Raw genomic sequence first — 72,089 nt, 5'->3', positions numbered from 1 at the left:
AAGTAATAATATAAAACAAGTATTTAAAAACAGAAATTATAAAACTATAATTTTATATATAGTCATAGAAATTACAAAAAGAAAAAACATCAGGAAAACAATGGATTTAAATCTATTGAGATAATAGCAGAAATTAATGAATCAGGACCAAACATGACATAAATCTAAGATCTGGTTCTGTGAATAAATGAAATTTGATAAATTTAAATCTAGTTTTGACAAGGATCAAGAAAATTTATAAAACTGTCCACTGATTTAAAAACAAAACAGTTGGTGACAGAGTGACAGGTATAGTGTAATCTGTACAATATTATTTCTGTTCATTGATTACAATTCTTCCATCTCTGACATTGATTTACAACCTTGCTTATTACCTTCCTTCTGATCTTTCCCTCTCTAAAATATAATTTAATTCATTTTTCTTGCAAAAATATATTTTCTTCTACTTACTGCCATAAACGTCCAACAATAAGAATATTCTAAACTTGAAGGGAACATTAGTAATTCATGCCATCTTTGAAACACACACAAGACATTCTGTCTTGAGATCTCTCTTGGCTCCCTGAAAGAGTAATATTAGCACCTACAAATAAATAAGTAAAATCCAGAATACAGAAAGATAAGCAGAGGCAAGTTCACAGATTTTTAAATAATTCATGCTGAGAAAGATATGAAGTACAGATTACTGAAATAGGCATGGAGCTGATTGAAGAAATAGTCTGTTTCTTGAAGACAAAGTTAGCACCATTATTATCATTACCATAATCTAAAAGTACTTAAGCTCTCATAAATTCATTGCACTCTCCTGGGAAAAGACTGTTAAAGTTTACCCCTCTCCACTAAGAAATACAAAACTGAAAAGAAATACAAATCGTATATAAAGTAACATTTAACTAAAGAGACACGTAACTACCTAAGATTTACAGCACACATACACACCACACATACACACACACACACACACACACACACACACACAAACACTCCACATAATATCACTTAATTACATCAAAGTTATATATAAGAATTATTTTGCCTTCCTCTATAAATGCCCCCATATATTAGAGATTAAATGATAGAATCTCTTTATTTTAAGATTAGGACAGCAAGGAATAAAGATGGATACACACAGAGAAATTATCATACCATATTGGGTTAATAATGAAAAGTTTCCTGGAGGATGTGAAATGGGAAAGGCTTTTGAATGATAGTATGTAGGAAGATTGGAATAAGAGATATTTCTCTTTAAAAAATGCTTCCAAAATGAAGTATATGTACAACAATAAAGCATAGATTGTCCAAAAAGAGTGAGACAGCAGGATCAGAAGCAGTTTTTCAGAGAGTTATGTATTTCTTTTAATGTTCATTTACAATTTTATTACTATAATTTACATTGACTCATGGGAGATTAGTTATTTGTAATGTTTAGTCCATTTCCAGTTACAAGGTGTCACAGGAAATGAAATTGTCTTTTAGTAATAGTAGACAAATTAAGTATTATGGTGTTAGGGAAACTAGTTTTCAGATTTCACAAAACCCCAGGAAATTACTTTAACTTTCTTTTTCTGTTCTCATTGAAAAGAGTAGTCTATATTCAACACCTCAGTGGCTATCAACATTTTTGTCACTGAATACTGTAAAAAATATATTTTATACCACAACCCAAGTGCACCTATATACATATACACATAAATGTATCTTATATATGCACATAAATGTACATGATCTATTTTACATACACAGTATATTTTTATATATGGAAACAAAGTCTTTCTGAAATGGTCCATACCTTTTCAATTTGTAATGCACTATTTTTGTATTAATCTAGTCTAGTTTATGCTAGAAACTTCTTTTTAATCATGATTCCAATTAAATAAATGTGATGACACAGTAGATGGCCCCCATTCTTAATTTGAAAAATGTTGCACCTCTTAGTACAGCACTCATTGGTTTAGTCTACAGCATTTGCTGTTTTCCCCTGTGCCTCTTTCTTTCCACCCTCGGTGCATTACTCTGCAGTTTTCAAGCTCTTCTTCTATCCGTACATATCCACATTGCTTCTGTTTTAAGTATACAGGTTAATCAATATCAAATCGGTTTGTTGAACATTTGAGGTAATCATCAATTTTTCTTTTTTTGTATATAGTCTGACTACTCAACTACACTGTGACTTTCTAGAGAGTAATAGCAACTGTATTACAGCTTTCACTGCATTGTTCCCAGTTCTATTCATATTGAAAGTGTTAAAAATTTAAAGCACTCCATATATTTCCTTCTTTCAAGATTTAGACTTATTAGCCGGGTGTTGTGGCGGGCGCCTGTAGCGTGAACCCGGGAGGCAGAGCTTGCAGTGAGCCGAGATCGCGCCACTGCACTCCAGCCTGAGGGACAGAGCGAGACTGTGTCTCAAAAAAAAAAACAAAAAAAGAAAAAAGATTTAGACTTATATTGACATGGATATAGAACATATGCTTGAGTTTTTATAGGAATAAATACAATAAAGGTAGTATAATAGAAACATGGCAAAATCTAATTCCAGAAAATAGAAAGCAATGCCTAAAGTGACAAATACTTTACATGGCAAGAGTAGAATCCTATTTAAAAACTGGTAAAGTTTTTCTGTGTGTGTAACAAAAGCATAATCATGAAATCAAGCAGAGATAAATATTCTCACCAATAACAAAATGTCTAAAGTTAAAAAATAAAACCTAAATGGGAACACATTTATTGGTGTTTCCTATAATAGAAATGTAGTTTATTCTGGGATTTTGGATAATTCAGTATGTAATACTCAAAAAAAGAATGCTTACATTCCATGAAATTTAGTCAGCTAAGTCTATCACTGTCTCCTAATTAATCTTAAAACCATTCGAACTATTTCCTTTTGCACTTTTACTCCATGCCTAAATGCTTTATTTGCTAAAATAAAATTATTAATGCCTTTTAATAGTTCAATTACTGAAATGTCTAGTAATAGTAACCTTTTGTAGTGCAATTCTGTCCTCCCCAAAAATACCTTAATCAAGTTTTAAATATAATAGAGTTCAGGAACTTTTAGAAAGAAAAAGCACCTTCCAAAAAATCACAGCAGAGAGTAGGCAGATCACCTCATGTCAGGAGTTTGAGACCAGCCTGGCCAATATGGTGAAACTCCATCTCTGCTAAAAATACAAAAATTAACCGGGCGTGGTGGCATGTGCCTGTAGTCTCAGCTACTCGGGAGGCTGAGGCAGGAGAATCACTTGAACCCTGGAGATGGAGGTTGCAGTGAGCCAAGATCGCACCACTGCACTCTGGACTGGGCAACAGAGTGAGACTCTGTCTCAAAAAAAAAAAAAAGAAACCTCATCAGATAAGATGAGATTGTCTTCCTAAGAAAGAATTCTTCCCAATAGAAATTGAATCTATTTCTGAACCACGATCTATTCCTTCATTCCCTTTGCAGCATAGCAATATCAAGGCTTACTTAGACTTGATTCTCTTTTCCTTCAGCAGCCATTGCCAAAGACAAGAGAACCAAGCCTAAGCAAGCCCTGATATTGCTATGCTGCCTTGGGAAAGAGGGAAAAGATTGTGGTTCAGAAATAGATTCAACTTTTCTAAAATTGTCCCACAGAAAATAGTAAAATCACCTTGCATTGAACCTGATTAGAAACGTACTCATGAATATGGATAAATTAAATATCCTAATATTCTTTTTAGTAATGACTTGTATAAACACGTGCCAAGCAGATATACTTGTAACATTTAAATATGAAACTGAAAAATAGTATGTTGGATGATAAAATAGAACTCAATAAGTTATCTATAGATTGAAAGATTGAAAAAGAGATGTCCCAAACCAAAAGACAGTCTTTAACACATTAAAATTTAAAATCCTACATTTGAGTTTAAAGAATATTTGAATCCTATGGGATCTGGATAACTTTAGTGTTTTGGTTGATTACACGTACACAAGGTAAACGAAGGGTGGAGCCTATCTGCCAGGAAAATGCTAAGGTAAGCTCAGGCCGTGTTAGCAGTGTCCATACCTAAAAAAGGGATTATTCCTTGTTCAGGTTAAATAATATCTGGGTTACTCTGTTTACCTTAAGGTACAACTCTTAAGGGATGAAATCAAATGGATTATCCAAAAAAGCATAACCAGGATGGTGATGGGTTTTGAAATTATGAGGAACATGAGAAATAGCAGTAAAGGAAAATGGTAAAGTGAGGGCAGTGTGCTAATAATTAACATAAATCTTTCCCCAAATGAAAGTTTTGTCATGTGAAAGGAAGATTAGATTTATTCTCTATGACCCTGCAAAACAAAACTATGGTCAGTGTACAGAAAAATGGGATGCATACTTTGATTAAGTATAAAGAATAAAATTGTGATAATTAGAGCTGTCCAATAATGGAACACGTGCGTCATACGCTGATGTATTCATTCCATGTCCTGCAAAGTATTCAAACAGGTCCCATAATATTATCCAAAGGATCCATGAACCAAGAATTACATTATTTCCATGGCATTCTAGGATTCTAACTACATACAAGTGAGTGTAGCATAGTTCATCTAGACAGTAGAACTCTCTAGCTGAGACATAATATTCTTGAATTGCTTTGTCTAAAACAAAATAGTCTAAAACACATTTGAATATGACTGATGTTCATAAGCTAGATGCAAAATCATGTCTCATTAGTTCATTGTCTAACTTCATTTAAAACAGTGAGTTTTTAAAATGTGGGTCCAAACTTTCAAAAGATTTGGCTTTTGAAATCTAAACCCTCTCAAAAAAAATTTGTACTATCTATACCTTTTCAGATATTACAGATTTTTTTCTCAACACCTACCAATCTCAGACACATATAACTCCAAGTTTTAAAACAAAACAGAAAACATTAAAATAAAAAAAAAAAACAGAAAGAAGCAGATTTGCTGTTAGATAATAGGGAAAATTTGTCTTATCTAACAGATATAATATTGACTTTTCAAAGGAAAATATTCGTGGGCTTTAATCACAAAGAGAAGGAGACACGTAATATATAATGCAGGAAAAAGAAGTTTGTACAAAATTTTTACAGGGCACATTCTTTGTTCTTTGTCCATACTAGAAAAAATTAGTTGGCTATGAGTTGCAAAGAACATGCTGTTATAAAACGAAAAGTTGACATCTGGATCCAGCCCAAAGAATAAAAGCATCACCCTATAATATTTACTTAAGAATCACAGAAGTTCATTTTAAGGTTAAGAAACTTGCATAATAGAAAATTTTTATCAAAGTTTACTCAAGTTTGGCTACAGTGTATGTATATAAAATGCCTAAAATGGAGTACGTGATTGGGCAATGTAGTGCCTTTGAAGTTACATATTTAGTAATGCCTTAGCATCATTGCCTGTTTTAAATATAAAGAGCTTTCATATTAGTTCCTGTGACCTAATGAATTTCCTCAAGAGAACTTTATTAAATCGTATCTTCCTAATGCTAGGAATAATAGCTACAGGAATAAATTAAATTTAAAATGATTTATTTTTGCCCACGAAAGAGCATTTCCCAGTTACATTTAAATAATGTCTTTTTTCTTTAATGTTTCACTTTGAAAACAAAATAAAATAACATTTTACTTTTATGCTTTTATTTCATATCTAGTTTTTACTTTGAGACAATAGATGAAAGGATGTTTAAAGGAGACCAGTAAGTAGAGTTGCATAAAATAAAATGAGAATAAAATTTAGGAAATAAAATTCCATCTTCTAAGGGTGAAATAAGGGTATCTAATGAGTAAATTTAGGTAAAAAACCATTCTCATGATATTCACAGGAATGTATATTGTAAAGACTTTCCTGGAAGGCATTTTGGCAGGAAGGATAACTGCAGTTAGTTTTCATATACTTTAACCTGATTATTCTACCTCTAGGATGTATTCTAAATAAACAACTACATGTACCACAAGGCTGCTCATGCAACCTGAAAACAACCATATTTATAAATATATACATATAATTATATAACCATAAAATAATGCACAATTCGGTTTTTGATTAACATGGAAAGATTTTCAAATGGCAAGACCAGGTTATAGAATAATATATGTAATATGACCATTTTTGTGCATAGAGGATAAAAGTATGGAAAAGAACCCTAACTATGAACAATGATCCTGGTTGAGTTTGGGCGGGTAGGGAAAGGATTGGGAGGTGAGCAGCTTACATTAAGTCTTTTAAAAACATGGATTTAAACAATATTTTCTCGACACATTAAACTAGTTAATTTCTACTTTCTAATATAAAGAAAAAGCTAATCATTCAAAAAGCTTTATTAAATGATGTAAATAGCTTTGTTTCAATGTAACTTTTAATCACTGTAAGCAAAATGAAGTATCTCAAGAATATGAATGATTACATGCACGTTCCCTCCGGATAGTAAATCCTTTGCTGCCATCTTCTGGAACTTGATTATTAACGTATACTCTGGGCTTCCCAGAAGAGACAAAAGAATAATTACATCCTTACAAGAGCACAATGCTGACGCCAAATTAGCTGTATGCACGTGCTAAATAATTTCTTTTATTCTCATTAACCTACAGTTGGGCTCTGGACTTTCCTTGAGAATCCTGAATGGGATTATTTTTTTACAAAGAAATTCCCACTAAGTAATGCCTGGGCTTTCTTCAGTGCTGGATTTTAATTCCACAAAAACTCATAATCTTACAAATGCATATAATGATAACAGATAAAATAGAACAATTTGAATAAAGAGTAACGTGTAAATAAGTGATTAAAAAAACTTGAAACTATGTTTACCCTCCCCCCCCCCTTTTTTTCAAACATTAGTTTGGGGCCCTTTATTTAGGAAATCTTAATCAGAAATCCAACATACAAACAAAGAGAACTGGGCATCCACTTGCATCCTTCTTCCAAAAAGTGCCTAAAAGTATATTTGCATTCGTGTGTGAAACTAGATTTGTCTTAAAGGGATCGTGTACAAAGCAGGAAGGAGCCAAGCAATTCCAGAAAGGTGGATGAACAGAGGAGCTACACATGGGAGAAATGATGCAAAAAGACAATGTGTGCTAATCGATCAGGAAAGAAGGAAAGCACTGGGTTAATTTCTTACATAACAATAATGTCGTTTTATATATGTGAGATGCCATTAAAAGTAAAGATTTCTTAAAACTTCAGTGATACAATAGAGGCTATATAATCAATCTTGTCTGGGACATTTCCAGGAAAAAGCAATGTTCTTTCAAACCTATCTGGGTCTTAAGATGTGACTGTACTGTGCCCTTTCCCTTCACCACTCACGTCTGGAAAGATAATGAACTCCCTCAGCCCCATTTCCTTATCTCCCATTCACTTGCAGACTTAATCAGTCACGCTTCAGCTTTCTTCTCTCCCACTTGAAGCTGGTGAATGTTTAACTCTTGGGATGGGGAAGGTTGTGAGAAGGGAACACCCTGATTTGTAGCATTGTAGCATTTGCTGATTTCAAGTAATTCCACCATCATTGATTTAAAGCTGATGTCATTGAATGCAGAGCTGGGCTTGGATGTGCACAAGAGACTCTCCTGAGTAGGTATGAGCTCCTGTGCACAAGGGACTCTCTTGAGTAGGTATGAGCTCCAGTGCACAAGGGCCTCTGCTGAGTAGGTGTGAGCTCCAGCACACCTCTCTCTAATCCCTCTATTGAAACTGCTCTTACCTAGGCATGGTACAGATCCCAGTGACCTCCTAAGGAAAAATCTAGTTTGCTTCTCTACTTGACTAACAGGCAGCATGAGCCACTCCCTTATTGGTGAGCCATTCTCCTCTTTGGTTCTCTTCCTATTTCCCTGGCAATTTCTTGCCTTTCTGTGCTACGTACAACCTCTGCCCATAACTTGATAGATGCTTCCTAGGGTCCTATCCTCTGCTCCCTTCTGTATTCACTCCCCTTATAATCTCAGCCCCTCACCCACTCCCATATATCACAGGCACCTCCAACTCAGGGAGTCCCAGTCTGACATCATGCTGTCCCCTCTTCCTTTTTTTCCTGCACCCGGCACACACTTCAATCGTACTATTTACCATAGTTTAAAAATGTATCTATTCCTCTCTATATTCACTGCTATTGCCTAATTTCATCTGCATGTCATATCTCTCCTGAGCAAATGCCGCAGCTTTTTGGGTGATTTTTTTTGTCTACCCTCCTTTCAAATTCTTCTCCCCACAACCACCATTCATCTTCCAACTCAACTGTCAAAATTGCACTTCTTTGGCACAGTCTAATTACATTTCCTACTTTCTCCCATTTTTTCTCTAGGTTAAAATATTAATTGCACAGGCCATAATCAATCCTGCTTCCCTGCCATGTGTAGGAGGCACCAACAGAAATAGAACTTATTAACATAAAGTTGTATGTTTTTCCCATTCTGAGCACCAGAATCTTGACTGAAAAAGTCAGGTATATGAAAATATAGTGTAGGGGTTATATGAATATCTGATTGCTGCCATAGTCATTTACTGTCTTACAACACCATCTCCAGACAGTTCTAGAGACCACAAGTCTGAAATGCATGAGCAGGGATGCACTCCTTCTAGAGGCTTTAGGGGAGAATCTGTTCCCTGCTCCTTCCTAGCTTCTAAGGGCCATGACCCTGCATCACCCCAACTTCTGCTTCCATCGTGGTCACACCTCCTCTCTGATTCTTACCCTCTTGTACTCCAATTGTATGGACCCCTGTGACTACACTGGGCCCACTCTGATAATCCATAATCTCCCCATTTTGAGATCTTTAATTTAATCACATCTGCAAAGTCTCTTTTGATATGCAAGTTAACACATTCACAGGTTCTGGGAATTAGAACATGGACTTTTCTGAGAGTTAACTACAGGGGTTAGTTAAGAACGCTGGCTCTGGGTCCAATCCTGGTTCAATTAATTAAAAGCTACTTGCCTGGATTTGAGTGATCTGTCAGCCACAAGTTTACAGAACTGCCCCTTAGAGGTGGAGAAACTTTTTTTTTTGTTTTTAAGAGACAGAGTCTGGCTCTGTTGCCCAGGTTGCAGTGCAGGGGTGCAATCAAAGCTCACTGCAGCCTCAGACTCCTGGGCTCAAGCAATCCTCCTCCCTCAGCCTCCAAAGTAGCTAGAACTACAGATGCATGCCACCACATCTGACTAATTTGTAAATTTTTTGTAGCAACGGTGTCTTGCTATGTAGCTTAGACTGGTTTCAAACTCCTGGCCTTGGCCTCACCCTCCCAAAAGTGCCAGGATTACAGACACGAACCATGGCAACTGGCCAAAATAAGGATTCTTAAATAATCCCTTCATTCATCCTTTTAACACTCAGTAAGCATTCATTAAGTGCCGTTTACATGGCAGGCCCTATTCTAGGCTCTGGAAAAGAGTAGTGAACTAAATAAAGCTTCTTACCCTTAGAGAATTTATATTGTGGTGAGATAAAACAGACAAATAGATAAATAGAATGCACAGTGTATCAAGTGCTATCAAGTGGCATGTCATTGAAGAGAAGGGAGACAGGGAATATGGCCTTTACAACTTTGAATGGAGCTGTTTTAGAGAGTGGGGTTGTCAGCTCTGTCTCTGAATTGCTCTATGAACTTGGGCAAGTTTTATATGGCCTTGGGCAAATCTCCTAATCTGGTAGCACAGCTTCTTATGTGCAAGATGGTGATAATGTTTTATGAGGATGAACAGATTATATAATACAAAGTGATCATCATAAAATAAGCACTCAGCATATTTATTTATTTATTCATTCGATAAATACTTACTATGTATTTACTTACACTGTTCCAAATGCTTATTAACTCGTTGAACTATGTGTTACTTTGTTCTCCACCCTCCACCTAGAATGAATCTCTTCTAGTTAGATGAATTCATCTATTATGTGTTGATTCTTAGTTTCAACATCATCTCCAGGTTCTTGAGGCTGTTTCTGAGGCACTCCAGTAGAGAAAGTTTGCTTATTCCCTCCTTCCTCCCCTCTGCCTCAGGCACTTCCGTTAGTATTTCCAGCTTGTGTGCATCCAAACACCAACAGCAGTGGTGGGAGCATTTTCGTGCACAGGCCCGAGGAACATGAAAAGCTTACTCTGTGCCAGGCTCTGGGATAGGCTCAGAGTGAAGGAAACTGAGTCCTTATCCATGTGGAACATACGTGGTTGAGGAGGGAGGACGGGAAAGTAAAGTCGACCAATAGATTACCAAAATAAACTGAGAATGATAAGTGCTATGAAGAGGGGAAAAAAAACAAATAGCTGAGAGTCTCTGAGAGCTAAGGTACTTCACTAGGTGAAGTGGTCTGAGAATTATTATCTGACCATTGAACTAAGATGTAAATAAAGAAAAGCAAGCCATGTGGAATGTTCCAGGAAAGGAGCATTTGGAGCAGTGGGAACATCGTGTGCAAAGGCCCTGAGGCAGGAGCAGCTTGGCACACTCCAGAAACAGAATGAAGGCCAGGGGAGCCACAGCAAGATGATGGAGAGGAGCAAGGGCTGGAGATGATGTGGGAGAGCTGGGCAAAGGCCAGATAAAGTAGGACATGGGAAGGAAGTTTGCATTTTTTTCTAAGTCTTTGTTACTCCTAATGTGGTCCAAGAGCAGCAGCAACTGCATTGCCTGGGAGCTTGTTGGAAATGCAGTCTTGAGCCCAACCCCAGATCAACTGAATCACAAACTTCATCTAAGCAAAATTCCCACATGACTCTGAAAATATATTAAATTTTTGGAAGCATAGTACTCTTAAGTTCATGGAAAGAAAGCCACATTCTTTGCAGATGGGGAATTGCTTTTTTTGTTTTGTTTTGTTTTTTGTTTGTTTTGTTTTTTGAGATGGAGTATTGCTCTTGTCACCCAGGCTAGAGTGCAATAGTGCAATCTCAGCTCACTGCAACCTCCACCTCTTGGTTTCAAGTGATTCTCCTGCCTCAGCCACCCCAGTAGCTGGGATTACAGGCATGCACCACCATGCCTGGCTAATTTTGTATTTTTAGTAGAGACGGGGTTTCTCCATGTTAGTCAGGCTGGTCTCAAACTCAAGACCTCAGGTGATCTGCCCACCGTGGCCTCCCAAAGTGTTGGGACTGCAGGCATGAGCCACCACGCCCAGCCCAGGGAGAGTTTTAAAGATCCCTCAGGCTGCCACATGAAGAGCAGATGGTAGAGATACAAGGGCAGAGCCATCGCTCTGGTTTTGAGATGGCTGTGGTGGCCCAGGCCAGGTGGGGGAGGAGGAACCAGGTGGGAGTGGAGGAGATGGAGGAAATGGAGGGGACAGAGACACGTTTTGGAGACAGAGTCAACAGGACAAGCAATGGAAAAGGAAGAGTTCCAGCCATCCTGGCAGTGTAGCCTCCACTCCTCCAAAGACACTGCAGGGCACTGCGGGAAGAGCCCTACCCTGCAGCCAGGTGTGGCCACACCCTCAGGTACCAAATCCACTCTCCTTTACCCCTCCGTACACCTAGCATCATCTCAGGACTCAGTGGGTTTCTATTAGAGCCTGAAGCCGTGCAGGGGGAGCTTGGGATTCATGGATTTCACCTTCGATTAAATTGGTCAAGAAATGCACAAAGTTGCCCTGGAGAGATACACTCTTTTTATTGTTATTACATGCACCTGTGCTCATTCATTCATTTACTTCTTCATTCATTCAACAAACATCTACTGAACCTCCAATATGTCCTCAGCACGGTGCCCTACTGGGAATACGGCAGTAAATAGCACATCATGTTATAGTCTATAAAAGGACTTTCCATCTATTTCAGCTCACAGTAACCCTGTGTTGTCTTCCTAAGGCCCATTCCATGTTGCTCCCAGCTAGAAAACCCATGGGTTCCCTGTCAACCTCAGAGTGAAGTATGAATTCCTGAACCGGGGTACAAGGTCCTGCATTCCAGGGCCCTGATGATGTCTCCAAGCTTATCTGCTACTCAAGGCTGTTTTGAGTGAATATCCCAGTTTTAAGAATCTGATGAAAATAAAAAGCCTCTCTCCAGAAAAAAAAAATAGACATCCACAATTATGATAAAACGTCTGGAGGTTTGTGGGCCCCCCTTGAGGCTGTCCATGAACCCCAGGCTTATAGACAATCTTGTCTCTGCCTTTAACTCAACAATCTTGGTCACACCATGGAGTTTCACGTAGTGGTGTCTTTGCTCAGGCTATCACTTCTGCCTGCGGTCCTTCCTCTCCATCTCCCCATGTAAATTTCTACTCATCCTGGGGGCCTAACACACATGCACAACACCACCTCTCCCACAACAGGAGTAATCTTTCTAACTTCCATATTCCTATACAATTTTGTACACCAACTTACTTTTTATTCTTTCCCTAACTGATTCTTTCCCTAACTGGATAGTGAGTCTCCCTGGACTCAGATAGACCCTATATGACCTCGGCAAAGGTTTTCAGCTCTCTGAGCTTTTATTTCCTCATCTGTAAAAATGAGTGTAATAATCCGTCTCCACATTGCTTGAGCCCAGGAGTTCAAGACCAGCCTGGGCAACATAGTGAGACCCCATCCCTACAAAATAAAAAGTAAAAATAAATAAAAAATGATAATTCTTCTCCCTCAGGGTGGCTGAGAAATGTAAGGAAAAGAAAACAAATAGGCCTGGCACACAGCGGTGTTTCACACATGTTTGAATAAACAAATGATGGAATGCATTTTACAGGAGAAGAAACCAAGGCTTCTCTCTAGGGACAAGACTCCCGTGTGGCCCATAGGTGCTTGTTCCAGAAGACACATCACTACCACCTGTGCAGTGCAGTCAGAACCAGGCTGTGGACCAGGCTGTAAGGAGGAACAAAGTCAAAAAATGGTCTGATCAGCCTTAAAACTGAAGCCACCCAGGTTGTCATGGGCTTTTTCAGGCAACCTGGCCATAGATAGAACGGCTCTGAGAGATGTAGGGGAGAAACATCCTGGGAAGGCCAGGAGGGGATGTGGGTACCCTCTTTTCATTCAGCTACCTTCTGAGCCATTTGTCTTCCTCCACTTTCAAAACCCATGCCCATCTGTTGCCACCAGGGTACACCCTGTGCTCCCTCAGTTGCAGTTTCTTGCACTCATCTTCCAATCACCTCAACTTATTTATCATGGGCTCTAGCTTCCCCTCCACACCAGGCTTTATCAGAGCCTCCAATCCACTTTCAGTATCACCTTTTTCACTACCACACACTCATGTCCTCACTCCCCTCCTAACCTCGTGTTGTTAAGTCGAACCATGGCAAATCAGAACTGTCTGTATGTATAGATCTATAGATAGATAGAATACAATAAAATTGATAAATTAGACTTCTTCAAAATTCAGAACTTTTGCACTTCCAAAGACACCATGAGGAAGTCAAATTGTCCCTGTTTGCAGATGATGTGATTGTATATTTAGAAAACCCCATTGTCTCAGCCTAAAATCTCCTTAAGCTGATAAGCAACTTCAGCAAAGTCTCAGGATACAAAATCAATGTGCAAAAATCACAAGCATTCCTATACACCATTAACAGACAAACAGAGAGGCAAATCATGAGTGAACTCCCATTCACAATTGCTACAAAGAGAATAAAATACCTAGGAATGCAACTTACAAGGGATGTGAAGGACCTCTTCAAAGAGAAGTACAAACCACTGCTCAAGGAAATAAAAGAAGACACAAATGGAAGAATATTCCATGCTCATGGATAGGAAGACTCCATATCATGAAAATGGCCATACTGTCCAAAGTAATTAAAAGATTCAATGCCATCTCCATCAAGCTACCAATGACTTTCTTCACAGAATTGGAAAAAACTACTTTAAAGTTCATATGGAACCAGAAAAGAGCCTGCATTGCCAAGACAATCCTACACAAGAAGAATAAAGCTGGAGGCTTCATGCTACCTGACTTCAAACTATACTACAAGGCTACAGTAACCAAAACAGCATGGTACTGGTACCAAAACAGAGATTTAGACCAATGGAACAGAACAGAGGCCTCAGAAATAACAACACACATCTACAACCATCTGATATTTGACAAATCTGACAAAAACAAGAAATGGGAAAAGGATTCCCTATTTAATAAATGGTGCTGGAAAAACTGGCTAGCCATATGTAGAAAGCTGAAACTGGATCCCTTCCTCACACCTTATACAAAAGTTAATTCAAGATGGATTAAAGGGCCAGGTGTGGTGGCTCACACCTGTAATCCCAGCACTTTGGGAGGCCAAGGCGGGCAGATCACAAGGTCAGGAGATCGAGACCATCCTGGTTAACACGGTGAAACCCCGTCTCTACTGAAAATACAAAAAATTAGCCAGGCGTGGTGGCAGGTGCCTGTAGTCCCAGCTGCTCTGAAGGCTGAGGCAGGAGAATGGTGTGAATCTGGGAGGCGGAGCTTGCAGTGAGCTGAGATTGTGACACTGCACTCCAGCCTGGGTGACGGAGCAAGACTCCATCTCAAAAAAAAAAAAAAAAAAAGATGGATTAAAGACTTAAATGTTAGACCTAAAACCATAAAAACCCCCAGAAGAAAACCTAGGCAATAGCATTCAGGACATAGGCATGGGCAAAGACTTCAGGTCTAAGACACCAAAAGCAATGGCAACAAAAGCCAAAATAGACAAATGGGATCTTATTAAACTAAAGAGCTTCTGCACGGCAAAAGAAACTACCATCAAAGTGAACAGGCAACCTACAGAATGGGAGAAAATTTTTGCAATCTACCCATCTGTCAAAGGGCTAATATCCAGAATCTACAAAGAACTCAAATTTACAAGAAAAAAACAAACAACCCCATCAAAAAGTGGGCAAAGGATATGTACAGACACTTCCCAAAAGAAGACATCTATGTAGCCAACAGACACATGAAAAAATGTTCATCATCACTGGTCATCAGAGAAATGCAAATCAAAACCTCAATGAGATACCATCTCACACCAGTTAGAATGGCGATCATTAAAAAGTCAGGAAACAACAGATGCTGGAGAAGATGTGGAGAAATAGGAACACTTTTACACTGTTGGTGGGAGTGTAAATTAGTTCAACCATTGTGGAAGACAGTGTGGCAATTCCTCAAGGATCTAGAACTAGAATTACCATTTGACCTAGCAATCTCATTACTGGGTATATACCCAAAGGATTATAAATCATGCTACCATAAAGACACATGAACACGTATGTTTATTGTGGCACTATTCACAATAGCAAAGACTTGGAAACAACCCAAATGTCCATCAATGATAGACTGCATTAAGAAAATGTGGGCCAGGTGCGGTGGCTCACACCTGTAATCCCAGCACTTTGGGAGGCCAAGGTGGATGGATCACAAGGTCAGGAGATCGAGACCATCCTGGCTAACACAGTGAAACCCCGTCTCTACTAAAAATACAAAAAACTAGCTGGGCATGGTGGTGGGCGCCCGTAGTCCCAGCTACTCGGGAGGCTGAGGCAGGAGAATGGTGAGAACCCAGGAGGCGGAGCTTGCAGTGAGCCGAGATCGCGCCACTGCAGTCCAGCCTGGGCGACAGAGTGAGACTCCGTCTCAAAAAAAAAAAAAAAAGAAAGAAAGAAAATGTGGCACATATACACCATGAAATACAATGCAGCCATAACAAAGGGTGAGTTCATGTCCTTTGCAGGGACGTGGATGAAGCTGGAAACCATCATTCTCAGCAAACTATCACAAGGACAGAAAACCAAACACCGCATGTTCTCACTCATAGGTGGGAATTGAACAATGATATCACTTAGACACAGGGCAGGGAACATCACACACCACACTGGGGCCTGTCCGGGGCTTGGGGGCCGGGGGAGAGATAGCATTAGGAGAAATACCTAATGTAAATGATGAGTTGATGGGTGCAGCAAACCAACATGGCACATGTAAACCTATGTATCAAACCTGCACGTTGTGCACATGTACCCAGAACTTAAAGTATAATCATAATTAAAAAAAAAAAAAGAAAGTGAAAAGAGGCTGGGTGCAGTGGCTCATGCCTGTGAACTCAGTACTTTGGAAGGCTGAGGCAGGCAGATCACTTGAACCCAGGAGTTTGAGATCAGCCTGGGCAACACTGTGAAATCTCATCTCTATAAAATATAAACAAAATTAGCTGGGCATGGTGGTGCATGCCTGCAGTCTCAGCTACTCAAGAGGCTGAGGTGGGAGGATGGCTTGAGGCTGGGAAACAGGCAGAGGTTGCAGTGAGCAGTGTTTGCACCACTGCACTTCAGCCTGAGCAACAGAGCCAGACTTGGTCAAGAAAAAAAAAAAAAGAAAGAAAGAAAGAAAAAGAAAGGAAGAAAGCATTCCCAGCCCTTGCCCTACCTTTGAGGCTCTGCCGAATGCAGGTGATGGTGGCCACCTCCCTTTTATAGCAAACTGAATAACTGACTTTGTTTGTTCTCATTTGAGTGCTCTGTGTTTATTTCTGCACTTTGGACTAGGGGTGGCAAGAGTGATGGGGACAAGTGGACAAGTTGAGGTCTATTTTGGAGATAAAACAAGCCAACCTTGATAATGGATTAGAAGGCAGAGGGGGATGCAGGAAAGAAAAGAGAGGCATCAAGAAGACTCCTTAAGACCAGGTATGGTGGCTCACGCCTGTAATCCCAGCACTTTGGGAGGCTGAGTACTCTTGAGGCTGGAGGTTTGAGAACAGCCTGGCCAGTATGGTAAAACCTCGTCTCTACTAAATATAAAAATTAAGTGGGCGTGGTGGCACACTCCTGTAATTCCAGCTACAAGGGAGGCTGAGGCAGGAGACTTGCTTGAACCCAGGAGGTGGAGGTTGCCTTCCAGCCTGGGCAATAGAGCTAGGCTTTGTCACAGAAATGAAAGTAAAGATAAAGAAGACTCCATAGGTGTCTGTTCCTGGCAAATGGGTGGATGGTGGCATTGTTTACTGAGATGAAGGTCAGAAGAGGAGCAAGTTGGTGGGGTGGCTAAAAGCCAAAGTTAATTTTTTCATGTGAGATGACTATCAGATGAAGGTGCCAAGGAGAAAATTACATCCCTGAGTCTGTGCTCAGAGGGAAATCAAGCAGGAGAGAGTACATGGGAGTGGGCACACAAAGATGTTTTTTACAGCCAGGAATATGGATGATATCACAGAAGGAGACAGTGTAGACGAAGAAGAGATGAGGAAGTAGGACTGACTTTCAGCAGGATTGAATCTGTAGAAATCCAGTTTCTCTTTGTAAATATTTCTTTTCTTCTTCTTTTATTATTTTTATTATTATTATTATTATTTTTTTGAGATAGGGTCTCACTCTGTCACCCTGGCTGGGGTGTAGTGGTGTGATCAAGGCTCACTGCAGACTTGACCTCCTGGGCTCAAGCGATCTTCCCACCTCAGCCTCCTGAGTAGCTGGGACCACAGGTGTGTGCCACCACACCTGGCTAATTTTTTATTTTTTGTAGAGACACGTCTTGCTATGTTGCCCCAGCTGCTCTTCAACTCCTAGACTCAAGTGATCCTCCCATCTCAGCCTCCCAAAGTGCTAGGATTACAGGCATGAGCCACCGTGCAGAGCTTGTAAATATTTATTGAGTGAATAAGACATTCTTCAGCCCTGAGTAAAGTTGATGGCCTCCCGAGGGATTAGATTAGAAATTCCCACACTCTGATGTGGGCAGAAAACGAGGAGGCAGCCTCAGAAACTGAGAGGAGCTGCCAGTGAGGACAAAGAAAACCTGCTGCCCCGGGATGAACCCCACACTCCTCGGCACAGCGTGGGCTCACCTGGGCCACCTGCCTGCCGCCTTCCTCTTCAATATCATCTATTCCTGCCATCCTTTTTGGACCAATTTTAGCATTTCCCTAAATGTATCCTATTGCTTCAGACCTTCGTATGTGCTGTCCTTTCTCTAGGATTACAAAAGTCATGTGAACTCATTATTAGTAAATCAAACACAAGGAAGCACATGACAGAGGGTAGAAGCTGCCCATCACCCCCAGCTCTCCATTAGTAAGCATTTGTGCTATGTGTCTGCAGATGTGTTTTCTGTGCCTATTCTAATGCACTCTCTCTCACACACATTCACGCCATATTTTCCTCCGTGCATCCAAAATGGGAAATAACCTCATTTACCACATGCTTTTTCCTCTTAATACATGACGGACTCTTTTCATGTACATAGAGAGTACACACTTCCTTATATTTCAGTACAAATGTACATACAGTACATTTCAGTACGCAGAGAGGTGCCTCATTAAGACAGATGTTTATTAGAGTTTGATTGTATGAATTAATCACAATGTACTTAAGCAATCTGCATTAATGAAGCATTCCTCTCTTTTTCTTTCTTTCCTCTTTCTTCTCTCCTTTCTTCCTTCCCTCCTTCCTCTTTCTCTCTCTGTCTCTCCCTCTGTCTCTCTGTCTCTCTCTCTCTCTCTCTGTCTCTCTGTCTCTCTCTCTCTCTTTCTCTCTCCCCCTCTCCCTCTCTCTCTGCCTCTCCCTCTCCCTCTGTCTCCCAGGCTGTGGTGCAGTGGTGTGATCACAGTTCATTACAACTTCAACCTCCCTGGCCCAAGTGATCCTTCCTCCTATCACCCAGGCTGTAGTGCAGTGGTGTGATCACAGATCATTGCAGCTTCAACCTCCCTGGTCCAAGTGATCCTCTCTCTTCAACCTCCTGAGTAGCAGAGATCACAGGTGAGCACCACCATGCTAAAGTTTTTGTAAAGACAAGATCTCACTATGTTGTCTAGGCTTTTTTCTTTGTAATTATAAATGTGGCAATGCTCTACTTTGTACAATCTGTACAAACGCATGCTCTTAGACAAATAAATTCTTAGAAGTAGAGTTGTGAGGTAAAAAAATGGTGAATGCTTTTAATTTAATAGATATTGCCAAACTGCACTCCAAAGAGTTCAGGACAATTTTTCCAACAAGTGTGAATTAAATTCCTAGTTTATCTATGCTCTTGTCAAGACTGGATATTGTCAATCATTCAACTCAGTCAATTTTATAGAAAAAAAGATATTGTATTATTGTTTTAATTTGAATTTCCTAGAATATAAATAAGGTTTCTAATAGTTTTTCACATTCTTTGCCCATTTTTATGTAGGCTTTTTAACCTTTTGATTTGTAAGGGTTCTTGGTATATTAGCTGTCTTATGTAAGTATTGCAAATACTGTTTTTTATTTAAATTTTTTTTTTACTTTCTTTCTCTTTCTTTTTTTTTTTTTTTAGAAACTGGGTCTTGATCTGTCACCTAGGCTGGAGTGTAGTGGTGTCATCACAGCTCATTGTATCCCAGACCTCCAGGCTCAAGCAATTCTCTCTCCTCATCCTCCTGAGTATACCTGGTACTACAAGCACACATCACTACACCCAGCTAATTTTTGCATTTTTTGTAGATACGGGGTCTCACTATGTTGCTAGGCTGTTCTCAAACTTCTAGGTTCAAGCGATCCTCCCACCTCAGCCTCCTAAAATACTGAGATTACAAACAGAAGCCACCGCACTCAGCCGCAAATACTTTTTGTTTGTCTTAATTATTTTTTCAAATATAAATATAGATGGGCTCTATGCTGCCCAGGCTGAAATGCAGTGACTATTTACAGGTGTAATCAATCATGGTTCATTGCAGCCTTGACCTCCTGGCCTCAAGCTGTCCTCCTGCCTCAGCTTCCTGAGTAGCTAGGACTACAGGTATGCACCACCATGCCCAGCTGATTTTTGTTTGTTTGTTTGTTTGTTTGTTTGTTTTGTAGAGACAGAGTCTCACTATGTTGCCCAGGCTAGTCCCTGGCCTCAAGCAATCCTCCTACCTTAGTCTCCCAAAGTTCTAGTTTTACAGGCATGAGCCACCATGCCCGGCCAGCTTATTAATTTTTATTTTTGCTTTATAAAGGCTTAGAATTTTATATGGTCATGCTTATGAAGACCCTTAATATTCCATTTTTTTTTCTAAAATCTACTCATCTTTATTCTAGAAAGTTATTGATTTCATTCTCTTATATATAAGCATCTTTAAACCATCTGGAGTTATTTTGGTGTTGAAAGGGGAGGAATACAGCTTCTCTTTGTAAATATTTATTGAATGAATGAATGAGACATTCTGCAGCCCTAAGTAAAGTTGATGGCCTCCTAAGGGATTAGATTAAATGGTTAATAATGTTGTTTGTTCACTCGACAAATATTTCTAAACCAAATGCCTGCATGGAAGAATGCAATGGTGAATAAAATCAGATATAGATCCCACCCTGTGGCTATCACATTTGATGGGACAGGCAGACATTGGCCAGATAACAGAAATAGATGTAAAACCTACAAAGGAGATACGTGCTCTGAAAGAGCATATAATAAAGGAAACTACCCTAGCCTGGGAGGTCAAGGTGTTACTGGCTAAGGAAGTTTCTTGGGAAGTGCCCTTAGGACCAGCACCTGTGAGAGGGTGAAGCTAGCAGGCCTCGGCAGGCAGAGAAAACCGCACTGGAGTTGCAACAAAGGTCTTAGCCAATCCCACAGGGAGTTTTAGACGGTAGATGACCCTTCAAAGTTGCACTGAATTGAGGCGAGGGGTCTGAGCTTTTATTGCCTACCCCATCTCCCTCCTCCAGTGGACCAGGTAATGGATGCAGGCTGTCCCCAGGCAGCTTCTTTCAGCCACGGCATTTCCAGAGTGAGACTCATCTGCCAGCATCAGCCTCCAAGTCTCCCAGCAGCTGGGGAATGAGGGCCTGGTCCTGAAGTGACATCTGGGTGGCAGGTCACAGCATCCACTACAGAACTTCCATAAAGAAGTTGGGGAGACCTTGAGTAGAGTACTGATGGGTAAGTGGAGATTAACTAGGCACAGAGAACGAAGACTTTTACTAGGAGCAGCATAATTTCTCCAGCACAATGCCATGGGAAGCCTTTGTACATCACAGGCAGGAAGGGAAGCCAGGAGACTATTTAGGAGGCTACTAAAGGAATAGGTTCATATAATACATTAAAATCTGGATATGAACATATAAAAAACTAGAAAGACAGAAAAGGTAAGTCTCCTGATAACCGCAGTCCTCAGAGACAGCAACTATTAAAGGTTTTTGTGTGTTTTTTTGTTTGTTTGTTTCTGTTTTTTTGTGTGGATGGAGTCTCACTCTGTCGCCCAGGCTGGAGTGCAGTGGTGAGATCTCGGCTCACCACAACCTCCGCTTCCTGGGTTCAAGCAATTCTGGATCAGCCTCCCGAGTAGCTGAGATTATAGGTGCACACCACCATGCCTGGAATTTTTTTTTTTTTTTTTTTTTTTTTTTTTTTTAGTAGAGATGGGGTTTTACCAGGCTGGTCTCAAACTCCTGACCTCAAGTGACCCACCTGCCTCAGCCTCCCAAAGTGCTGAGATTACAGGTGTGAGCCACCACACCCAGCCAACTATTAACGTTTTCGTGCATTTCTAATATTTTTTATTTTATATTAAAAAAAACAGACGAGGTCTAATTATGATACTCAGGCTGGTCTCAAACTTCTGGCTTCAAGTGATCCTCCCACCTTGGCCTTTCAAAGTGCTGGGATTACAGGCATGAGCCACCATGCCTGGCCTACTGCATTCCTTTTCCATCTTTCTCCTCTGCACATTTTACTTAAAAGCTAGGATTTTATTGTAGATGTGATTTGGTTTTCTGCTCTTTTCTACACATTTTCTCTATACCTTTTCTGTTTCTAATTACAAAAGCAGTACACGCCAATTACATAAACTCAGAAAGTACAAATTTTAAAAAAGAAATAAAGAATACTTCTGACCAGGCGTGGTGGTTCACACCTGTAATCCGGTACCGCACAGTTTCCAGAGCTCCTATGTCCATGGTCCGGCTCAGCACTTGTCATGCTGACAATACTTGGGAAATGCCAGCTAAGGACTGTCACCTCAGGAGGGTCTCTTCTCATCTCCAAAGCTGTCTTCTGCTTAGTGAGATGCACACAGACACTGGGCAAGTGTGCATTGAGCTTCTAATCTCTCCCACGCACTGGAGACACATCCCTAGACTGACAGAGTCCCTTCCCTTGTGCTGCTCTCCCCTTGATGAGACAGACGATGGAGACAGGTAAAAAGCTAAGACAACCTGAGCTGTGAAGGAGGCAAGCAGGGGCTGAGGGATGGAGGCAGCAGGGTAGGAACAGGTAGTGGTGGCCCGGATGTCTAGAGCCCATGGCCGGGGCAGGACCCTGCACTGCTCTGCTTGGGGAACTAGCTGGGCTTGAGTCATGAGGACAGACAGTGGGCAGGGTGAGGCTGGCACAATGCAGTCCCTTCCCGCCTGCTGAACACGTCACCTTCATGGGGTGGGAGCACAGATTTGGGGAAGTTGAGAGCCATCCTGATCCTACAGGTGGTTGTTTTTGAATGCAAAAATCCAAGGCTTATGCTCCTGGGACAGGGGAACTCTGGGGCTTCGAGTCCTCCCCATGGCCTTCACGTTGGGCAGTGAAGACATCATCATATTGAATCTGAGGGAGGGAGAAGTGTTGTCACTTGGGGTGTCAGCTTTCATCTCACTTAGTCCTTAAAGTGGCCCTGCGAGGTAAGGACCACCATCAGCCCAATTTACAGATGAGGACACTGAGCACTGAGGCTCAGAGAAGTTACATGGCTTGCCCAAAGTGACACAGCTACTACGTGATTGAATGGGATTGAACTCAGGTCCTTCTTAGACAGCTCAAACTGTTGATGGAACACTCTGGCTCACAGATAAGCAGGTAAAGTGGAACAAACACTCTAGAATGATTTGGCAATATTCACCAAAGCTAAACATTTGCCTGCCACAAACTAGCAATTTCAACCCTGCACATGTACGTTACACAGATGTGTCTATATCTTCACTAAAATACAAGTGATATGGTTTGGCTCTGTGTCCCCACCCAAATCTCAATCTCATCTTGTAGCTCCCATAATTCTCACGTGTGGTGGGAGGAGCTGGGTGGGAGATGATTGAATCATGTGAGCGAGACTTTCCTGTGCTGTCCTCGTGGTAGTGAATGGGTCGCATGAGATGTGATGGTTTTAAAAACAGGAGTTTCTGTGCACAAGCTCTCTCTTTGCCTGCTGCCATCCACATAAGATGTGACTTGCTCCTTCTTGCTTTCTGCCATGTTAGTGAGGCCTCCCCAGCCATGTGGAACTGTAAGTCCAGTAAACCTCTTTCTTCTGTAAATTGCCTGGTCTCGGGTATATCTTTATCAGCAGCGTGAAACAGACTAATACAACAAGTAAAACAACGTTCATAGCAGCACTATTTGTAATAACCTCAAACTAGAAACTTCCCAAATATCTCACAGAAGAATGGATAAAAAAAAAAAAAAAAAAACTCATGGTACATTCAAGACTAGAATACTATACATCAAAGAAAATGAATAAATTATGGCTACAACATGAATGAATCTCACAAACCTCATATTGAGTTAGACCTATAAGAATAGACAATATGTGATTCCATTTATGTAAAGTTATGGTCAGGCAAACTAATCTCCAGTGATAGAGTTTACCTGGGGGTAGGGATGCAGGGAATTGAGCCTTCTGTGTGGCCTGAAATGTTTACAGTTGTCCCTCGACGTTTGTGGGGAATCAGTTTCACTACCTTCCATGGATACCAAAATCCACAGATGCTCAAGTCCTGATATAAAATGGTGCAGTATTTGCATATAACCTAAGTATATCTTCCAGTATATTTTAAATCATCTCTAGACTACTTATGCAATCATGTGTCAGATAATACATTTCAGTCCATGCCAGAATGTATATAGGATGGTGCTTATAATCCCATAAGATTATAATGGAGCTGCCCTATACAGGTGTACCATTGCCAAAAATTGATATTTAAAAAGAGATGGAGTCTCTTTATGTTGTCCAGGCTAGTCTAGAAATCCTGGGCTCAAGTGATCCTCCTAACTTGGCCTCCCAAAGTACCGGGATTATAGGCATGAACCACCACAACTGGCCAGGTGTACCACTTTTTAGTGTTTATACTGTATTTTTATGTGCCTTTTGTGTTTAGATACAAAAATAGCTACTATTGTGTTACAATTTTCTACAGTTCTCAGTATGGTAACATGCTGCAGAGGTTTGGAGCCCAGGAGCAATCAGCTCTACCATTCAGCCCAGGTGTGTGTCTGGCTGTACTCTGGAGGAAGCTAAGGAGAAATGACCTAAAGGCAGAGGGTGAGTCTGAGGTGGGATCCCGGAACAGGTATGGGAAGTTGGGCAAAAACGGATGAAATCTGAAAAAATTTCACCATATTAACATAATTACTGCATTAATAACCTTAGATAATAGTTCACACTATCATGTAGTCAATAGGATTGCACCCATGTTAAGTTTCTTAATTTTTTAAAAGAGACAAAGTCTCACTCTGTCACCCAGGCTGGAGTGCAGTGGTGTGATCATAGCTCACTGCTTCCTGGAACTCTTGGGATCAAGCAATGCTCCCACTCAGCCTCCTGACTAGATGGGACTATAGGCACATGCCACCATGCCTAGCTAATTTCTTTTACTTTTCTCTAGAGACAGGGTCTATCCATATTGCCAAGGCGAGTCTCAAACTCCTGGGTTTAAGCAAACCTGAACTTCCCGCCTCTACCTCTCAAATTGCTGAGATTACAAGTGCAAGCCACCACACCCAGCCTAAATTTTTTAGTTTTGACAAATGTGCCATGGTAATGCAAAATGTCATTATTAGGGGCAGCTGGATGGAAGGTGTATTTCTAAAATCATTTCAAAAGTAAACATTTATTTTAAAACAGGAAGGTGGTTATACTTCCATGAGTGTAAAGTACAAAAGGCAGGCTCACAATGCTGTCAGAATTCAGAACACTGGTTGCAGGACTAGGGGCACTGGGAGGGGCTGGGCATGGTTGGCTTTGTGATCTGGGGGCTGGTGTGTTCTATCTTTGAATGACTTTTGAGCTGAACACGTACATGCAGGGATGTAAGTCATATCTTATCTTAATAAATTTTCATAAGTTTAACAAAAAATAAAACGAGGATCGGAAGCTTGTTGGGGTTGTGGGGCCTCGGGTGCTTATCCAACCATAAGCCCTGGCCCAGATGGTTCTAGAAGCCTGGAAGGAACTGAGAACATTCCAAGTAGAGGTGGCAGAGCCAAGGCTTCAAGGTGGGAGCACACTGCTGCATGTCCCTAGCTGTGAACGGGGTGCCCTGGTTGGAAGCAGTGCTGTGTGCACTGTAGGGCGAGCCAGTCCATGTCCACATTGTGGCTCAGTGCAGTGAAAGCCAATCTCAGCCCCTGCTGTGGCTATAGCAGCGGCTGCAAGGCTTCGGGATCTCACCCAGCTTCTGCGAGTTGAACTGTGACAATGACAGAGCTCCACAGTGCCAGGGTCCCCTGCATGGTCATGCTGACTGCAGCTGGGAGCCCACCACACCCCTAGTGCCCCTCTCTTCCCAGGGCTGGGGTCTAGGCCCTGGGAAGAGAGGGGCACAGTTTGGGACAGAGGCCCCAGGGCATGCTGCTGGCTGGCCGGGGCTGCAGGGATACCATGCTCACCTTTCTCTCTCATGGCCTTAATGAAACCAGCTTCCCCATTGAACAGGATTTTCCAAGGTGTCTGGGGCTGCGGGGCAGCTGGTGGGGTGCTACCCTGGCTCCTTCCAGGCATGCCAGTCACTGGCCACCAATGGGGCCAGATGCAGGTGCCCATGTTGCAGCGGGGGTATCTCCCGACCTCCCTCTTAGTCCCGATGGGTCTGGGCAGGGCCTGGTGTCGCGGTCCACATGGGCTTCCTGGGCAAGGCCTGTCCCAGTGACAGCCCTAGCAAGCAAAGACAACAAAAAAGACTAGCTCATATGGTCCAGCTTTGAGGTCTTGGAAGAAGTTGCTACCAGTATGAGGGTGGGAGGTCAGTTTCCTCCAAGATCCAAAGAGCATGTCAGCCATCCTTGGGGTCAGGAAAGGAGCCCAGCCTCTCCACTAGCCAGACAGGCCTGCAGTAGGATGGGGCTGGGGCTGGCCATGTGGATCACTTGGGCCGAATGAGGGGAAAAGGAAGACCATGGGGCAGAGGAAGAGCATGGGGGCGGCTGATGGCCCAAGGAGAAGACACTTCAGAGAAGGGGTCTGTATTAGTTTGTTTTCACACTGCTATAAAGAAATGCCTGAGACTGGGTAATTTATAAAGGAAAGAGGTTTAATTGACTCACAAGTCAGGAAATTTACATTCATGGCAGAAGGTGAAGAAGAAGCACCTTCTTCACAAGGCGGCAGGAGGGAGTGAGTGGAAAATGAGAAAGTGCCACATTTTAAAACCATCAGCTCTCCTGAGAACTCACTCACTATCAGGGGGACAGCATGGGGGAAACTGCCTCCAAATCCAATCACCTCCCACTAGGTTCCTCCCTTGACACAGGAGGATTACAATTCAAGATGGGATTTGGGTCGGGACACAGAGCCAAACCTATCGGGGTCTCAGTCTGTCTTGCAGCTCCCCTGAGGCTGGGCTGAGTGCAGATCTGCTGGCCCTGCTCTACAGCACGTGGGGGCTCTACCTGTACGCTACCATCTGTTGCTTCCTGGTGGTGGTGGCCTGCTTCCTCAAGAGGAGGGCAGATCTGCTCCTGCCAGCCCCCCACAGGACCCTGTGGAGCCCTGGCCATCCTTCCAGGATGAGGACATGAAACTGGCTCCTTGTCCTTCTGGCTGCTTGAGTGGCAAACCTCGGTCATCCCTAGGTCTTGTCACTGCCCCTGCTTCTAAATGGAGAGTGTTTTGCCAAACCTTCCTGGGAGAGGCCCTTTATTTGTTCTATGCTGATAAAGCCAGATTAAGACATCTTGGCAAGCAGACAAGAGTGGCACCCAGGAAGGGTGAGGGTAGGGTGCTGGCTTTCGGGCTTGCCTGGAGCTGGGGATTACCAGAAAGCAGGGATGTCAGGGCTAAAGTCAGGAGAAGGTGGTTACGCTGGGGGTGTGTGGCTGGCTTGGGTCGGGGCATAAGTGAGAGCCAAGGTTTTTCAGCATGCAGCAGGGGCAGCTGACACCTGGCCTAGGGGCTGCAGAGCCCATGGGTTGCTCTTAGTTCCTGGATCCAGGGGGAATTCTGGAGCCGGGGTCTGGGGCTGCCTAGGGGTGGAGGTGGTGGGAGGCGGGGGGAGGGGCGGGAGAGGGGGCCTTGCATGGAAGGTGAAGGACAGGAAGCCGGCCAGGGAACAGTTTGCAGTGGTTGCTGCCATCCCCACCTCTACCCCTGAACCCACCCCTACCCCCACCCTGGTGCAGGGTCCGGCCTGAGCATGTGTCCTCTGCTTTGACCTCAGCAGATCACAAGATGGAAGTCACAATTACAAGTGGAAGCACCCTGTGGGTGTGCCACTCGAGTCAGCAGTGACCTGCAGCTTCTGCTTCCTGGAGTGTAGGGTGCCCACCCAGGAGAGCATGGAAAGGCCCATACCCCTGACCTTGAGGGTGCTGGGAGATGGGGGCCAAGATCCTGCTGCCCTGCAGGTACCCTGAAAGGTGGCCTAGGAGTCCTGCCTGAACAGCTGCAGAGAGGGAGAGGAGGAGCGAGACAGAAGTGGAGAAGAAGGAGACAGAAAGAGATGGGGAGAAGGGAGTGAGATAGAGAGAGAGGAAGAGAGATGGGGAGAGAGACAGAGGAGCCTGAGAGGAAGAGGAGGGAGAGAAATAGGAAGAGAGACTAAAAGGCAGAGAGAGACAGGGAGAGAGGTGCATGAGTAGGAGGTCGGGTCACTCGATCCCAGTTCCCAGTGAAAACTGTAGGTCACCATCGCCTAACCACACATGCAAGGAAGTCTTCTGCCTGCTGCTTGCAGTTCTCGAGAGTTCCTTCTGGAGAATAAAACCTTTGACTGCTGCCCTTCCTCAATAGATTTTGATTGTGTTTTCTGGTGAACGGTGATGTCTCGCCTATTGCCTTCCTGGGCTCAAGGATCCACGAAAAGCTGACACCTCTTTTGGGGGGGCTCTGCAGTGCCTTCATGTCACTAGGTTCCCCAGGAAGCTTGTGAACTTACATTATTATGTAAACTGAAATTATTCACCCTGCACCACCCAAAATTATCTTTCATACCTACATCCACCAAAGGGTCCCATAGCACACTTTGGGAACTGCAGACAGTAAGCCTGGAGCTCCATTGCGCACTCCATCTTTTCACCATCCGTGGGCTAACAGGCTGTGTTAGTTTGCTAGGGCTGTCTTACAGACTGGCCACAGACTAGGCACCTTCAACAACTGAATCTTACTGTCTCACATTACTGGAGGCCATGAGTCTAAGATCAAGTTGTCAGCAAGCGGGTCCCTTCTGAGGGCGGTGCAGGAAGGCTTTTTTCCAGGTCTGTCTCCTGAGGTGTGGGTGGCTGTCTTCTCCCTGCGACTCTTCATTAAGGGTGATTCTGGTGAGAGCTCAGATGAGGAGAGCTGGATAGAATGTTTGTAGAATATGGAGGGGGCTGGGTGTGGTGGCTCATGCCTGGAATCTTAGCACTTTGGGAGGCTGAGGCAGGAGGATTGCTTGAGGCCAAGAGTTCAAGACCAACCTGGCCAACATAGGGGAGACCCAGTCTCTTAAGAAAAAAAAAGAATATGGAAAAGAAAGGTCATTCTGATAAGTCTCAGATGGAAATGAAGAACATGTTATTGGAAACTGGAGGAAAGGCGACATTTGTCACAAAGTGACAAAGAACTTGACTGCATTGTGTTCATGCCCAAGTGTTTTCTGGAAGGCAGAACTTATGAATAATGAGACTGAAATTTGCTAGAAGAAATATCTAAGCAAAGTATTGAAGGAGCAGCTTGATTCTCTTGAATGTGTATGGGAAAATGAAAGAAAAGAGGAATGATTTAGAGACAGAAGTTATCAAAAGGGAAGCAGAACTTAAAGATTTGGGAAATTTTTAGGCTTCTCAGCCTGTCCATATTTTAACAAATAAAGTGTGGGAGAGAACACAAAGGTTGTGAATCAGGAGACATGGATCAGGACTGTACTCTTCACCAGGACAATGAAAGAGCAACCCAGAAGGTGTTTTGTAAATTGCTTGGGCTGCACTCTCATCACAGGACCATGTTGCCAGAGCATTGAGGGCAGTACAGTTTCCAAGGAAGGCCCTAGGGTACTCTGGGGACCTTGGGGCTTGCTTCCCATCAATCCCTGAAGTCACTGGTCCCCACATTCTGGTGTGGCACCCCTTGGTTGCTCCAAGTGTTGCTCAATGGGCCCTGGTGCAGTGGGGGATGTGATGTCACCCCTCCAGAGGGCACAGGCAGAAAACCCTTTGGCAGCATCTATGTGGCACTAATTCTGCAGGTATGAAGATTTTGCCTTTTCCTTATAGAAACTGTGGAGGCAATGAAGAAAGTAGCAGGGGTGGATGTGTAGCCGGCAGTTGAAGAACCTCCTATCTGTTGATATAAGAATGTGATTGGAGCTAGAAGAGCCTCTTAGAGAATAATCAGCAGCATTGAACCAAAAGAAACAAACAAGGGAGGAGGAGAAAAGCTAAAACCGGTTCGGGAATATCGGCAAATGGTGAGATTGTTGTACAGTAGTCCCCCTTTATCCACAGTGTGAGTTACCTATGGTACGGTACAATAAGATATTTTGAGAGAAAAAGAGCTATATTCATATAACTTTTATTACAGTATAATTATTCTGTTGTTTATCTTTTACTGAGCCTAGTTTATAAATTCAACTTTACCATAGGTATATATGCATAGGACAAAACATAGTATATATGGGATTTGGTATTATCCATGGTTTCAGCACATGCACTGGGGGGGGTCTCCAAATGGATCCCTCTTGGATAAGGAGGAACTATTGTACTTTCAGGAAAAATGATGAGTGTTTTTTAAAAAAATATGTTGAGTTTATTTGTCCCATTCCTCTTTTTATTGAAAGACTCAGCTTTTCTATCCAATGTTGTAGTTTTTAATCTTTGGGTTTTATACAACAGAAGTTATTTTAGGGAGGGGGTAGTTGTTACCTGAATATGTACTAATTTCTGCCTTTTATTTTTATAGTTTTAGAAAATGTCTCCAAGGAAAGGGAGGCTTATTTCTTCTGAGTGGCTGGCTTAAGTCACAGGCTTGTATCTGTCAGTAATTTGGCCATAGTCATTGGCATTTTAGGTCACTACCTAGTGCACACATGATTATATATGTAGTATATAATCATAAAATGATTATATGTTGTGTATATATATGTATATAATCATTTTATGATTATATACACATATATAATCATATATACGTATATATGTATACATATATACTACATTATATATGTCGTATATATATAATCAGTATACATGTATGCTACGTATACTGTATATATATACTATGTATACTGTATACATATATACTATGTATACATTATATATGTATAATCTGTATACATATATACTATGTATACATTATATATGTATAATCAGTATACATATATACTATGTACATACGTGCAGTATACATATATACTATGTACATACGTGCAGTATACATATATACTATGTACATACGTGCAGTATACATATATACTATGTACATACGTACAGTATACATATATACTATGTATACATCATATATGTATAATCAGTATACATATATACTACATTATATATGTAGTATATAAAAACATTTTATACCTTAGTAGATTTTTGCCTTTTGCTCACATGGATTAGGCTACAGAATATTTTAGAGCAGAGGCGAAGAACTTTTTCTCCTGGAAGCTGCCAAGGGTGGTGTTCAGTTTTGAACACGGCACAACCAGAAGACAAATTGAATTTTTGTTTTTCTTCTGTTAACTAAAACTCTTTATTGACTACCAGAAATGATTATTCATTGCAATTTAACAAGTATTTGTGTTCCTCTTGTGTGCCACAGAATTTGCCTAGGTACTGTGAGTGCAAAGATGAAACAGATAAGATTACTATTCTTGTGGAGGCTCAGTCTAGTCATTGTTTTTTAAACAGAATAGAACATATCAGAGTGGGACACCGTAAGGGAAAGAATGATTTGATGAAGTTATTTCACATACTGTGTGTGTATATACATATACAAAATGTTTCTTATTGTAGGTCTTGTTCAAAAAAGTTTGATAGCCATTACTCTAGTGCGGTGGTTTTCAATTGAGGTGATTTTGTCCTTCAGAGGATATTTGACAATGTCTAGAGATATTTTTGATTGTCACAGCTTGGAGGGTGCTACTGGCATCTAGTGGGGTGGAGAGTGGGATGCTGCTGACCATTCTACTATGCACAGGACAGCCCCCACAGCAAAGAATGATTCTGCTCAAACTGTCAATTTTGAGAAACTGCTGCTGTTAAGAAACTGATTCTAGTGGAAGAGACAGGCACGTCAACACATGAAAGAGAATAGGGACGGGAATTAGAGGGAAGGTGGAAGGTGAGCTTGGTAAGGAGAAGGAAAGTGGGGGAACCACAGTTACTGACTCACCAGCTCTACTGGGCACTGTCCTGAGTGGGGAAATAATTTTATCATATGTATTTGTGCAAAGTATTATATGAAATCTTTAAAATGGCACTGGAAGGGGTTGGTATTATCCCAACCTATGAATGCACAAACTGGGGTTAGGAGTGTCTAAGTAACATACCTGAGGTCACACAGAAAGTTGCGAGCTGGGGCCGGGCATGGTGGCTCATGGCTGTAATCCCAGCACTTGGGGAGATGGAGGCAGGAGGATCGCTTGAGCCCAGTAGTGGGCAAAAAAAGTGAGATCCTGGATCTAAAAATAAAATAAAATTGTAAGCTGGGATTGATGCACTATTACTCTGAAATACGTTGGGTCAAAGAATTTGGATGATCAATGGACAAGTTTTGTGTCCCAGAGGAATGATGAAGTGAGAAAGTTGAAAGTGCTGAAGAAAGAACTCCATAAGCTACATTGTGGGACTTGGGCTAGCTAGGAAAGGGAAGCAGGAAGCAAAGAGAGCAACTGATAAATTGGGGGAAGATGTGAAAAGCTCAAAAGTCTGGACATCTTAGATGAGATACATGCATTAAAAAAAAAGAAAGAAAGAAAAAGTAAAAAAAAAAAAAAGAGTCTAGATGTCTTGATGAGTTCCTAAATAGAAATAACAAGAGAAGAATAACTAAAAAAGGAAGCCATGGGCCTTTTGGAGTGGAGTATTACAGTTTAAGACTTCCAGTACGGAGCCCCACAATTAGGGGTATGGACAAGTGAAAGTCTTGGAGTATAGAGCAAAGAATTCTGTTGAATGGAACATGGCCACACCATACCTTGGTGTGATCTCAGGTATTGGATAGGTTGGCTGTAGATATTCAGTGAATGTGGGAGAAGGGCCTAGATATCTATTGATGACAGAAACTGAGAAATAGAACATAGAATATTGGCTTGTGAGGAGGAAGGGTTTGGAGTAATAGGAGAGCAGTCACTGAGTATGTGAGGACCTAGGAGAACTTAGAAATCTTCCTTCTACAGCAGTCCCTATTTGAAAAGCCCTCAGGGAGATAGTTTATTCAGAAAATAGTTTTGCTTAGCTAAGATAAGGATGTGATTATAGAGGAAAAAGTGAGAGAATGTTTTACAGTGGAAAGGAGGTTCCAGGAGCATGAGGTGAACCTGGAAGGGTTCAACAGTAGTGCCATGAGTTAATAGAAAATAGGGAGCATTTTCTATTCTGGGTATGTGTGTGTAGAGGTGGTGTACATTTTCAGCTTCATAAATGGATACAGATGAGTGGACATATATATATATTATATATATACTATTAGTTCTGTCCGTCTAGAGAACCCTGATTAATACAGCATTGTATTTTACTAAATTTCTTATTTCTTGTTATGCACATTTAGTTTTTCAATACATTGATTTATTAAATTTCTATCTCAATGTGATTTGTTTATACAAAATTGAATTAGTGAAATATTAACATATTTTAGAGATGTGGAAAAAATACCAGGTATGAGTTTAATTACTAGTCAATGAATTCATTCAGATAATTCAACTAGGATTAAGCTTTTTAAAAATTAAAAATAGTAAAAATTCATATTATTTTAAAGACTTTCAATAAACGTTTTTGGTTTTTATTTGCTTTAAGAATTTCCTATGCTAATTAAATGATGTTGATTTTGTTTAGTAGCACATGCTCTTTTAGCCTAGTGGATCATTTTGTTTGGTTTGATTCGAATAAGATTACTCACTAAGTATACAAAGAGGGGGAGTTTTACATTCAAGTAAGATGTCCAATGGGCTTTCAGCTGTGTCCACAAGAGCTGAGTTCTCTCCAGGCCCTTTGCGGCTTAGTTGCATGAGGAGCACATCTAATATCGAATACAATTCCAGGCACTCTTCCAAGTGTTCCACTTGTATTATTTCATTCAATTTTACAGCAACTTTTCAGGTGTCTATTATTAGTACACTTTTGTTTTCCCCCAGAAGAAGAAACTGAGTCACAAAGACCTTAACTTGGGACAATCACGTGTGTAGGAAAGGGGCAGCAGGATTCAAACGTGCAGTCGGAAACAGGGTTCTGCAAACGTCACTACCGTACTATTCTGTCCCATCCACTGACACCGTACTTCGATTCAGAGAACTTCACGTCCTAACTGTGGCAAAACGACGAATGTGCTTTATTTGCAACACGTGCAGATAAGGACCCTTACTCTATTGGCAAGAGTAAGGCTATCTGGGTGGGAGTTGGGCGGGTCCTGTCTCCTAGGCAACAGCACATGCACACAAGCGACCAATAATGAGCCCCTCTCCAAAGACCCAGGAAAGTGATGTCACTTCCTTCGTCTGGGTGGTTGCCCTAGCGACACGTTGGGCCGAAGAGCGGTGTTGGGTACCCGAGAGACCCGGCGGTGGGGAAGTCACTTCCTCCCGAAGACGCTGTTTCCTAGCAACCGCCCTCCGCCTCTGTTATTAGCCCCTCCTCCTCGCTCGGTCCAGGACTGGCTCTGCGGGCGCCGCCAGGCCCAGACCAAGGTGAGCAGCTCCTACCCGACGCTTGGCTCTTGATTCTCAGGGTCGCGGAGAACTGGCCGCGGGCGTCCGGGGCTGGGAACAGAAAGCGGGACCTGGGGGCCATGGGGGATCCGGACAGAGACCGCGCTTGGGCGTGCACGGGCCTGGCGTTCGCTGGTGCTCAGCATACGGCGCGGTGAGGAGCGGCGAGCACCCGGACGTCACCTGGCCTGGTAGGGAACGGAACCCGGGGCGCACAACGCTATGGGCGGCCCTGCCAGGCCTCTGCTACGAGCACGGGAAACCGCGATTTTAATGCGGCTCATCGCGAAAGCTTCGTCGTTTTGTCTGGCTCTCTTTAACACTTTTGTGAGAGGAAAAATTGGCTTGCAATACATATCGCTGGCTGTTTGCGGGTTAGCATTACGATCTTTTTCTTTGAATAGCGCTATATGCAAATATATAGATACATTTTTTTTTGGTGGTGGTGCTCATAATTTTTACGCCGACGATCCTTTTGATGGCCTTTTAAATAAGACATGACTTATTTTGAAGGCAATGTTATACTTTAGAAGAGAGGTGAAAAATAAGGTGTTCTATTTTAATTGGCAGCATTTTGTCGTATTAACTGGTAATCATTTATTTGCAGACTTTTTAAGTAGTTGCAAAACTATTTTAGGATAACTTCCATTTGAATTTTTTAAAACAAGCTTGTTGTGAGAATTTGCTATTTCTTTACAAGAACCTTTTTAAGTGAAGATGTAGCCCAATGTTCATATCAGATGCTTTTCTTTGACCTTTGTGGGGACAGTAGAATCAAATGTAATAAATTCTGAAGGATGCAAAGTCTGATTTTTTTGTATATTTCAGCTACCATCAGAAGTTGAATTCTAATAATTAGCTATTTTATAAAGGTAACGAGAAAAAATACACCATGTCTGATGAAGTTTTTAGCACCACTTTGGCATATACAAAGAGTCCAAAAGTTACCAAAAGAACTACTTTCCAGGTAAAGTATTTTTATTTGGAATCATTTCACAGTGTAAACACTGTATTAGATGGGTTGAAATTGGTGATTCTAGGAACAGTCCTATATAAAGCTGGGGTAAATCTTATATTTCTTTTGAGGTTTTGCACATGATCATGTTTGGGCTCATCCAGTATTACAAACTCCCCTATATGGTTTTAAGACTACCAAAGTAGCCTCAATACTAGTTTCCTACTAAGTTAAAAGTTGAATCGCAACCTTAAATTGCCATTTTTATATAAAAACTTTTTTTTCTGTTGTAACATAATGTTTACGTTTTTTTTTCTGTTGAGTCACTGCAATTTTGAACTCAGCCTCTAAGTTTGCAATATTGATTGCATCCATTTCTGAAATATGCCGAGACAAAAGCTCTTAAAAATACCAATTTCTTTCAAAATACCAGTTTTTAATAAATTATAATCTAAATTGAGCCCCTTCTTATTTGTTACTCTCCAGCTCTAATTATAACCTGCAATTAATTTATTCCATAATGTGTGTCTCCTCTAGTTTAACTGCAAGCTCCATGAGGAAGGGCTCTTGTCTGTGATGCTCTGCATTGAGTATGAGGCGTAAAGTGGGTACATGGCATAAAGTGAGCTTGCAGGAAATATTTGTTAGATGAATGAAACCGAAGTTGGAAAGCAGTCGTTAATCAAGCATTGTTTGTTTAAAGAATTACTTGTAAATATGATACCTCCATGTTTGGATGGAAATTGATTTCAGTATCTCATTTCAGGATGAGCTAATAAGAGCAATTACAGCTCGCTCAGCCAGACAAAGGAGTTCTGAATACTCAGATGACTTTGACAGTGATGAGATTGGTATGTGACAGTATGGAAAAGTGAACCACTTTTCTTCTTTTTGCTTCCTTAGTTTTGTATTTAGCCAGCCCCCCAACCACCCATCCCCTCAATCACGTGTGTTAAAATAATACCTAAGCATTCACTAATTTTAGATTTTCAACTTTTTAATTAGTAGAAAGCCACTCTTAATTTTCAGGAAGTTGTATGATTTTCGTTTTTTGTTGTTGTTTTCTGAATGTGTATACGAAAATATAAATTAATTGATGGCAGGTTTGCAGTAAAAGGATGGCTGCCAGTGGTAAACCACATTGGCGAAGACAGGTTCATCTTTAAGATCAACCCTAGGAGGTGCTACAGCTAGTTAGTAACTAGTCCCACAGAACTAAACTTCAGTGCACATTAGAAGTGCTTTTATAAAGCTTGCTATAAATCAGATTTTTTTTTTGGCTGTGATAAGGGGTAAATTTAAAAACCACAGACTCTTCGTGTTTCATATATCAGTACTATTATAATTTGGTTTCTCTTAGCTATGTAAACATATTAACATTTTAATTTCAGGTATAAGCATACAGAATTCTAAACTTGGTGTTTTTGTTTGTTTGTTTGTTTTTGTTTTTGAGATGGAGTCTCGCTCAGTTGCTCAAGCTGGAGTGCAGTGGTGCAATCTCGGCTCACTGCAACCTCCGCCTCCCAGGTTCAAGTGATTCTCCTCCCTCAGCCTCCTGAGTAGCTGGGACTACAGGTGCCCGCCACCATGCCCGGCTAATTTTTGTATTTTTAGTAGAGATGGGGTTTCACCACATCGGCCAGGCTGGTCTCAAACTCCTGACATTGTGATCCGCCCGCCTCGGCCTCCCAAAGTGCTGGGATTACAGGTGTGAGCCACCGCACCTGGCCTGGTGTTTTATTCTTTAAAATTTGGTGAATAATTGTAATTGATTTCTGTAAAACCAGTAATAACCACAGTTAAATCACTGCTGTATAGTTAACTTAGCATTTCTTATGATTCTTAGTAAATCTAATATTCTGGTGTGGATGGAATTGTAGTTCCAAAATTTTTATGGAAAAAAATATAATTAGTAATTACTAATTAAATTCTTCCATTTACAAATGTTCTTGATTTTACATGAAGAAGTAATTTGCAAATAAAAGTTTTACAGTCCATAATCTAATTTAAATGCTACATGGCTGATTGTTAGGGCCCTTTGGATGGCTTTTTCCAGAGCAAACAGTGTTTGGTTGTTTGGTACCCTACAGACAACACAATAAATACATTTTGAATAAATTAATGAAATTGGAATTTTTATTTCATAAATGTTAATGAAACATGCCTGAGTTAGCTGTGTTTTTAGAGCTGCAAGTCTATTTATAAAATACATTTGTGCCTATTCATTGTTAGAATTTTGTTTGTAGCTTTTAAGGTAAACTTTGATTAAGTTAACGTAACCTTGACAATTTTTAAAAATACTGTTGAAAACATTTTTTCTTTTCCATTTTTCAGTTTCCTTAGGTGATTTTTCTGACACTTCAGCAGATGAAAATTCAGTTAATAAAAAAATGAATGACTTTCATATATCAGATGATGAAGAAAAGAATCCTTCAAAACTATCGTTTTTGAAAACCAAGAAATCAAACGGTAACATAACCAAAGATGAGCCAGTGTGTGCCATCAAAAATGAAGAGGAAATGGCACCTGATGGGTGTGAAGACATTGTTGTAAAATCTTTCTCTGAATCTCAAAATAAGGATGAGGAATTTGAAAAAGACAAAATAAAAATGAAACCTAAACCCAGAATTCTTTCAATTAAAAGCACATCTTCAGGTAATTTGTTAGGATTACTGTAATTGCATTTCCTGGAGGTTTATTTTAAGATAATCAGTCCCAAAATTTTTATATGGTAGCTAGTATATATTTAAGAAAAAAAGACAGACTTCCATTTTACAGACCTGTTGTATTTTGTCTAACTTCCATTTTACAGACCTGTTGTATTTTGTCTTGCATCTAGGCTGTTGCCTGATAGAAAGCCAAAGCACAAAGCCAAAGCACCTTTAGTCATCCATAGCCTCCATAGCTGTGGATCTCCAGACACCTAGACCTGTGAGCTTCAGTTTTGTTTGTAGGTGTGGAACTGGAATGGAATGCTGTCTAATCCCTCTCACACTCCAAAGATTAGAGTTACAGCAATATTGAGACTAATCCTTATAATAGTCTTTGCCATACCAACATTGTGCCAGAAAATTTTCTTGACATTTGTATATTTGAAGGATGAGTTATGTTATTGCTGCTGTTGTTTGTTGAAGCGTCCAGGCACTCCTTAAGAGAATCTCCATTTGATCTCTGTATTGCCTATGAAAATCTACTAAGATTCAGTTTTCCAAAGGAAAGTTCCTGGTGTGATCTGGGATTACAGTTAGTTCTCCCCACAATTTTACTGAACTTTAAGCATAAAGGAACAAAGATAGAATGAAACGGAGACCAAGTCCTGTCACATACCCTGGGCCACCATTCATGAACTTGTATATGCAAGGTTAAGGATTTTTTGTTTTTCATTCTTTGTATTTTATAAAGGAATTATTAGTTGATGTTAACCTTCATAAAAATCTCCTTCCATATCATCAGTAAATACAGTGCTGGTAAATATTTCATACTTTGCATATTAGATACCAGTGGTAACGTCAGACAAAACTTTATTTCAGGCATGTATTGGGGAACTGCTCCTTTCTTCCTGACCCCACAATCTCATTAACTTTGAAATGAGCAAAGGATGTAAGCAGAGCAAAGAACACTAGAATAATGTCCAGGACACTGGGGGAAAAGCCTCTGTGTATTATATATGACTTCAGCAAATAAGTTAAGCTTCAGTATCCTCATCATGAGGAAGCTAAAAATAACCCTCTTTCTATTCCTGCAAAATTGTGAGAGTTTATTGAAGTGCATCTCATAAACTATAAAAAACTACAAAAATGCAAACAGGATGCATAATGAAACAATTAACTTGTTAAAATGTACCTTCCAAGTATAGTGAGTGAAATCAATGCTGGAGAGAAGAGGAACATAATTGAACTTTGTTATTAAGAAAATGCGAGCATATATAGCAACTAAAAATTTGTCTGAGACAGGTGGATGTATATAATCAGAAGTTTATGGTAGATAATCAGGAAAGCAATAATCCACCTATTTCATACCTTAAAAAAAAAAAAAAACCTGTGGTGGGTTACAATGAATAAGGGAATACTGTATTTTAACCACAAGGTGGCATCAGGATCCTAAATGCTCTACTTATATATGCAATGTTATATTCAGTACGTGTAATATAAAAATAATTACCTAAATAGGTAATTGTATACATTGATTACCAAAAAAAGCACTTTTCTTAAAGTATAGGCATTTTTTTTTCTTTTTGGGAACTTGACAGTACTGGAAGTGGAATTTTTGTAGAAAATATATTAAAGTTGTCATTCTCAGGTTCTTCAGGTTGAAAAGTAAAAATTGAGGCTAGTGTTCCTAAGATAATATCTGCAATATAGAATATATTAAGTATTTAAATGAATAAATTAATATATGAATGATTTATCTTTGAAAGAGGGAATATGGTTCATGAGTTTATCCTCTAAATTCTTTGACTTTTTTTTTTCTGTACAGGTTTGGAACTCAATATTTTTAATGTGGTGAGATATTGCTGAGTAGCAAGTAATGCTTTATGAAACTATTAGAGCTTGAAGGTTTTCTCTGTCCTTGCTTGTCTTTTGTAAAAAGTATAATAACCAGACTTTATAGTCACTACTGAAGTGACAGTTGCTCTATAAAGTGAAAGTATTTTTCACAGGATATGTTTTTATTTTAATACTAACATGACTGAAATCATGAACTTTGGAGTCAGGATGCTTCTCCTTTAATCTGAGATCTGCAGCCTGCTAGAGTTTGTGACTTTGGGCATGAGACCTCTTTGTTCTCATTTTATTCATCTTTAAAAATGGGATAATAGTTGCCTATCTCTAGGAGTTTAAAAATGGGATAATAGTTGCCTATCTCTAGGAGTTTGAGGCAATTAAATGAGTTCACATATTTGAAGTGCTTAGAACAGTATTGGCATAAATTTAGCACTCTATAAATGTTCTGATTATTCATTTTATTATTTAGCGTTTGTTTATAAACATGCTCAGCAGGTATAAAGTATCAGTCATGCGGGATGCGTAAGTTCTAGAGATCTGCTGTACATTGTGCCTATAGTTAACAGTACTGTCTTTTGCACTGAATGTATTAAGAAGGTAGATCTCATGTTTGTTCTTACCACAATAATAAAAAAAATTGACTCAACACCTTCTTTCAGGCATTATATAATATTCTGCTTAAACTGAGGCTCAAAAGACATGCAAGCATTTGTCAGGAGGAGAAGCAGGAAGTGGATATTCTAGGCAGGGGTATCAGCTTAGGTAAAGGTATGGTAGCAGGAGGGATTGGAGGGATTGTGGTATGTGTGCATGACAACTGTTAGCCCAGCATTTCAGAAACACAGATGACAAAATGGCTGTAGATAAGGCAGTGAAGGACAAAACCATAAAATCCCTTTTATGTTGTTTAAAGGCAGTTAAGCTTTTATTCTGTAGGATTGGATCATGGGGAGCCATTGAATAATTTTGTAGAAAGGAGTGATGTGATCTGATTTGGATTTTGTAAATATCATGGAAGCAGTGATCTAGGAAAGAGTGGATAAGGACCCGACAGCAGGGATGTAGAAAGTGGAATAAATGAGATATTTGGCAATTAGAATTGATAGGGTATATTGATACTCTGGATTTAGGGGATAATAGAGGGAGGAATCTAGAGCCCTTGGATTTGGGGTTGAACATTTGGCTGGAGTTTAGGATGTAGCTAAAATTGTCAGCTACTTATAATAATACCAATTTGGTATGGTTGTGGAATCTTCTGGCAGAATCCATAAGCCCATTTTTAGGTAAATGGGAGGAAGATGTTAATTAGACCAATTTTGAAGTTGAGAAAAATGCATTTGTAGAACAATAGAAACATAAATATGTATAGCAGGTAAAATGCAGGCAAAAAATATATACATGGAAAGTCTTCCCATTGTTTCGAATACTGGATGCAAATCAGCATTAGATTCTTGATTTAAACTTAGAAGTAATGGAAAGAGTGAAATTTTAATAAATGCTAAAGAAGTTTTATGGACTCAGAACAATTAACTCATAAAAGATTCCTTCCTCTAATGAGAGTTAGCACTCCTATCCCTTGAGTGCCAACATCGTCATCTTTGTCCTTATAATAGCACTTATAATCTTAGTAATCTAGTCTTGTAATTTTGTTTAGAAAAATCAACCTGTAAAGTCCCTGGACAGGTCCATTGCCGCTTTGTTGATTATGAGGTTTAGTAACGTGTACAGGGCTTGGTACTCAAAGGCTTGATGGATGAGCCTCCTCATTTTATAGTGGTAGAAACTGGGGCAAGATTTTGTTTTGTTTTTTTATTTTTAACTTTTTTTTTAATATTATAAGAGTTCACAATGTTGAAGAGTTAACTTCTTGTGACTGGTTACTTTCAGGATGACAACTGTTTCTTTACTTTGTTTTTTGTTGTTGTTGTTTTTTGTTTTTTTTTTTTTTTTTTTTTAGATGGAGTTTTGCTCTTGTTACCCAGGCTGGAGTGCAGTGGTGTGATCTTGATCTCGGCTCACTGCAACCTCAGACTCCTGGGTTCAAGCAATCCTCCTGCCTCAGTCTCCTGAGTAGCTGGGATAACAGGCACGCGCTACTAAGCCCGGCTAATTTTTTTGTATTTTTAGTAGAGACAGGGTTTCACCGTGTTAGCCAGGCTGGTCTCGAACTCTTGACCTTATGATCTGCCCACCTCGGCCTCCCAACGTGCTGGGATTACAGGCGTGAGTCACCGCTCCCAACGTGTTGGGATTACAGGCGTGAGCCACCGCGTCCGGCCTGATTATTAACCATCATTTATTTGTGCCTTACTAGAGCTCTGTATAGAGAAGAGTTGTGGGCTTCATCTGGACTCTTCAGGACAGAGAACAAAGGGGCATAGGCACAGGAGGGAAGTATGGTAGCACCCAGAGAGATAGATAAAGCTATGGTCATTTTTTTATACACACACTTTAAGCATTTTATTTTTCAGCAGAAAACAACAGCCTTGACACAGATGATCACTTTAAACCATCACCTCGGCCAAGGAGTATGTTGAAAAAGAAAAATCACATGGAGGAGAAGGATGGACTAGAAGATAAAGAAACTGCCCTCAGTGAAGAATTGGAGTTACATTCTGCACCTTTTTCCCTTCCAACGCCGAATGGCATACAATTAGAAGCTGAGAAAAAAGCATTCTCTGAAAACCTTGATCCTGAGGTTAGCACTACCACTAAACTGTTGAATTGTGTTCTTGAATTTATGCTTTTTTATCTGATTATGAAAAAGAGAAGGAGAGAATGAATTTGTGTGCATGTGTGTGTGTTTTACATACTTTCTTCTGCAACTGATAGGGAAATAATTTTTAAAAATACACTGTATTCCACCGAGTCTAAAACTGCATCAATTGTAAGACGTAGCATTATTTTACGTACCACTAAGGAAGAAGGAAGTGCATCCAATTAAACTATAACACACCAGTGATTTTAGAGTTTATCCAGTTTTAGAGAAAGTAAAATGTCAAAAAGTGTTGCTTTTCTGAATCTATACAATAGTGTTTATCTTTAATAATTTTTTAAATTTATGTATCTTTGAATTATGTAATTTATGGCTAATAACAATATAGTCAGTGTCATTTTATTTATTTGATTTTATTCACTCAACAAATGTGTGTTGAATGTTCATGGCACTCTTCTGTGTTCTTTGGGTTATGTTCCAATAGCATTAAATGTGGCCTTTCAGGTTTCCATCGGGGAGTTTACTATGCATTGTTATTAAGGGAGAAAACTTCGTTTTTCTCTTTGTATTTCACTATGAGAAGCAAACTGTCCCTTCTGAACATTTCAGAAGGGAAAAGTACAGGAAGAACATTTCTTCCCCATAATCTGCTTGGGCAGATTAGGGAACTGCATGCCACCTGGCCAAGCTTCTTTCTTTTTCTCATCGCTTGTCTGCAGTGTTGGTGCTTAAGGATCGGCTCTCTGGGAGGTGAGGCAGAAGGTGCTGAGAGGAGCTCTTTTGTGCTATGACTAAATGGGGGAATCCCCCTAATTCAGACTGGAAGTATTAGGAAGCACAATAGGCTACCAATTCAAATCTTGTTCTGCAGTTGAGCTTTACCAGTAAAGCTGACAATTTGATATACGCCTAACTGACACCACCATGCTGTTTCTTAATTTGTTCTGAAAACCAGAAGAAGAAACCCAAGTAATTACTTTATATTTAAGAAAATTATCTGATCCATTGAATACTGTGCTAGTTTCTTGTAGCTGCTGTAACAAATTGCCACAAACTGGTTAACTTAAAACAACAGAAATGTATTCTCTTAGTTCTGGAGGTCAGAAGTCCGAGATCAGGTGTTTGCAGGGCCATTTTCCTCTGAAGGCATCACGGAAGAATCCTTCCTTGCCTCTTCCAGCTTCTTTCTAGTGGTTGCCGGCAGTCCATGGCATTCCTTGGCTTGTAGCTGGCTTGTAGCTGCATCATTCCCATCTCTGCCTTCATCCCATGTGGCCTTCTTCCCTGTGTTTTCTCTGCATGTCTGTGTCTCTTCTTTCTCTTAAAAAAAGACACCAGGCATTGGATTTAGGGCCCACCCTAATTGAGTGTGTCCTCATCTTAACTATTTAAAGCTGTAAACACCTTATTTCCTAAGAAAGTCGTATTTTGAGGTTCTGGATGAACATGAATTTTGGGGCATTAATGTTCGTATGTTAAACCTAGCATTCCCGGGATAAACTCTGGTTAGTCATGGTGTGATATTTTATTGTGGGATGTGATTTGTTAAAATTGTGTTAAGGTTTGCATCTATATTTATGAAGTTTATTGGTCTGTAATTTTTTTCTTATAATGTTACCATCAGGCTTGGGTATCAAATGAGTTGGGGAGTGTCTTTTCTTCATTTTATAAAAGTTTGGTATCATTATTTTCTTAAATGAGAGGATTCACCAGTACAATTATCTGGGCCTGGAATTTTCTGTGTGGAGACATCTTTGGCATTACATTTGATTTTTTAAATAGGTATTTCAGTACTCACATTTTCTGTTTTGCCAGTTTGGTAATTGTGTCTATCAAGAAGTTTGTCCATTTCATCTGATATGTTGAGTTTATAAACAGAGTTGTTCACGATAGTCCCTCATTCTTTTGATGACTAGGATTATCATGACATTTCATTTTTATTTCTAACATATATAATTTGTGTTTTGTGTCTTTCGTGCTAAATCTTGATAGGCATTGCTTAGTTTTATTAAACGTTTTTAAGAACCACTTCGGCTTTGTCATATGTTGGTGCAAAAGTAATTGCAGTTTTGGCCATTACTTTCAATGACAAAAACCGCAATCATTTTGCACCAACCTAATAATTTTCTCTATTGTTTGTTTAATTGATTTTCAGTATTATTTCAGTATTATTTCTTTTACTTTCTTTTTTTTTTTTTTTTGAGACACAGTCTCGCTCTATCGCCCAGGCTGGAGTGCAGTGGTGCAATCCCAGCTCACTGCAAGCTCTGCCTCCCAGGTTCACTCCATTCTCCTGCTTCAGCCTCCCGAGTAGCTGGGACTACAGGCGCCCACCACCATGCCTGGCTAATTTTTGTATTTTTAGTAGAGACGGGGTTTCACCGCGTTAGCCAGGATGGTCTCGATCTCCTGACATCGTGATCCACCCACCTCGGCCTCCCAAGGTGTTGGGATTACAGGCGTGAGCCACGGCGCCTGGCCTCTTTTACTTTCTTTTGGTTTAATTTGCTTATCTTTAGATTTGAAAATTTTCTCATTCATTTTTAAGATTTTCATGTTTTCTGCTAAACCTGTTGAAAGGTGTAAACTTTCTTCTTTGCACTGCTTTAGTGGCCCCGATTTTTTGATGCCTTTTATTTTTATTATCATTTCTTTAAATATATATTTTAACTTCCCTTGTGATCTCCTGTTTTAAAAATTTATTTTTTTAGTTGAAAAATAATAATTGTACATGGGGTACGTAGTGATTTTTCGATACATATAATATATAGTGATCATTGTGATCTCTTTTTTGACCAGTTGGTTATTTTATGGTGATTTATTTTATTTTCAAATACTTGTTTTTTCTCTAGATATACTTTTGATGTTAATTATAAGTTAATTTTGTTGTAGTCTAGAGAATGTATCTTACATGATTTCAAATTTTTAAAAATTATTATTATTATTTCTAAATGGCCCAGCTTTAGTGTATCTTGTGAAAGTCTCATTTGCATCTGCAAAGTAGATGTGTTCTCCAGGTGTTGAATATAATGTTGTATAATTAAAGTTTGGTCAACATGGTTGGTAATATCATTCAGATCTTCTTTATCCTTACTGATTTTTCATCCAATTTGTTTACCCGTTACCAACTTAGGGGTATTAAAATATCCAGTTATGTTTGTGGGTTTGTTTATACTTCTCTTTAGTTCTGTCAGTATTTTATAACTTTGTTATCAGGCACATACACATTTATTATTATTATGTTTTGAGCATTATGAAACGTCTCTACCTCTGGTAATATTCCTTTCCTTATCTTATAGATTGTTTTGTGTAATACTTCAGCTTTCTTATGACAAGTGTTTCCATGGTATATGCTTTCTATCTTTTTTCTTTCAAACTAATTCTGTCTTTTCATGTAAGTGAATCTCTTACAATAAGAGTTTGGTGTCACTTTTTTATTAAGTCTGACAATCTATGCCTTTTAATGTAGTGTTTAGTCCATTTTTGAATGTTTTGTCCATTTAATGTAAATACTGATATGATTGGATTTAGGAGCAATTTGTTGCTCTTTATTTTCTATTTATCTGCTTTTTAAAATTATTGTTTTTATTGTTGTTTCTCTGTTACTCCTTTCTTGCCTTTTTTTGAGGAGATAATCATGAATCTTTTAGTTTTTTATTTTTAGTATTATTGACATTTTATCTATATTTGTTTGCATTGTAAATTCTCAGAGTTGATCAGTGGATTACAGAATATATCTGAAAATTATCACAATCTATTTAGAATTGATATTGTATTGTTTCACATTTGATCTAGAAACCTTGGAATAGTATAGTTCCATATACTCCCTCATCCATTGTGCTATTGTCATATATATTATATCTGCGTATCCTATAATCCCCACAATAAGGTTATAACTTTTTCTTAAAGAGCCCTTTCAGTTTTTTGTATTAGACTTTTAAAAAATTAAAGAAGGCTAGAATAAATATATATTATATATCTACTGTATTATATATTGTATATATTATAGATAACATTCTATTGCTAAATATATTATAGATAATATATATTTGTAGATAATATCTCTATATAGGTAATATATATTCTATTCTTATATATTATATAGATATATAACATCTATATAATCTATAGATATATAACATCTATATAATCTATTTATAGATATTACATATCTATAAATACACATACAATTTCTAGGGATCTTCATTTCTCCCTGTAGATTCAGATTACCATTTTGTGTCCTGTCAGTCTTACAAACTTATTTTACATTTCTTGTAATACAGGTTTACTAGTGATGGATTTTTCTCAGTCTTTGCTTTTCTGAAAGTATTTGTCTCATCTTTGTTTTCAAATGGTGGTTGATGTGATTGTATTCTTCTTGTCTAACAGTTGCCTTCTTCTACCTCCAGCTCTTTATAGGTTTCCATTTTTATTGGCCTCTCTTGTAATCATTCATTTCATTGTCCTCTCTATATAATGTGTTGATTTTGTCTGAATGCTGTCAGGAATTTTACTCAAGATTGTGGTTTTTATCTTTTGATTACAGCAATTTGACTACATGGTGCCTGGGTCTAGCTTTCTTTATGTTTATTCTGCTTGACGTTTGTTGAGCTTTCCAAACCTATAAGCTGATACTGTCTGTGAAATGGGAAGATTATTATTTCCCACCCTATTTTTCTTCCTCTCCTTTTGGTACTGTAGTTACACATGCATTGAAATTTGTGCTATATCTCACTGATCTCTGAGATCCTGCTTATATTTCTTAAATCTTTTTTCCTCTTTGTTTTTAAGATTGAATAACTTGTATTACTTAGTCTTCACGTTTACAGATTGTGGTCCGGAGAATGTATCTTTTATGATTTCAAATTGTATTAAATTATTTTGTTTTGTTTTAATGGCCCAGCAAAAGGGTATGTCATGAGAGTTCCATTTGCAGTTGCAAAGTATGTGTGTTTTCCAGGTGAATTTTTTATTTCACTTATTGTGGTGTTCAACTTCAGATTTTCTATTGGTATTTTTTCTGTTTTTTAATATAAAATCCCCCATCTTTTCAGCCATCATGCATATATTTTCCCCAAAGTGCTTGAACATATTTATAATAGCTATTTTAAAGTCCTTGTCTGCTAACTCTAAAACGTGAGTCATCTCTGGGTTGGTTCCTATTGACCATTCTCTGTTTTTTTATTTTGTTTTTTAAATAAGTGTCACCATTTTCTGTTTCTTTAGTGACTTTTGATTGAATACCGGATGTTCTGAATGATATTTTGTAGAGATTCTGTATTCTTTTATGTCCCTTCAAACATATTTTCTAGCAAGTGGATATCATGGCTGGACACAAATTCCCAATCCTGTTTCTCCTGCAGTGGATATCAGCTGAAATTTCTGCTTAATTCTTTTCAGGTTCTAGCTTCTATGCTTTTACAGGATCCTCTGAGGTCTCCCTTATGCCACAAATAGAGGTGGTAAAGGTTTTTGGTGAATTTCATATGCAGATTTTGTGGTCACTGTCCTCTGCTATTTTCCACATACTTATTGGCTGATCTGATGGTCCTAGACTCAGTCCTCTGTTCCCTCAAGTCATTCCACCAAGGCTGTAGCCTTCTATTACTTGAGCTGCATAGACTGGAGAATGCCTTCTGGCAAAAAGCTACTAATTTGCAGATCTCCTCAGGTGAAGCTTTATCTTTCAGGGTAGACTCCAGTGTCTCAGCACTTCTTCCATTTTCTCAAATGTTTTCTCTCCATTGCTTTTGACATATAATTTCCTTTGCACCCATAAAATACTGCGGAGAAAGAAAATTAAAGTATTTGTACAACAAAGTTGAACTTCCTACATTGTAATATCATTACCTTTAGGCTAGATGATTCTATAAAGAAATGTTTACCTTAGATAGACAAATATAATTATTTCATATCAGATATAATTTTCAGAATTTTGAGGAAAACTCAAGTGCATGCAATCTATGTGCTTTTCCTATCTAAAATATTTGGAAGTAGCGGCTTACTTGATTTTATTAAATGCTTTCATTTGGACAACTAGTAATATTTGCTTGGAACTAAAGTATTTTACCTGTCTTCTTTATGCTTTCCTTCAAAGGATAATTGTAGGAAGAGCTATCAAAATCAAATCTTGGCCTTAAATATTTATAAGAAATGTGATTATAAAGTAATAGGAGTTTTGAAAATTGGTAAAAAATAAATAGAGAGGTGGTGGTAGTTAAAGAACTTGAATAACTCTTTCAGTGACCCCTTTTAATGACCAAGACATCAAGGCTTGAAAGTAAAGCATGCTTACCTCCATTGGCTTGTCACACTTTGCATTTCAGCAACAAATGCCTAAATAATGCAGATTTCAGAGTTATGCACTATTTCAATTTGTAGTTTTAATAATGCTATTGTTCCCATAAATGTTAATTATTAAACTTATGTGGCAAATGTATTTTTTTTTTGCGAAAACAGGATTCATGCTTAACAAGTCTAGCATCATCATCACTTAAACAAATTCTTGGAGATTCTTTTTCACCAGGATCTGAGGGAAACGCATCTGGAAAAGGTGGTTATATCTAATAATTATATCTTATATGTGAACTCTGTACTACTTAGACTCCTGTTTGTAAGAGAAATAATACTTTGTATAGTTATAAGAGAAATATATGTTTTTATGTGTTTGAGTTTTAATCCTGACTATGTAGTTAACTAACTGTGATTTTGGATGCAGAACTTAATCTCTCAGTGCCTCAATTTCCCTAAGTTATATTATTTGTCTCATAAGGTTATTGTGAAAATTAAGTGATATAGTGCATTTTAGCCATTAGCCTAGTTAATAGCCCAAGTGGAGTGAGCACTTAAGGTAAACTACTGTTATGTATGTGTTGCTGTGATATTCTTCAGGACAACATAATAGCTAGGTGGAATTTTAAAGTGAGACTAAGCTAGATTCCAATACAGGCACAATTACATAAGCAAAGTAACTAACCTTTCTGACCCTGTATGTTGATCTTTAAAATGGGTAAAATAAGAGTAATTTGCCTTATAGGGTGTTGTAAGAATTAAACATGTAAAGCATTTACAGCAATACCATAGTAAGCACTTGGTGTGATATGTGAATTGTTAACATAATTTCTTTTCTTAGTGATATGTAGCTTAATGAAACCTAAAAGACATAGCTATTTCTAGGTCTGAGATGTGTAATGAACATTTTAGTGCTTACTATGTAGTATCATTTTTGTCATTTTACAGATGAGAAAAGCTGAAGTGCAGTGACTTAGGGAAACATACCCAAGGTCAGTGATGGAACCATAGTTAAATCTTGAGTTCCAAAGTTCTTGTTCTTTTCACTGAACAGATTAACAGCTCCAAAGAATCCAATAGTGAATTGAGTGATTTTAAGCCCATCTTACCGCAAAACAAATTCCAAAAAAATGGTCATAATGAAACCAACAGAATTAAGACTTTTCACAGTAAAGATTCAGGTTTAGCTGCAAGGTGGACGTTGGTAGAACTGAAAGTTGGTGATCCCATTCCAAAATGTGGTAAAATCAGAATAGTAGAAGCAATTCTATAAATGCAAAACTGAATCTTCTTATGCCAGAGCTTGAGCCTGTTTCTTGGAGCACTGAGAGGATAAGCAATAGGCTTGTCTTTATTGCCCCTTATGGTATCAGAGGAAGTACTACATCTTGGTGAGATGAAACTCATTAGAGACTGTGTAAAATTGCATTAATTCTTGGTTCTTTCTGCAGCTATACAATTCAACAATTGTACTACTAGTAACTGTAGTAGCCTAGAGAGGTGTGACACCTTCTTATGCAGCGTGTTGTTCCAGCTAAGAAACTCAGGCTTTAGAGTTAAACAAGTATTGTCATCTCACTTACTTGGTTTGTATATCAACAAGCTCTTTTGACATGTCGTTGTTTTAGGGTAGTTATTCCATTCTGTTTATTAATATGCTATTTTTCTAAGTACTAGATTTGTTAAGTGCTTCATTAGTTAAGCCTAGACTATTTTTTTTTTGTAAATCACTTTCGAAAAGAGTTTATGCAAGTTTAATATGATAAGTTTTCTTCATATTTTACAAGAAAAGAGTTTATAGATAGTCCTCATTTAAAAGAAAGTAAATGAATCAAGTATTTACCTTATTAATTCAGAAGGGGGTTTTAATGCTATTACTCTGTCTCAAAATAGATCCAAATGAAGAAATCACTGAAAACCATAATTCCTTGAAATCAGATGAAAATAAAGAGAATTCATTTTCAGCAGACCATGTGACTACTGCAGTTGAGAAATCCAAGGAAAGTCAAGTGACTGCTGATGACCTTGAAGAAGAAAAGGCAAAAGCGGAACTGATTATGGATGATGACAGAACAGTTGGTCCACTACTATCTAAATCTCAGAGTATCTTAATATCTACCAGTGCAACAGCATCTTCAAAGGTATTTGTAAAAATTCATACTTTTCATACTACAGCTTAAAACTTGAAATAGAACTTTAAGAAATTTTATCTTCTGTATTATATACTTCTGAATTACCAGTGGAAAATTTATCTTTTGATAGTGATATTGTATTGTCACATGGTTCTTACTTAATCCAATAAAATTTAACTTTAAGGAAAGTTTGTAGTGAATATAATGAAACCCAGTGTTTAAAAATTATCAGAGGTGTGTGATCATAATATACTTTTAAATGTCTCAGAAATGCATACTCATAGTGTATATGTTTCCATAGGTCTTCATATTTTAAAAATATAACTGTCTGGAATAATTTCTGAGATTTTAAATTAGAGTTATGTTTTTGGATATTGTTTTAAAACGTGTTAACAATTTTAACAAAAATCTTAAAGAAATGTTTATCAACATCTGTGCTTCTTTAAAATAGATGGTTATCATCAGGAACATTAGTATTATTATTCGTATTTGATCCTTTGTCTTTATTTCCTAATTTTCAAAATAATGAACTGGTGCCCTGGCAACCTCCAGAGGTGATGAAGTTGCTTTGTTTTTTCTTTTTTCAATTCATGTAAATTTAATGGTTACAAGTGCTTTTTTGTTACATGGATATATTGTGTAGTGGTAAAGTCAGACTTTTAGTATAAACTAAAATGTACATTGTACCCATTAAGTAATTTCTCATCCCGCACCTCCCTCTCACCTTTCCTAGTCTCCATTATCTATTATTCCATACTCTATATACATGTGTACACATGATTTAGCTCTGACTTGTAAGTGAGAACATGTACCATTTGACTTTCTGTTTCTGATTTATTTCACTTAAGGTAATAGCCTCCAGTTCCATCCATGTTGTTGTAAAAGATATTATTTCTTTTCTGTGTGGCTGAATAGTATTCCTGTGTGTGTGTGTGTGTGTGTATACACATTTTCTTTATACAATCATATGTTGATGTACATTTAGGTTGATTCCATATCTTTGCTATTGTGACTAGTGGTGTGATAAACATGAGTGCAGGTATCTTTTTTATATAATGATTTATTTTCCTTTTGGCAGATACTCACAGTGGGGTTGCTGGATTGAGTGGTAGTTCTATTTTTAGTTCCTTTAAGAAATCCCCAAACTATTTTCCATAAAGATTGTACTAATTTACATTCTTACCAAGAGTATACAAGCATTCCCTTTTCTCTGTGTTCTCACCAACATCTGTTACTTTTTAAACTTTTTAATAATAGCTAAATATTCTGACTAGTATAATATATCTCACTGTGGTTTTAATTTGTGTTTCTCTGATGATTAGTGATGGTGAACATTTTTTTTCATGTTTCTTGGCCACTTGTATGTCTTCTTTTCAAAAAGTCTATTCATGTTTTTTGCCCTCTTTTTAGTGGGGTTATTCGTTTTTTGTTGTTGTTGTTGAGGGGAACATTATTATTCTAACCTTAAGAAACAGATATGTAATATGTAGGATTACTTGTCCCTACACTAAATTGTGCCTGAGTGCTATACTTTAAAAATTTATGGTGTAGCATTTTCAGTCTTTGTTTCTCCTGAATTTGTCATTATCTCTTGTAGCTGCAATTAGCTAGCAGCTCTGTGTATTTATTATCAGCGGAAGAAAACAGGGCTAGCTGAAAATTTGTGTTTGAGCAATACTTTTATAACATAAAATACAAGCTTTTCTTAAAATTGATGAAGGAGGTTCATTAAGTCATGTTCCAGGTATATCATCCTTAGCTAATTTCTTTAGGAAAAAAACACTACTGCTAAGTTAGGGATGTGTTTATTATGTCTGTGCTCTCACTTTACCACTAGCATCCATCAGTCTGTGTAAAGTAGAAAAGTTGTTCCTTAAAAGAAGAAAGGATATTCCGGAGTTTATAGACAGGATTGTAGAATGTCTAATAGAGGCAATTCTAAATTAGAACAGGCATTTCATATGTAACAAGTAAGGTTGTAACTTGTTTCTTTTGACTGGACCCTTGGCTTCATTCTTACTCTCTACTGAATGACCTTTTCTAAACAGAAATATAATCATTCTCCATTGAAGTCTTTTTGTTGGTTTCTCATCACAAGAATTCCATCCAGACTCCTCATCGCTGCCTAGTGATCTCACCTGGTTCTTCCCTGACCCCGTCTTCCTCCGCTTTCCCTGCCATTCACTATGCTTCAGCTCCATTCACCTCTTTCTGTTTTTCAGAGATAACAGGCTCCGTCCCTTCTCAGGCTTTTACCACTTGCTGTTTCTTTCTTTCATAGACCTTCCGGTGGGCCCTTTGCACTCTTAGCTCTGATGTCAGCCCCTCAGGACAGCCTTCCCTGACCAACTTCTTTAAAGCAGCTCCTCAGCCCCACTCTAGTCATTCTCTGTCATTGCACACTATTTTATGTCCTTCATGAGCCATGTTTGCTTATATATTTATTTTTGGTCATCCGTCTCTAGAATTTAATATTCTTAAGGGCATTTTATTCGCTGATTTGCTCCCAATGTCTACTGTGTTTGACACATAGTAGATGCTTAAAGAATAGTGATTTACTGGCAGTTTGGCTTCTAAGCCTAAAAAGGATAGTTGTCATGAATAAATCATCTTTGGCATTTTCTGTTTAATAGAAAACAATTGAAGATAGAAATATAAAGAATAAAAAGTCAACAAATAATAGAGCATCCAGTGCATCTGCCAGGTAATAAAGTTACCAATATTTGTCATTTATGGGCTTGCATTCTAGCAAAGCTAGTTTTAATTTAACTTTCATAAAGTAAATTTCATTTGGTGTTACTGTATTTTCTTTTTATTTCCATTTCATAAAATGAAAGTAGTTACTTCATGATAAAACCCCTTGGTTGATGATATTATTTGAAATAAAGTAATTTATAAAAAGTAAGTCTATTACTGATTGTTTTAGTGCCTGGAATGTTTATGCAATACCTTTGCTCTCCAGGATCGTCCTAGGAATATTTTTCTTCTTTCTTAATGTCAGTGATTAGGGATTCTTTGTGCTCCAGACTGCTTCTGGAATAGAGCTTCTTTCTCCTACTTTTCCTGAGACAAGCAATATAAAATGGTAATAAAGCTGAAGTCTAGCAATGATAGTTATTCATTATCAAGTATCATTGTCTAACATGAGAAATTGTACTGAAAGCCTTCAGAATCTATGAACTAAGTAGGTTTATTAAAATGATTATCTGTATAGCTTCATTCACACCAATGATAATGAATGCATAACTCATAAGTGCTAATCAAAAACCTTCTGAATCTTTAAAATTATCGTTAGCCAAATTATCATTAATCAAATAAAACAGAGCTAGCAAGCTTTTTCTGTAAATGGCCAGTTAGTGCATATTTTAGGCTTTGTAGGCGATACAGTCTGCATTGGAACTACTCATTTCTGCTATTTTAACAGGAAAGCAGCCACAGGCAAAACTTAACATGAATGATTACAGCTATGGTGCAATAAACTTTGTATATCAAAACCAATGGCTGGCCAAATTTTCCCACCAATCCCTGATATAGATAGTACTATTCTTTCTAATTTTATATTTGGAATGCTTCATGTAACAAAATGATGAAAGAAAATATTAAAAGAGTGATTATAACCTACTGTATTGTTTTTTCCATGTAACTTGAGAAGTGGTCCATATTTCTTAAGTTTCTAATTACAAATATTTAAAAAGAGCAATCATTTTAAAGCTATATAACTTAAAGTTATAAAATTTAAATTATGTTGAAGGGGACATATTTAAGTTATGTCCCCTTCTACATAATTTAATATTCTTTGTATACTAAGACTGTACATTTTACCTACATCATTTTCAAAGTAATTATAATTTGTTAAATTATAATGTAGTTTTCAATTTTTTTTTTGAGATGGAGTCTCACTCTGTTGCTCAGGCTGGAGTGCAGTGGCATGATCTCTGCTCACTGCAACCTCTGCTTCCTGGGCTCAAGCTATCCTCCCACCTCAGCCTCCAGGGTAGCTATGACTACAGGCATGTGCTACCACGCCAGCTAATTTTTTGTATTTTTGGTAGAGACAGGGTTTCACCATGTTGCCCAGGCTGGTCAACAGCCCAACAGGGTGAGCTCAAGTCATCCACCCACTTTGGCCTTCCAAAGTGCTGGGATTACAGGTGTGAGCCATCATGCCTGGCCAGTTTTCAAATATTATACGTGCATATTCTAACAGATCTCTCTTCTACCAAATGCAATTGTAATATTTTGTCTTGATTCATTTGGATCTTTTCAGATTAATGACCTCTGAGTTTTTGAAGAAATCTAGTTCTAAAAGGAGAACTCCATCGACAACTACCTCTTCTCACTATTTAGGGACTTTAAAAGTCTTGGACCAAAAACCTTCACAGAAACAGAGCATAGAACCTGATAGAGCAGATAACATAAGGGCAGCTGTTTATCAGGTAAAAAAGGCAAATATTTTTAAGAGGAGAAGAATGATCACTTTCATAAGCCTACACTGTTTATAAAGAATAAAGTAATCCTGATAGAAAATGATGGTTTAATACTTAAATTTATTGAGAAAGAGTTTCCTTTTAATACATGAGTAATCATATTTTACTAAATTATTTGCTTCCACACTTTGCATAACTGACCATAGTTGTTTTTAAAGAAAGAATATGCCATTGCAATTTATAGAAATATAGCACAAGCCAAAACATTGTAAAGTCTATATATGTTTTCATTTTTTTCTTCTTGAAGTTTATATGAACAAAAGGAGTTATTATGAACAAAAAGTTATTAAATTTTTTCTTTCCTGAGATGTTGTTAGGCGTACATAGAAAAAAGATTGTATTAATTTATTCACAATTCTAAAAGTCTTTTTTTGTCTTTTTTAAAGTAGAATAGTATACTTTAGAAAATTGTACATGTGAATTTCAGAGAAAATGTTAATATAAAGAATTCTAATTCACTTAAGAAATTTTAAATATTATATGACCTTTTTCTTGTTCTCATAGGAGTGGTTAGAAAAGAAAAATGTATATTTACATGAAATGCACAGAATAAAAAGAATTGAAAGTGAAAACTTAAGGATCCAAAATGAACAGGTATTCTGACATATAGAAGTAAAAATGTTTTGGATTTTTATTTCAGTAAAATATCCCTGAATATATAACTTTTCTAAATCAGCTTTTTAAATGGCAAAATAACTTGTATATTAAAGAAATGATTTCTGGTTTTACTTCTGTTTTACTTTATACATTTTAGTTTGATATAACTGTTTTACATGAAAACAGATTTTAATTTTGTATATGCATAGGATAGCTTTGTTCCTGCTGATTATGAAGTTATTATTGTTTATGAGCACCTAATTCACTTTTAAAAGTTGATTTCATTTAGAACTTAACCAAGAAGGCCAGGTACTGTGGCTCACGCCTGTAATCCCAGCACTTTGGGAGGCCAAGGCAGATGGGATTCCTTGAGGTCTGGAGTTCGACACCAGCCTGGGCAATGTGGTGAAACCCCATCTCTACCAAAAATACAAAAATTAGCCAGGGATGGTGGTGGGCACCTGTAATCCCAGCTACTTAGGAGGCTGAGGTGGCAGGATCACTTGAACCCGGGAGGCGGAGGTTGCAGTTAGCTGAGATCGTGCCACTGTACTCCAGCCTAGGTGACAGAGACTCTGTCTCAAAAAAAAAAAAAAAAGGCACGACAAGATAAAGGATCATTAGACACTAGTTAGCCTTCAATTTTCCTCTTTTCTCTCTTGAATTTTATAAGTATCTTCAAGTCCAACCCCTACCTGAACTCTTGATCTGTATCCTTTCCCATTGAATGGAGGTGAACTTTTGTTCCTGTCTCTTCTGTACTGAGTCTCTTCCTCTAACTCCTGCTTGTACGCTCAGTTATTTCTTATCTTCTAAAGTCAAACTTCTGGACAAAAACTCCAGTGTGCTGTTCAGTACTAAAAATAGATTTAGAAGAAAAATATTTTCCAAAGTGAACTGCACGATAATGCGTCAGTAGTGAAGGGAGCAGCCCTCCAGGGGGCGTGCCTGTCTATCTGTTAACCACGTTCATAGCAGTATGCTGCTGTGGTCAGTGCCATACCCCTTCGCATTTGATTTTCGTAGCTCTGTGAGGTAGATAGTACTTTGACTTCTAAATTATGTTACCCCAATGTTAAGGTTTTATGTCATTTAATATTGAACAATAAAGCAAACAGAATATTATGGGATTAGATTGAAGGAAGTAAAATAATAACATAACTTGCTATACAGTCTCCAACCTATTTTTCAGTCGAGCACATACTTTCAACATTTGGGATACATTTGTGCAGTAAGAACTTTATGTTTTGATACTATTCAAAATTAAGATTTAAACCAAAAATCTGCATCTTACTGCATGGCTTGGCCAATTTGCCTTACTCTAACTTACTTTAGAAGCCCATAACTTTACTGATTTTTTTTCAAATATTTTATTATGAAAATTTGACTATACCACTTAGCCTATTACAGTTTATTTTGATATAATTTGTTTAGTACACTTTCAAAAATAATAGTTGACATCTTTCTCATTAATAGGTCAATATGTGATAAATGTTTTTAGAAAAGGACGTTTTAAAACCAATGAATAATTCAGATAACATTCTTTGTAAATTAACTTATCTAAGCCATTCTAAATCAATTACCTACTTTGAAAGTTAATTTCTAAGTATAATGAATATCAGAGGACTAAAGATAAATGTATATGTGTATATTTATACCTAGCCATATTTGTGTCTATGTATATATACATATATATGTATATCACTCTATTATTTTTTCCACTGTAGAAAAAAGCTGCTAAAAGAGAAGAAGCATTAGCATCATTTGAGGCCTGGAAGGCTATGAAAGAAAAGGAAGCAAAGAAAATAGCTGCCAAAAAGAGGCTTGAAGAAAAAAACAAGAAGAAAACTGAAGAAGAAAATGCTGCAAGAAAAGGAGAAGCACTACAAGTATTCAGAACTTTGCACATCTTAATTATTTTAAAACGTTTGAAATCCAAATTAATGATTAACCATATTTTTATTTATTTTCAAATATTCACAGTAAGAAAATTATTCTGAACTTTTTCAGGCTTTTGAAAAATGGAAAGAGAAAAAGATGGAATATCTTAAAGAGAAAAATAGAAAGGAGAGAGAATATGAAAGAGCAAAGAAACAGAAAGAGGAGGAAACTGTTGCCGAGAAAAAGAAAGATAATTTAACTGCTGTTGAGAAATGGTAATCCAAAATCATAAATATTTTGATATATTTTAAATTATAGTAACACTTCAGGATTTTATAAAATTTATTTACTTGAAATTTAGTAATGCATTTCAATTTCATTACTGTCAAAGATGTACTAGGTAATCTTTATTATGTATTTTCCTTTAACTCTCCAGTGTTTTATACTATGCTCTATAGGAATGAAAAAAAGGAAGCTTTTTTCAAGCAAAAGGAAAAAGAAAAAATAAATGAGAAAAGAAAGGAAGAACTGAAAAGAGCTGAGAAAAAAGATAAAGATAAACAAGCTATTGATGAATATGAAAAATGGCTGGTAGGTATTATTTGTCAATGCACTTTTGTCTTTTTCATGTACCTTTTGTGTCTTTTCTGTCCCTAATTCTAATTCTGTTTGCTCCAGACCTACTGATCATTTCTACCTGGAATCTGCTTTGTTGAATTCAAGCTCTCCTCCTGCATATAGCAGATTTTCTTTGATTTAGTCATTTCTATTAATGTTTCTACTATTCCCTCAAACACCCAGGCTGAAAACTTGTTATAATCTTCTTCCTTACCTGTATCCCCACATTTACCATTTACTATTCATGCCCATTCTTCCTTTGCTGTGATTCTCACATCTAACATAGAAAGAAGACAAGTTTACTATTGAGGGTACTACGTGGTGGAACTTGGTCATGCCAAAAAGTAACACTGAACTTAATAGTGAGAAAATTATTCCATCTTTTATTCTCTTTTGATGTTTCTGATGACCTCAAGGAGAATCTCTTATTTAGGAATTTTTAATGAAAGAGAGCAGGTTTGAGGTTTAGGAGGAGCAATAGCTAGCTGAACCAGATAGGTGTATATATTTGATTTCACTTTACTTATCTTTATAAAAGTTACTTTTTGTTGATGTCAAGCAAAATATTATTTTCCATTTTAGAATATCAATATAAATATGCATTTTGTCCATGTTTATATAAGTAATACATTACTATGAATAAATACTTTACATAAGTAGGTAACACATTCGTATGAATAGTTAACATATTCATATGATTCAGCAACCAAAATTATAGTATTTTTGCACTAGAAGTCTATCCAGTCAGGTTTCCTATCAAACTTTAAAACAACTCATACCAATCAACTAAATCATCCAGGTTATTTTTGATTTGCATTTCTCTGGTTAGAATTGAGCTTGAATATCTTTTCATTTGTATACAGGCCATTTATCTATTATTTTCTCTGTAAATTGTCATTTCATAGACTTTGCACACTTTTCTATTAGATTGTTGGTTTTTTTTCCTTACTGATTTCTAGAATCTTTTGTTTTGTACTGGGGAAATTAGCCTATCATTTTTTATATGAGTTGCAAATATTTACCCCCACTATATTGTTGGTTTCCCGGCTTTCCTTATAGTATCTTATGCCATGAAGAATTTAAATTTTAGGTGTCAAATTTATGTGTTTTTTTTTTTTTTGGCTTTTGATTTTCAAGCATAGTTGAAAAGACCTACACAATTTGAGGTTAAACAGAATTCTCTTATTTTTCTTCTAACAACTTTGTGACTTTAATATCTTAATGTTTTAACATTTGTTCTGCTTGGAATTTGCCCTGATACATGGTGGGAAATATGATTTCAACTTTAGTTTTTCCAAATGTATCCTTTATAAAGTAGCCCATTTTTACCCATTGATTTGAGGTGCTACTTCTGTTATATGATACCTTCTCATGTTTTCGGGTCTGTTTCTTAACTTTCTGTTTCATTGGTCAGTCTCGTGATTCCAGTGCCACACTTCCATTATTAGGCTTGATATGTCTAAATATCTGCTTGGATTCATCTCCCTTTATAGTTCTTCTTTCACAGTCTTTCTGACCAGTCTTGTTTATTTTTTCCATAAACTTAAGAATCAGCAGTAGTTAGAAAGGTACATGGGACCAAAATGAGCGATTTAAAGATAGGATAAAAAGATAAAACAATAATAAACTTAAGAAACATGCCAGACCAACATAAAGAAAATTGTAGAACTCTCCTGAACAACACAAATGAAGACTTGAGAAAATGGATCAGAATTGCCCATGCACAGAAACACACTTAACCTTATAATGATGTTATAAGGATGTCAGCTCTCCCTGAAGTCATTTAATGCAATCTTAACAAAAGCCAACAGGATTTACTCTGTGTGTTGACTTTAGTACTGCTATATGCTAATTCGATGCAGAGAAATAGTAATAAAATAAGGTAATCAAAATTGGTTCAATTTTGAATGAAAAAGGTAGTGTTTCATGATGATTTCCTTAAGTTAATCTGTTAAATAATGCTATGTTCTAAAAAAAAATTTAAAGTCCACTTATATTAAGAAGATGTACACTGACTGCTAGTATCAGTTAGGGAAATTAGATGTAAACATTTGAGTTTTCCATTTTAATTCCATATCTTCATGAAAATGGAATAGAATTTCTTTAATAAGTCACATTTAGGTATACTGTTTTTAATTATAGCACTTAATTACATTGTCATTCTCATCAGTCCTCTGAAGAACAAGAATTCCTCAAAGACCAAAGACAAAATAACATGTTTGATATCTAGTAAAATGTCTGCAAATATAGTACACCTATAAACACATAAACATACATGTTACAGATTGGTTCTCCTTCTTACCAAATTCTTATTGAAATTTGTTTGCAGATAGAATAGAAAAATTGCCCCTGTATAGAAGTCTAATGACTTCAGTTTTCATGGAAAACAACATCTCAAGCTTTTTATATACAAACTAGTTTGAACAGTAAGCATTTGGTGGGTAATTGCTTTAGGGGAAAGTTAATAGCCAAAGATCAGGTAAGACTAAAATATTTTTCTTGCCAATTACCAGATTAATTCATCATTACCTTTAGTAAGAAAATAAGCAAAAAGCTCAGTTTTCCACAGATAAATGTCTGAAGGACTTTTTAACAAGGTTCTTTTAATTACTATCAAGGTGACTATTGATTCTTTTGAATTGATATTACAGTTAATATAATTGTCTATTTGCTACCCTGGCTTTACAGCTCCCTGCTAGTAAGATGAAGCATATTTCAAGTTACTGCCCCCCCATGTTAAGTGAAATTACAAAAAGAGATTTATTCAGTCAATTTCTGTGGACACAGTCTGGTCACTGCTTTTCTTCCGCCTAGCTAGATGGTCTGTCTCTAAAATATTAAAATGATTGAAGATGATCTAATTACAGCTTTGCTTTTCTCAATTAAAATTCTGAAAGGAAGTTTCCTCTTTGCCTTATTAGAAATAGCAAGCAAACAAACATGCAAGCATTCTTATGACATGGAATGAGGATATGGGTGTTAACATTGACAAAAAAAAAACAAACCTCCCACTTCACTTTGTTTGTTACATGTGAATGGAAAGCTTGTCCTGTATTGCCATATTATTCTTGTGGCATTTATATATATACTGATGAAAAGATGCATACATACCTAATCATTTTCCATAATGCCTTTCCTCCCAAGCCATCAACCTGCAGAGGCAGGTTTCACTAAGGGTTTTCCTGCTCCTTGAGGAATATGAGAAAAATACCAAGATGAAGAAACCACCAAACCTTATAGTGTTAGCAGAGACATAGAGGGACACCTGGTGCCCCTCTTCCATTTCTTGTCTCCTGCCTTCTGCCAAGCCTTGGTCACAATCCAAGTTGTAAGATGGAAAGACCAGATCCTACTAATATTTCAAGTATTATTATACTATAAAATATTATATCCCATATTTTTATTCCACAGATGAATTTGAGAATCATTTCATTTCCCTTCATGTCCTCCCGTCAAAGAAATAACTAAGTATCTGCGTATTAGACGTATTAGACTGCGTATTAGGCGCAGATACTTAGTTATTTCTTTGACGGGAGGACATGAAGGGAAATGAAATGATTCTCAAATTCATCTGTGGAATAAAAATATGGGATATAATATGAGAATAATATGAAGTAGGACTATCCCTATCAAGCAATAAAATATAAATTTACCATTCCACTTCTGTGAATCATCATTATTTCTACTGTTCTGAATTGTTCCCATCATGTTCCAGGATACATAATCTTCCATAAAAATACACTCTCTGAACTCTGCATTTCTCTCTGTCTGTGGGCCTACTTTTGTCTGCTTTTCTTTATAGTGAAACATCTAGAAAGTTTTACTTATACTTCCTTAGTTCCTTATATCCTTTTCATTCACTTCCCACTTCAGTTTTGTCTTTGTCCTCATCACTACACCAAAATCACACTTTGAAAGTTACAGGTTTGCATCTAGACGGTCTATTGTGTGTTTCTGTCCCATTTCAGAATATCTCAGCATTCTACAGTGTTGATTTCCTCATCCTGCAGCTGTCACCTCCTTTGGCTGTCATGCTTCCCTGGTGTTCCCCTCACTTCTCTGCCTGGCTTCTGTGTCATTCGTTGAATTCTTTTACCTGAGTTCTGCATGTTAACATGGCCTGCCAAGCCCCATATAATCTTAGTCCTCATCCATTTTTTTCTCACCTGCTGCCCCTCTTCCGTTTCTTGTCTCCTGCCTTCTGCCAAGCCTTAGTCACAATGGATATTTTTGTTTCCTCCCACAGCACACATTTTTTTTCCCACTCTCAGCGCCCTCACCACTACTGTTTGCAAGCAAAGCTCTTCCCCGATATTTATCACGAGTGGCTTCTCTTATCCATCATGTCACACTTCAAAGGGACTTTCCCTGAGTCCATTTTTTGTTGAAAGTAAATACTCTTTTTTATTCCTTCTCATAGTTTTAAAACATGTTTCAGAGAAATTCACACAATTTGGAATTATCTGTTGTTTATTTTCTTGTTTGTTTCTGTCCATTTTGAAAGTTCCCTGGGGGACAGGGACCATGTCTGTGTGTTGGGATTTTAAAAAATTATTTTTATTTGCAAATGACACATAAAAAGTGCACATATTTATGGAATACAGTGTGATGTTTCCATCTACATTGTATACATTGTGTAACAATCAGAAATGACTCACAAAGGTAGGCAAAATGTTTGATGCAAAGATATTAATATTTATTATAGGAAAGTACACAAATTACTAAAAATTAAAGGCAAATACCATACATTTAAATGGGCCAAATAATTGAGCAGAAAATTTACAAAAGGCTAAAGAAATGTTTGAAAATGTGCTCAAGTTCAATAATAAAGAAACATGAGGCAGAATTTTTAACTATTTGTAAAAAATTTGAAGTATCTCATACTGTCATGACATATTGAAACTTTGCACCCAGTAAATTTACTTCTGAGAATTTGTTCTCACGAAGTCACCACCAACTTATAATAGTTACTATATTTGAGTTATAATTATAGGTCTTTTTTTGTATTTTATACAATTCTTTTTTAATGTTTTCACTTTTAAAGTTTAAAAAATTAAGTGATATTAATACTTGCAAATTGACAATGTTTACTAATTTTTTTCTTGCTTCCATTTTTTGTTTGTTTGTTTTTTTGAGACAGGGTCTCACTCTGTTGCCCAGGCTGGAGTGCAGTGGTGCAATCTCGGCTCACTGCAACCTCCACCTCCCAGGCTCAAGCAATCCTCCCATCTCAGCCTCCTAAGTAGCTGGGACTATAGGTGTGCACTGCCACACCTGGCTAATTTTTGTGTTGTTTTGTAGAGATGATGTTTCACCATGTTTCCCAGGCTGGTCTCGAACTCCCAGGCTCAAACAATCCACCCACCTTAGTCTCCTAAAGTTCTGGGATTACTGGCATGAGCCACCATGCCTGGCCCTACCTGTTATTTCTTTATGATCTGTTAAACTAGGAAGTGATACATAAATATCCTATAATGGATTATTTTGTTCTTCAGCAAGCAACCTGATTTGAAAATAATAATCGTATATGTACATAAATTTATAGTGTTCTATTTTCTCTTTAGGAAAATAAGGAAAAACAAGAAAGAATTGAACGAAAACAGAAGAAACGTCATTCCTTTCTTGAAAGTGAGGCACTTCCTCCGTGGAGCCCTCCAAGCAGAACTGTGTTCGCAAAAGCGTTTTGACAATTCTAGTTCTTACATTATTTAGTTATTTATCGGTTTGCCAATATTAGCCATAGATTTAAAACCATTCAATTATTTATAGTTAGAGGAATATATTTTAGTTAAATGCCAGACACTCCTGCTGACAATGAAAGAAATAGTTTGGAATGTAATCAGTGAAAGCATTTTTTTGAACTGTAGATAAACTGCCTCAAACAAAGACCTAATAATCAGATTGTTTTTACCATTAAGATACATAAGATTTTATCATGTCCTGATAATTCTTATGGTGGAGTGATTCATGATCTTTTTCATTAAGCTCTGTATGTTATTTAAGTATATTTAATTCCAGTAATAAAAAGGAAATCATCTAGGTACCATAATGATAGAAATTATTCCTTTTGTGGATGATTGTGAATCTAGATTCAGATTTTTAAATGAAGGGTCGCTGGGAAGTGCGCATATATTATTCCTTCTGAAACTGATGTTTAGCTCAAAGCAGTTGCATTTGTACTGTGCAAGTTAGAATTTTCATCAGTTGAGGCAGTAGTTCAGTAGAACTCTAATCATCAAGGCTTTTTATTTAAGAATTTTGCCTTATGTTTTAATATGAGTGTACTTTATCTGTTCCAGGCTTATATGACAATCATAGGTACTTTATAATGAGTCCACCTCTGAAATTTTTCTTTCTGAATTCTATCTCACTTTATTATTTCAGTGATACCAAAAGACATCAATGTCACAGTAGTGATATACTTATGTATTGGTTATGGAAATTCCACAGGAGTTCAAGGTCATTATCACTATAATTATTTTCCAGACTAAAGCCATAAAGGTGATTTAGGCAATTATTGTCATCTTAGCTAGTCCTGTTTTATAGCTTATATTCAGCAGACAGCTGTATGGGAAGGTAAATATGTTGACAATGTCCACAAAGCCTTTATTTATTTATTTATTTATTTGATCTCTGCATGTCCTCGTAGTAACTGGTCTCATACTTGACCTGGTCATCTGGTTTAAGACAGACCAAGTGTATGCTCACGGAGCTGAAATGCATTAGTCAGTTGTGCAATGAGGAGATGATGGATGAGAATATACAGTTCCTATTTATTGAGCATCTAATATATAATCTCTACTGGACCTTTACAAATGTATTTAACATCTTTACAACAACTTTTCAGGGTAGGTGTTACCGGCTTCATCTTACATATAAAAATACTGACGCTCAGATAAACCAAGTAACTTACCGTCCATCTGGAGTGTGCCTGAGTTGAGATCAAACGGGATTCAGTACGTCTGACTGAATCTGCCTCCTTCTGAAATCTCTATGCTCTTTTTCACACTTCTCTGTAGCCTCAGAGACTGCCAAGTTCTGTCAAGACCTCTGCATAATATCAACATTACAAACACGTTTTAACTTTTAGAGCCTAAAATCATGTATTGTTATCCAAAGATGATCTTTCTCTACAGAAATAGCTGCTTGTTCTTAGAGATGGTGGAGGTCATTAAATCTATAAAGTGAGATAAAAATCCATAAGATTTCATGAGTTACTCAGGCATCTTATAACTACTATCAGAATATCAGAAAACTCAGCAAGTTATGTGACAAAGGCTTTGAGATGGTCACTCCAGACGTTCCACATACTGAGCGTCAGCCTTCTTGCTGCAGTGCATGTGCAAGATAAGATGTCATAGGCAGCTTTGTAAGATTGTATCAGTGCTATAGACAATTAAGAGACATTTCATAGATAAAACTAGAACCCTTTCTATATGGCCAGAACTGTAATACTTTATGAAATTGATCTGATTATCAGCAATATGTAGTATCAGCATGGAATTTAGGACCTCTCTTACTCATTCCTGTGTCCCCCATAGTACCAAAAACAGTGCCTGCCAAAATAGATTAAGTGTTTATTGTATTAGCTGTTTAGAGCTGAAAAGATATTTACAAATTCCAGGGAAGTAAAAGGAAAAAAACTGAAAAAGATACAGCTACTTTTGGGGATGTGAGATCATGAATGTGTATCTTATAGATTTCACATTATTTATTTACTTTCCAATTATTTTCTTCTACATTATCATATTTAGTGGCTAACCGTTATTACTTCTTAGGTTGTTGTGAGAACTGAGTTAATTAATGTGAAGTATTTGACACATAATAAGGACTTAAATGTTCATTGTTGTCATTATTGATTTATTACCATGAGCCCTACATTTCCCCATTTCATGAGTGTGAGAACATTAACATAGACAGGGTTGATAATGGTTATTTGACATTACACATTTTTAGGAAGAAGAAATTTCTGTCTTGCTGGCCAGTCCAGGCTGTAACACTCAAAACAAAAAAAAAAACAAAAAAAAAAAAACAGAAAGATGCCTTGTATTAGGGCCTTCCTAAAAAGGAAGCTGAGTAAGTATTAATTTCTTAGGATTGCTTCTGAGGTAGGATGAGGTGTTTGCATAGACCCAACAAGTCATTCACTTCAAATTTTTTTTGTCTTACTATGATAAATAACATATTATTTCCTGTTTACAGCAACCTGCACTGAAATTAACTAGTTGAATAAAATCACCTCTTCTAGCACAAATAAAGCTGAGTTCGGGGAGGTGGGTGAAAATACAGTACTGTTGTTTACTTCCTAAGATCCAAGGGAGAGAATCAAGCTTGGTAATATTCTCTTGAATATACATTTACCTATTTAAAAGGTATGATTTTCCCATATTTCCTTAGGAAGTATGTCATGTCAATATAGATATTTACTCATTAGGTTTACATTAATTTGTATTATAAGGGAATGTTTAATTCAAATTAAGGACATTAAAAGTATATAGACTTTCATATAAAAGTTCCGGTTTTATAAATTGCGTTGATCACTTAAAGAATGCAGAGATCTCAAAGTAAAGAAAACAAATTTTATGAATATTTTAAAACATTACTTAAAACAAGTTTCCTTAGAAAGCACATTTGTGGATAAATTTAAATATTAATACTAAAAAAGTAGTATACAGAATTTAAATTTCATAATAATGAAGAAAGTGGTAATGCTATGTAACTTAAAAGATGCAATATGGCATTTTAGATCAAGAGGTTAAAGTTTTAATGAAAGAAAGTAACGATTTATGGGATAAAAATATTCCAGTGGTTTGTATTTGCTTCATACTTCAAAAGTGTTAGTCCATTTATTGTTTAAAGTTATATTGAAACTGATATTTTCACTGCTGCCAAAGCAGTACCTGACAGTAGATAGGTATCCACAGTCTTATGTTCCTTAGAGTTATAGAACTATGCCTCTGAAAGGGGTTTTAATACTTTAATAAACCTGGCCTAAACTGTTTTATTTCTAAGTTGAAGAAACTGATTGTCAAGTACTTTGACTTGTCCAATCTCATACAACTAACTATGGTACATCTAGAGTTAGATCTCAGTATCAGGGGTCCCAGTTGTATTCTGCTCACCATTCCACAATTTCGATATTGATAAAACTTTCACACTAACTTTTGAACTGTGGTTATTATTAATTTAGTTGATTCATGTCCTCTTATTCATCTCCTTACTCCTCCACTGCTGCCTTCATAACTGTCCACCAGATCAAAGCTATTTGGGTACCTACACTTTAAAGTGAGGGGAAATAATGAAGTTTCTTAAATCCTGTGTCATGGACTAAGATACAATAAAGAAAAGGAATTTCACAAAGTAGGGGAAATTACGTGTTAGTTATAATCATTCCCAAGAATAAACTAGTAAAAGAAACTTAGATTTCCCTAATTTAATCTTGACTCCGATTTTGATAGTGCTATATAAAAAGGTATTTAAACCCATATGCTTCCTTTTACATAAAAGAAAGATATCAACTTTCCTAGTTTGCATTTACACTGGCTAATAGGATAATAAAATGCTGTGTAAATGTTAAACTGGAAGTTTCTCTGAGTTATTTTTACTTTAAAATTTCATGTGATTATGCCATTTTGAATATGTATATTACATGTAATTGTATAATGTTAACTTGGGTAGGCAAAATTCTTGGTATTGAATTTAGGATGTTTTAAAAATTATTATGAAGATATTAATGTCTGCTTTTTGATAGCATATTTTCATGTAATGTTTAGTGTATTAAAATCAACCATTCAAGATTTATTTTATTGGGTGACACTATTGACTGTGTTCCAAAATGCCCATAGTGTTAGGAAATGTGGTGTGAGTTTTATTTGTGGGCTAAGGATAAAATAATCATATTATGCTAATATACCTTTTATTATAAATGACTAAAAATTTGGATATAAAACTGATGTTTTACTACACAAATTACAGAGAGAGATAATATAATTATATAATTATTAAATAATTAGAAAATGCAAGTAAGCAAAAGTCACCCATGTTCCCAGTTCTCATCTCCTGAAGATAGTTATAACTAACATATTATTTTGTACTCTTCCTGTTAATTAGTTTCTAGTGTACTTTCTCCTGTAGCTGAAATTAAGCTGAGAAAAAAGGAAGAGATAGTTCCTCCCTCCTCTTTCTCTCTCCCACTCTGTCTCTCTCCTGTGCTGTGTGTATATACAAATATGTATGCATATATATATATATATAATGTACATAATATATATAAAATACAAATACTAATGTGCATATTTTCAAACATACACATATTTTTTATTATTTGAAATAAGAATGAGATCAGACTACATATTTGGTAGCCAGATTTTTTTCACTCAGTGATATATCATGAACGTATTTCCATGCTAATATAATTTTCTAATAATTTTAGATGCTGTAACTACAATTTCATTGTTAATGGGCAATTTGTTGCTTTACAAATGGTAAATTATATGATAAATAATATGATCATTATTCTTGTAGCCAATATCATTATTAGAAATGATGGACTGCATTAAAGCTATAAAATTAAAAAGAATTTATAAATGTAAGGAGTTATTCAGACATCTTGTATCTAGTATTACAATATCAGAAAACTCAGCAGGTTATATGACATATACACTTTGAGATAGTCACTCAGAAGTTTTCACATACAGGATTAACCTTGCTGCAGTGCATGTGCAAGATTAAAAAAGATGTCATGGGTCACTTTGTAATGTCATATCATTGCTGTTGATAAATAAAGGAAATGTTATAAATAAAACTAGATGCCTTTTTATGTTTCCAGAACTATAAGACATAGAAGGTGAGTTGTTTAATGGGTATAGAATTTCAGTTTTTGCAGGATGAAGAGAGTTCTGGAGAGCACTTGCACGTCAGTGAGAATGTATGTAACACTACTGAACCCTACACTTAAAAATGGTTAAGATGGTAAATTTTACGTATATTTGGCCACAGTTTCAAAACCACAAAGCAATAATAATAATGCTTACTTACTTGCTCATATAAGAGAGATATAGAGAAGACTTCTCCCCTGATTATAGAATGTCTTTTGTTTGGTCTGACTGGACCAACTTGCTCATCTCAGATGAGTCATCATTGATTCAATTACAGTTGCCAGGAGAATGTCAGATGCTGAAGGACTTAAACCTGGATTGAATACTGAGTAAGAAAGCAACAGTTCAAGTAAATCTCCTAGTAACTCTTCATTTCAGATTTTGTTCTTGAACCCACTATATTTTTGACATAAGCTTTAGGGTTCTTGTTATGCTTTTAAAACCAAATCGTATTATGATTTCTGGGAGACTTGTAGTAACCATACACAATAATGGAATCCATTCACTTGAAGTAGATATGATGAAATGAATCCCCATCTAGAGGTTGAGTTCAGTTATATTTCTGTATGCATGGCCATATAACTTTTAAAAATAACTCCATGGTGTTCATGGATCCCCTTTGAGGAAAGTCTACTGTGATTCCTACCCATCCCACACACAGTGTAACTTACTCTTCTCTACACTGTTTCCCTACCCTAAATAACTGTTATTGAAAGCCACACCTTTTAAAGTGTATACGTCTATTTTCCAACTTAAATGAGAGCTGTATGAGGACAGGAACTATATTTTCCGCATTTTGACATTTCTAGTTTATCAGTTGGTTCTGGATAATCTTTGGCTGATAGAATAGTAAGTTAAAAGTAAAATATAAAAATAGTGCATGAATATGGCCAGGTGCGGTGGCTTACACCTGTAATCCTAGCATTTTGGGAGGCCTAGGCAGGCGTATCACCTAAGGTCGGGAGTTGGAGACCAGCCTGACCAACATGGAGAAACTCCATCTCTACTAAAAATACAAAATTAGCCGGGTGTGGTGGCACTTGCCTGTAATCCCAGCTACTAGGGAGGCTGAGGCAAGGAGAATCACTTGAGCCTGGGAGGTGGAGGTTGCGGTGAGCAAGATCGCGCCATTGCACTCCAGCCTGGGCAACAAGAGTGAAACTCTGTCTCAAAAAAAAAAAATAGTGCATGAATGTTTGTAATGCGTGTATATTATATATATGAACAGGACTTTATAGATAAAATTTTAGAAATTTTATGAGTATTAAAATGGAATTATAAATTATAACTTACAGATAGAAATTTGACTTAAATATTACATTAATTTTTCAGTTTCAACAAAATAATTCTTTAATTGAAAAACCGCATATGTATGTATCATTGCATTAAGTTGGGAAAGAAAATAAGCTCACCTATATTCTAATATTTACAATTAAGTAGATTAAGCCCCATCCAGAGCACTATTTTTTTTCTGTCTTGGTGTCCTTCCTGTGGCAATATTAAATTAAAAAAAAAAGAAACAAGCCCAGTGTTTACTGGTTCATTCAGTCTAAAAAATGAATCCCAGATAGAACTATCTTTTGAATAGAGCTGTAATTCAGATATACCCAAGCGTGGATGCTGAAGGCAAGGTCTACAGTGATGCTTCAATCCTGGTGAACGGATTGCATGGTTGCTTGTGGCTACTTTTTTCTAATTTTTACTTTAGGGGCTCTTCCCACACCCTGAGCTATTTTTCTTAAAATATGAATTTGTTTCTAACACCAGATTTTTCATTTTAACAGACACAATTAAAAGAAATATTTGACTTTTTTCTGGTTCTACCACCAGAAAAATAATTGTGTGTTGATAAATGTGTAAGGACAAATGACCTCAGTATTGAAGAGGCAAAATGGAGGGGCAAAGGTGATGATGAACTGGGGATACAGAGCCTACCTCTTCCTCAATAACAGCCAATAGTTGCCTTGACAGAATTTGTATTTTAAAATATCAGTGTCCATGTCAACTAAACAAACAAAACTCTTAAAGTGAACACTGCAAGGTCCAAATGAAACAGATCTGCAAGCCTTCCTGGTTATGTTTTCTTCCCCAGAAATTTCCAACTGGTGTGTGAAGCACATACATGAGCTAAAGTGCACTGATAAACTACAAATGCTGGGGGGGGCGGTGGTTGGGGGCGCTCCTGTCAGGGAGTTACAGAAGCTCGGGACAGAGCCCAAGTTGAGTTTGTCCCCTCTGGCTCAAACTGCTTCATATAGGCTTCTAGGAGGGTGCCACATGGAGACTCGGGCTTACTGGTGTGCCATTTTGTACTTGCAGGTTACTACAAAGCGAGGGACGTGGGCAGTCATTGCTCTACCTCGGCCATGAAGATCCTCAATCATATGGAATCCATTTCAGTAGCCAGCTGTGGAGTAGGCTACTTCCCATGGATAGGGGCCTGTGGGCTGCTGAAGGGGTTAATTTCTCAGACACCCAAAAAACATCACTGTCGGGGATCAATCGGTGTGGTTGGAAAAATTATAGTTGTAGGAAATAGACACAAACCTTCTTGGAAGGCCAGGGGGCTTGCATAGCTTCAGTCAAAGATTTGGCTGCAGGCAGCCAGATTCTCTTTTCAGGAGCCAGAGAGCGTAGGGCACAGATACAAAGGAATATAACAGTTTATCTAAATAGCTTGTTTACTCACGTGGTCCTAAGACTAACCTTTGATCATTCACAGGCAGGATGGCTCTCTCTGGGGAGGCTGACCAGTTTAATTATCCACAGGTGTGTTGACTCAAAGCCTTTGTCATTAATCTGTGCTGAATAAATGCCCACAGGGCCAGCTAGTAAAGGCATGGGGCTGCCACAACTCTGTGCATGGCCCAGCACCCTAGCTGCTCTTTCACTGAAAAATCAGTGAGTACGTTATTCATCCGTTGTGCATCACTATGGTGGCCAGCCAAATGGCCAGACCAATAGAAGCTGGGTGGTGCCTGGAGGCTACATGGAGTCTCCTGGAGGGTACAGTTCTCTATCTTCAAGTATATACTGCCTTTCATAGTTTGTGTGAGCTTTTAGTGGCATCCAAACTAGCTGCAAGGTGACTGCACTATCCATTCCAACCATG

General features: G+C 37.8%; 1 protein-coding gene across 6 annotated transcripts; it reads left to right on the top strand.

Annotated features, from left to right (window-relative positions):
* Nucleotides 1-33,356: 33,356 nt before the first annotated feature.
* MAP9 (microtubule associated protein 9) lies at nucleotides 33,357-68,904 on the top strand. Of its 6 annotated transcripts, none has more exons than XM_034959308.3 (14): nucleotides 33,357-33,897; nucleotides 34,747-34,885; nucleotides 35,640-35,724; nucleotides 37,208-37,528; nucleotides 41,853-42,076; nucleotides 48,554-48,647; nucleotides 50,279-50,526; nucleotides 53,151-53,221; nucleotides 54,785-54,953; nucleotides 55,509-55,598; nucleotides 57,329-57,490; nucleotides 57,612-57,757; nucleotides 57,941-58,073; nucleotides 63,665-68,904. In XM_034959308.3, exons 2-14 carry the CDS (start codon nucleotides 34,811-34,813, stop codon nucleotides 63,785-63,787), a joined length of 1,941 nt encoding a protein of 646 aa, XP_034815199.1. In that variant the 5' UTR covers nucleotides 33,357-33,897; nucleotides 34,747-34,810; the 3' UTR covers nucleotides 63,788-68,904. The 6 variants fall into 6 exon arrangements, with proteins under 6 accessions (XP_034815199.1, XP_034815197.1, XP_008974403.1 ...); XM_034959306.3 differs by having other exon boundaries at nucleotides 33,669-33,897; nucleotides 41,850-42,076; XM_008976155.4 differs by having other exon boundaries at nucleotides 33,836-34,292; nucleotides 41,850-42,076.
* The last annotated feature ends 3,185 nt before the right edge of the window (nucleotides 68,905-72,089 follow it).

The sequence above is a fragment of the Pan paniscus genome, chromosome 3 (genome assembly GCF_029289425.2).
Source record: "Pan paniscus chromosome 3, NHGRI_mPanPan1-v2.0_pri, whole genome shotgun sequence".
Classification (NCBI taxonomy): Eukaryota; Metazoa; Chordata; class Mammalia; order Primates; family Hominidae; genus Pan; species Pan paniscus.
Note: the sequence above shows the minus strand (reverse complement) of the source record. Positions and strands in the feature narration are given on the sequence as shown.

Coding starts and splice junctions, on each gene's coding strand:
- MAP9 (XM_034959306.3), top strand. CDS start 34,811: ATGTCTGATGAAGTTTTTAGCACCACTTTGGCATATACAAAGAGTCCA. Junction 50,527..53,150: donor GTGCAACAGCATCTTCAAAG/GTATTTGTAAAA, acceptor TCTGTTTAATAG/AAAACAATTGAAGATAGAAA. Junction 57,491..57,611: donor GAAAAGGAGAAGCACTACAA/GTATTCAGAACT, acceptor GAACTTTTTCAG/GCTTTTGAAAAATGGAAAGA.